We start from the raw sequence: 72089 nt of genomic DNA on the forward strand, positions 1-72089 counted from the left end.
GCTCATTATCCAATAAAACATGAGAGGTTTTTTTCGCGTTGGTGCAATGCAACATGCTCCATCCCACCACCACAAGAAAAAAAGCGCGTGTCTCATGGTTTCTTTTTTGGTTTCATGGGACAAAAAGTGAGCGAAATAACCAACAGACACGCTGATTTTGTCCCTGGGACAATGGAGCAAAATCGATTCGAATAAATTTTGCTCCATTGTCTGAGGGACAATGAGAGAAGCACAAATGTTATTAAAAGAAAAATGGAGTGGAGACGCAAGAAAGCGTTTCAGGTTGGTGGGATGGAGGATGTGGCAATGCACCAACACGAAAAAATCGTGTCCCCAAGCCTTAACTTTAACGTCATCAAAATTGAAATTCTTCTTAATCATAATGACTCTGTTGTAAAAACAATCATTGTCATTAGGGAAGCCATCCAGGATCCTGCAATTCTATCAGCCAGCAAAAACTAAATGACATTTGTAAACTTAAGTTTCTTACCATTTTCCATCGAAAACAATCGAAAACATTGCACTACTCTCCAAAGCCGGAGACCAAAGCAAATGATCTTCCTTGACGAGGGCGCCCTTTTGGATCTATTGTTAACTCGTTTAAAATGGTGGACAGAGTTGCAGAATGATAATGGCGCCCACTGTTTCGAGGGTGGTAACGCCAAAACGCTCAATATGATCAGCCAATAAAAGGCGAGTTTGTTGCTGCGCGAGTTACTTTTACTAGTTATTTTTCTATTGTCTATAGGTGCGAAAAAAGGACTGGGACGGTTTTAGTGGGATAAAGCGAACATAAAACATGCCCGCGCGGCAATTGGCAGCTACAGTCGAAAAGGTGCATTAGCTTAAAACCTTGGCTAAACTTAAATACACGTAACTTTTATCTCTGTTTAAAAAAGTGCTTTACACTAACAAACTAGGGAGAAATTTATTTCTATAACAAGTAAAAACGGGTGACGATTAAAGTTTTCATTATAAATTCTTTTATTCAAAGGTTGTTGCCATGACATTGACGATCGCTGCTCTAATCACCGTCATCCAATTCTGGTTACGACTTGCCACCTTCCTTCATGGACCTCTAAAGTCATTTCTACTTCATGTACTCCATAACCTCTCAAATGACCCTACATACAATGGTCTACCTCAAGACCCTCAAAAACTATATCAAGAACTCTCGACACCTGCCAATCGAAAGAAAATAAATGACTTGAAGAATGGAACGAACGGAAAAAAGAAAGTTTTACAACAAGATCAGGTGGATGCATTACGACCTCCTACTGGAAACGCAACCGACTCTTCTCAATTTGATGTTACACTCATCTGTATTTTGATTATCAATTTTACCAATCTTCCTGCTCCTCTCAAAGGATGGAAAAACAAAAATCCACCTGCAACTGACCTAAGTATCGGTGCATTTGTAATTCGTGCGAGAGAATGGCGAAACTACATTCACCACACGGATCCAGATAAAATCAATCAAGCACAATTTAATCAGAAATGGACTGAAGGAGAACAAATCATCAACAATCTTGGCTTTACTTACGACACAACGCAGCTGAAAACAATGTTATTGGACCTAAAGTACGAGAATGTTGTCAAATCTATGTATTTGTATCTAGAGAGAAAGCAAGACACACTTTCTAAACAACAGATGGCGCTGGAAACGAAACAGACGGCGCTGGATACCAAACAGACGGCCCTGGATTCTAAACATACGACCCTAGCAGACAATCAGGCAGCCCTTGAGAATGAACACAAATCTCTCGACAACCAACAAGCATCATTATCTCAAGATGTTACAGATTTACAAATTTCAACAACTCAAATTGGCAACCTCGCTCAACAGTTATCACTTCATCAAAATCTCAGTTCGGAGGAAATCAAAGCTTTGACCAACAGACTGGAGGAGATTGTCAACATACAGCAAAGCATGCGCAAGAATTTGCCAATGCTGAAATATCATTCAGGTAAGTTAGGTCCGAGTCAGCTTAAATGTTTATAAATTATATTTTTACAAACGAACTAGCTCTTCTTGTCATTGACGAAACATGATTTTACACTAGTCAAAATCTGATCTAATGTAATTTATAATATAACTCTAGCGGGAGTAGGACCCCGGGGGCAGTGGGTTTACCAACTGATGGTATGTGCGGCGAAAAAAATTGGCTTTTAGAATCGCACCCTTACAGTGCAGAAAAAATTCGGTGAAATTCATACCTTTACAGTGCATTTTTTTTCAAATTTTAAACTCTTTTAGAGCAAATATATTTTATTGCAAATATTTGCAATTTTTCCTAGATTTGCTGAAACTTCCAGCCATACAGCGCATTTATCAAAAATCCACCCTTACAGTGCATTTCTGATATTTTGAAAAACATACCCTTAACCGCCGCACATCCCCCCCCCTCGGGAGTAGGACCCATTCCTAATGCATTCGGAGGGCTCATATCTATCACAATTTAAACTTCGGGCGAGAGTTATTTTAGCACTTCGAATTTATTTTATTGAATTATCGTGGGAGGATTTCAGTGGTTTCTAGCCGGTGTTTAAAATATTGCAAGAAATTCCCCTTTCTTTACCTCATGGGAACTAACTTTTGCGTTTTGGGTGCCTATCACTAAAATAAATCCCGTACACAATTTTATAAATCAAAAATAAATCATAAATCAAAAATAAATCAGAAATAAATCAGAAATCAAAAATAAATCAGAAATAAATCAGAAATCAAAAATAAATCAGAAATAAATCAATAAATCAGAAATAAATCAGAAATAAATCAATAAATAAAAAATAAATCATGAATAAATAAAAATAAATAAAAAATCTTTCGAAAAAAAATGGACTTTTCAACTTTTTTTATTTTTTTGACAATGATTTTGAGTATCAGTTCGTTAAAATTTGAAAAAGAATTTCCATAAAATTACACCTATTCATAAATTAGAAATAAATCAAAAATAATTCAAAAATAAATCAAAAATAAATCATAAATCAAAAATAAATCAAAAATAAATCATAGATAAATCATAAATCAAAAATAAATCATAAATCTCGTACACCATTTTTCGAATGATTTGCCCCTCGACATCAGTTAATCAATTACTTGACAGAAATGCAGTCTTTGATTTGCAAGTATCGTGTATACTTTCGGCGATAGCAGTGTGTAATGGGGTCTTTTTTCGTCCTATGTTGACCATGTTAAAATCAATTTACAAAATAACGTCACATTTTCTTTTAATCGGTTTGGAAGAAGATCGCGTCGGAAAAAGAGCATTGAAAAATTTGTCCCAAGTTTCAAGTTGTTGGTAGGTGTTCAGTCTCTCCATTGCAATTTCTAAGTCCGATGCATTACGGAAGCTTTCTTTTAGTTGAAAATCATAAGACTGGCATTCAGACTTTATTTTTTCTACGCACACTTTGACGGGAGCCGTTGTAAGAATAGCCTCAATAACATCCGAAGTTTGGACGGTTGATAAATTGATGATTTTCTATTATCTGTCGGATACATGAACGCCAATTGGTCCTCGAAATGGTTGATAAGGAGGGATTTCACCATTCGATTGGTGACGTGATAATCTGAAGGGAGAAAATACAATTATGTTTCAAAACATTCTTTTTTTTTTCTTTTTTTTTTTTTTTTTTTCTTTATTGAAACATAAACACAGGGTACATTACGAACATATAATACAAAATACTACTAAACATTAATATAGTCCCTCCCTCCGCTAGAAACTTGAGTTATATCGCCAGAGGTATTAGACTATGAAGAAAGGAAAAAGTAAAACAAGGTGTGACGTGGAGAGAGCTATGGTTGTAGTAGACTAAAATAACGCACCACTGAACCTTCCAGATTCATGGATATATTCAACGACAGAAAGAATTATAGTTTGATTTAAAATTAAAGTCAAGCTTTCATCACCGTATAATAAAAACCGACAAAAATAAGAAGGGTTTAGTGGGAGGAAAACAATATGTAAGTCTTGTAGTTTGTCGAATAGAGATTGTCTCGCATGGGAATATATAGAGCAGTGCAGAAAAAAGTGCTGAGTATTTTCAACTGAGTTAGTTCGACAACCACAAAAAGGGTCTAAAGTATCACGAAAACCATGCCTAAATTTGTGCTCGTTCAGATGACTGAACCCTACCCGAAGTCGATTTAGAAAGACTACACCTTGATTGTCAAAAACATTCTTTTAAACCATGTTCGCATGCTACGGTTCCGTTCTACTCCGAAACCAAATGAAGCTGCTTTATTGGTTGAAATTAACATAACCGTTGAATAAACCAATAAGGCGACTTCATTTGGTTCATTTGGAAAATTACCAATATGGACCAAAGGAAAACAACATCTCTCAAATTATTTCCATTTAACCTTTGTAATGCAAATTTACTATCCTCTACAGTGTGTTCCGCAAAAAAATTTAAAAAAAATAAAATAAATAAAAAGATAATTCTGTAGAAGAAATTACTGAACCAATAACTTTAATTTTCAGTATAGCTGAAAGTATGGCTACTCAGCTCCATGTGCTTGAAAATATAATTCAGAAAGTTTTTTAGTTCAAGATATATCGAGTCTTCTGTACACAAGGGTGCAACTTTTCAACATCGAAGATGAATTCAGTTATTCCAAAATAAGCTAACTTGTAACAAACCTTAATTTGGAAAAGGTAGAAATTTTCATAAAAGTCAATTTTGTATCCAGCAAAAAGAAAAATTATTATTCTTTCCATTGCTGAAAGATTTATATTCAACCAGCTTTTCATTGACGAGAAATTTGACTTGGAAGGTGTATAGGTTTGACCATTAAAATGGCATATTTCATCAAAATGACGTAAAAGAGAGCTGTCAATCAAAAGTTAATTAGCTTTTTTGGTTTGAAAACTTTCTATCTCGACTTGTGTTAATCTCCGACTTGGTGTGCTTGAAGTTTCATATCTCTAAAACTAAGACTTTTTTCACAATGAAATTATCACCGTAGAACGCTGAATATATGTGCCTTGAGCTTATCTAAAAGTAAATTGGTTAAGCTTAACGTTTTTTCATAATTCGATTTTACTTTTTGAGTATACTTTTTTGCGGAACACACTGTATATAAAGCTACAAGGTTCTTTGTTCAAAGAATATAATTTACTGTCCTTTGAAGTTGTTTAGAATAGGAATGAATGTGTTAGACTTTTCGTTCCCAGTGGTTCCCTCCTTCCTGTAACTGCCGCTAGTTTTAGTATATTTTATGACCCAATTACGATGTGAATAATTAGATGTCTCGTGTGTATAGTTAATCGTTATATGTTGTAATGTCTTGGGATATCCCGTTTTGAATAAATCGTTCTGCTTCGGTTGTGAATGTCAATGTATGTTAAAGACTTAAAGTGCTGTCTTGTAAAGAAGTGTTTGTGGAAAGTGTTTTCAGTAAGTAAATTTTTTTAACATATTGTTTCTTGTAAATATTTCCTATGTCCATGGATTTATTATAGAACTCTGGATAAACATCAAATAAAACGGTGGAGAGCGAACTATTGTATTTCCATTGTTTCAGAAAACAATTGATGTTCTAGCTTTGTCCGCAAAGGACAACTGTCATGGCAGCTCGAAGGTCCCTGATTTTGAAAAATGATTAATAATCCCATTTCTAAAAAGTCCTGTAACTTCTTGTTTTTGTATATTTACCGGATGCAACTTTGAAAATGAAAGCAAGAAAGCTTAACGAATACATTTATGAAATTAAGGCGGTGGTTACACGTAGCCGGGGTGAAATTCACCCCGGGGTGAAATAAAAACATATTTCACCCCGGGGTGAAATTCACTCCGGTCTATAAAGAAAACACTGTTTCTGTATACACGTATTTAGGCGGGGTGAAATCGTTTTTAGGCGGGTTGAACTCACCCCGGGGTTGATTTCACCCCGGTCCTGAGGACCGGAGTGAAATTTTTTTTGAGGATTTTTTTTGCAACTTTTTGCAGATTTTTACATGTATACACAATTTCTTTTTCACCCCGGTTTGAATCTAAAAGTTATGCATGATTAAAGGCTGTTCACGATAAGTGTGCACTCTCTTTTCTTTTACCTATATAGTTTTTGAAGGAATTCTTCAATCTTTACAAATTTGGTATCATTGGAAAGATATTAGTGAGTGGAAAAATTTGAATTAAGAAATCTTTAAAAGCATTCTAAAAATGAAGATGACAATGAAGAAGAAAAAAATGAAGATCTTGTAGAAAAGTGCTATAACTATCATTTTCACTGAAGTGAATCCTTGATCATCGAACGTCATAACTGTGAAAAATTTTCTCAAAAATAATCATTCAGTCAAAAGATATCAAACAAAGTTATAAGCTGATTGACGTCTAAAAACGTTGTTTTCTGCTGTTTTCTGATGTTTTTTGAGGTCGATCACTTATTAACTTTGCATCATAACTTTATATTGAATAAATATTTTAGTGAAATTTTTTCACAGTGATGACCTCCTAAGATCAAAGAATCTCTCCAGTGAATATGAAAGTTATAGCAATTTTTTACAAGATCTTCATTGTTTTCTTCTTTATTTTCATCTTCAGTTTTAGAATTTTTTTATAGATTTTTTTATTTCAAATTGTTCCACTCACTAATATCTTTCCAATGATACCAAATTTATAAAGATTGAAGAATTCCTTCAAAAGTTATAGGTAAAAGAAAAAAAGAGTGCACACTTATCGTGAACAGACTTTACATTTTCACGCCGGGGTGAAAATAATTTAAAATTTTCACCCCGGACTGAAAAAAAGGGTTTTCACCCCGCCTTTCGCCGACGTGTATCCCAAAATGATTTTCACCCCGGGGTGAATTATTTTTCCATTCCACCCCGGGGTGAATTTCACCCCGGCTACGTGTAACCACCGCCTAAATGTGAAAAAAACTTCATCAAACAAGAAAAATTGAGTAAAAAGCCTAGAATGACGCTGAAAATAAGGTTGGCAATATCTTTCCAAGTTTTTCCTGGGAAGAGCTAGGATTGATATATGTTAGACTGGAGTATCTTGGCTTCATAGTGATATGAAAATCTTTTAGAGGCACGCGGTGGCACGGTGGTTTTGGCGAGGTGGAAGTTTGAAATTTTCTGGTGTCAACATTCATTTTCTTATACATAGCATGTTTGTCGCATCTTTCTCACAACTTGAAACGTCATAACGACATATCATTAGCAATCAATTTGATGCATTTGACTCTCTTGAGGGATCTTTAAGTCTCATTTGGGAATTGTATAGCTGTGTTTTGATGAAAAATGCAATAAAAAAATTTACGAAAAGTTATTAGTGAATGGAGGAGGGTGAATAATAATGTCATCACTGCGGACAAGGCTAGAACATGAGAAATCGATGAAAAACCAGCTCATTGTGTATCCAGAGTTCTATGATAAATCCATGCTATGTCTGATTCACTTATTGTGTTATTTTTAGCCGTTATTTCATGAGATGAAAGACGCGTAGAAGCCAATCCACGTAACGGGCGTCCTTTAATAAGTTTCGAGGTCTCCAGTGACACTTTCACCATTAAATGATTTTTTGTAGCATTTTAATTGCATTTCTCATCAAAATACACTTATCCAATTCCTAAATGAAACTTTAAGTTCTCTTCCGAGATTCAAACTCATCTAGTTAATTACTAATTATACGTCGTTACGTTTTAAATTTCGAGAAAGATGAAAAAACATGCTATGTATAAGAAATTGAATATTGACACCAGAAATGTTTAAACTTCATCCTCAAAAAAGCCACCGTGCCACCACGTGCCACCAAAAGATTTTCACACTACAGTGGAGCTATGAGACTGACGTCTAATATATATCAATCTCAGCTCTTCTCGCAAAAATATTGGAAAGATATTCGCAATTCAAAATTTTGTGTCATTATAAGCATTTTGTTTGATTTTACTCGTCTGATGATGTTTTTCTCACACCAGATTTCATAAATGTATTCGCTTGGTATTCTAGCATTTATTTTCAATCTTTTAGCCAGCAAAATTACGATCAGAAAAAGTTGAGAACTTTTTAGAAATAAGAGTATTAATCATTTTTCAAAATCAGAGTCCTTCGAGCCGCCATGACAGTTGTCCTTTGCGGACAAAGCCTGTTCATCGATTGTTTTCTGAAACAATAGAAGACAATACTCCGCACTCCACCGTTTCATTCGATGTTTATCCAGAGTCTCTATAATAAATTCATGATGAAACAGTGGCGTTATCTTATTTTAAAAGATCTGATTTTCGTAGAATTAATTTTTGCGATATGAAAATGAGAGAATGTCGCCGAAAATGGGTGTTTATGTGAAGTACAAAATTCATAAGGAAAAATTAGTTGCAGAAAACATAAAATATTACCTTGAGCATGTTTCTTAGTCTCTAAATATTTCTGGAACTGGTCTCTGCAGATTGCTAGCGCACAAGCTTTGTTCTGAATATCGATTGTAACCACAAACTCCTTGAACAATCCGCACAAGCTTTATTTCTTGGAATCGGCTCAATTTTTCTCAAATAATTTCCCATACAGTTTTTAAAGTATATAATATCATTTGCAAAAACAACCTTTATACTTTCCAGGAGACTGCATCGGTGTACACTTCATCTTTATTATTATCTTTATATATTTAATGGCGGAGAGAAAGGAATGTGTCTGCTTCACAAATTATGCACCTTGTACGCTGACAATCCTTAGTTTTAAGTTTATTACAAATAATGCAGGGTTTCGAATCTTTATCGACTTTTGGTGTGGCGATAGTCGGGTCTATTTTCAATTGTTTACTGCTACGTTTTCATCATTTTCTAGTTCACGCTTTTTTCTGGGATCTGTCTGCCTGATTCTTATATTTTGAATAACAAGGTCTTAAACGGTATTTTGTTTCTTTCTGATCCATTACCCCATAAAACAGATCGTCATTCAAAGAGTTTGAACATTCTAAGAAAGTTTGAATTCCAGTTGGTGTACTTGTGAGTTTTGTATTCCCTTGATTAGTTTTCTTTTGGCAAATGATACATTTATTTAAATCTTTCTTAGGTTTGTTTTCCACTACTAATTGTAAACTACCATGATCCATTGCCATGTTAAACTCGCAGTGCTCATTTCAACTTACCATGTCTTAATTCAACTTTCCATCTTTCTTGCAAAACTAGTTAACAAAAAATTCAAATTCCTCTTCAGCGTAAAGAGACGTTTCCATTCATTAAGAAAAAGAAAATTTTAGATAAAAAGATCAATGGTTCAATTATGATTCAAATAAATGATTCAATTATCGTGAAATAAATAGAAACAAAAAAAATGTTAAGAAAAAGGTGTTAATCTATAATATCTACTCTTTTGAGTCATTAATGACGTTTCTTTATATGAATACACTTTATAAGAATGTCCATGATGAAAGTGGCCAAAACATTAAGAATATGGTAAGAATATCACCATCATGGAATTTAGCAACTGAACCTAAGAATGCCATTTTTAATGCATTTTAACCTGTAGATTGTCAATTTCGATCTTAATTTAAGAATACCGTGAGAATATTTTTGGATGATTTTCGCCAAAAAGTTAAAAATATCCATGATTAAATGAAAACACACCTTTCTTATAAAAAAAAGCGTGTACGAGTAGATAATGCTATATAAATTACCCTTCCACATTCAAACGTTAATAACTTTTGAGGACTTGATTTTTAATTTTTTACGCCCAAAAGGGCGTTCCCAGGGTTGGTGCTACCAAAAAACTTTTTAGAAACTTAAGACCATACATAACACGAATCAAAAGATTCCAACTGTACGCAGTGGTTTGCATACGAAAGTTTCCCCAGCGCCTGGAATTTTTTTTTTGCGTTCGGGTCGAGCGAGCTCGGCATGACTTGATCTTTCCACCGTGTTCGATCTCTCATGAGCACTGGGAGGTCTTCTTTCAAGCAGCCAAGGTCTTCACAGAGTTGGTCAAGATACGTCTTTGCTGGTTTACCGCGTGTTTTGAAACCGTGATTTGGTTGCCAAAGGACAAGCTCGCTAGCCAGCTCATCTTTGCTCCTAAAACAATGTCCAGCAAACCTGAGACGTCTGTCCTTCAATGTTTGGCTTATTGGTGGAAGATCTCCGTGGAGTAATCTCTTGGTTGGATGTTCTCTTCATGAAATATTCAGAACTGGCCGAAGCATTCTTGTGTACGTGCCATCCAGCATTTTCTCGAGGGTTTTAGTTAGGGTCCACGAGGTAGCTCCATATAGAAGAACTGACTGTAGCTCTGAATAAATTCCTTTTTAATTTTGCTGATAGGTTAGATTTCCATATTTTGTCCAGTTTGTCGAGGGCTGACCAGGCTTTTGCTAGTCTGATTTGTTACTTGTTAGGAAATGTTACTGCCAAGGTAGGTAAATTCTTGAACAGCTTGGATGTTTTGGTTTGTTCGGGATTTTATTGAACCTGAATGGACAGTTGCATCATTGAGAAGGTCAGAGGTGATGCATAGATCGTCGGCATAATCAGCATCAGTAATCATATCGGGGGGGATGTCTACGGCTTGTCTGTTGTTTTAGAGTAAAACCAAGATTCGTATTATCTTTGGTTGCTTTCCTCATTATATAATGAAGGCAAATTACAAAGAGGTATGGTGCAAGCGTGTCACCTTGCAATACTCCTTTGGTTATATTAAAAAAATCAGTGTCACCGTCTGGAGATCTGACCATGGATTTTGTATTCTCATAGAGCATCATTATTTCTGAAACTGTTTCTTCAGGTTTGCCATATGAGAGTAAGATCTGTTTCATTTTGGTTCTATTTATAGAATCGAATGCTTTTTGCTCCTTCGATTGATCTACGATCTGTTGATCTGTTTTGTCGGAAGCCATTTTGGTTTTTTCGCAATAATGGATCAATGTGTGGTCGAAGCCTATTCAGTGGTATGGTATTGTAAATTTTAACTGCTATTGATGTGAGGATGATTCCTCGATAGTTGAACGCAACACCAAGGTCTCCTTTTTTGGAAAAAGGAAGAATGCATCCTTCTCTCCATTTGTCAATTGGCTGGCCTTGAGGTACAAAGTGATAACAGGATATCATTGAAGTTTCTTAGCTTCCAGATTTCAGCGAGTATGTTGTCTAAGCCACATGCTTTCTAGAGTTTTATACTTTTTAAAACAATGTCCAATTCTTCAATGGTGAAATCACCTTTAATTATTGGTAATTCGTGTGAGATAATGTTTATGGTAGATTCGTCAGTGTCTGTTGTCCCGCTTAGAAGTGTCTCATAGTGAGTTTTCCATAATTTTAGAATTTCTTCATCATTTAGGGCTTTAAGTTTGGAGTTATTGAATGATTTTCGGCCTGTTATCTCATTGATTATTTTCCAGGCTTCAGAAGATTAGTTAATGGATTTTGATGCAATGTCATCAATTTTCTGGTTTAGATAATTTGCTTGTTCCGATTTGTATGTATTTCCAGCGCCTGGAGTAGTAGTAAAATGTAAACATTGCTCGAACCACGTGTCATTAAAGAGAACAATTAAAATCACGTGTCCAAAACAAACTTGTAAAACAATTGAACAATGTCCCTTTAAGAGTAGCAATTAGTTGCAATTGCGTCTAATAAGTTTATTGAATTTTCGATAGTCTGCGGCTGGGTCAGAAGTTATATTTTTTACGCGGCCGGTTTCTGGAAACACTACACTTTTATATTTTCGCCTTTTTTCCACGAAAAAAGTGTTAAGGACCTTCTTAGGATTTAGCTAGAGAACAAAATAGAACACATCAATAAGTTTTTGACTACCTTTAGGGAAATAATTTTCGCGGTAATTAGTTTTCGCAGATTTCACTATTTTGTTTGAATTTTCCGCGGTTGGTCAAATTTTGTAATATTTTGAAAGTGATATCAGAAAAGTTTTTGTTGAATTTTCGTTCGATAATATTTTGAAACAGTAAAATTGTTAGTAAGGTAAAGTAAAATAAACATCTAAAATAGATCAAAGCATTTTTTTCAATTTTTCAATTTTGAAAGCATTTTCTTAAATTCTTCGCGGGAATTAATTTTTCAGTTTTGAGCTCGAAAACGTTTTCGCGAGTTTAAAAAGCGAACATTAGTTCCTGCCTGCGAAAATCAGTTCTCTATATCCCTGTATCTTTATTTCAGATGTTCTTAATAGACATCCCTACTATCATCGGGACTTATATCAAAATTTCTTGAATTTTGTTTCCTAGAAGATCTGAAAGTCAATAACATTTCATATGGAGAGATATTACAAATTAGTAACGACGCTTTACTTTCTTAATTTAGAACCCAGCCAAACCCTCCGCCCAAGCAAGAATCTCAGGTAGGTTTAACCTTATGTTGTTTAAAAACTCAAATTGATAAATTTTTGTCTGAAAATGAAAAGGACTCTTTTCAACTAAGATTATCTAACATTTTTCAAGCCACTATGTTTTGTTCACAAGTTGACTTATTAGTAACAGTAAGAAAATCTGAAGAAAAAATATACAATACATTTTATGATAAAGCCCGGGGGGGGCACTACATTACTAAACGGCGACATGTGCCGCCAAAAAAATGGCTTTAAAAATCGAGCACTAAAAGTGCAGCCCTTGAGAAGTGTAAAGGTTCCTCTAAAATGTATTTTACCGAACGTTTCTCACCCTTATAATGTAGTTTCATTTCATATCTTGTTGTATTTGAGCCTCTTAAAAATGAGCATGAGATGTTGACACAATGTTAAAAAGATATCAAAATGGGTGTGAATTAAAACTATAAAAATACAACAAATTTTTACAGTCAGACTTGCATTTCAGCGGTCCCCAAACACACCTTTACAGTGTATCCAGCTAAAAGAAGACCTTTTGCAGTGCACTCTATCAAAAGTACACCCTTACAGTGCATTGCGAGGGTGTCGAAAAACCTACCCGTAAGGGCGGCACATGTCGTTGGTCGGACCATATGATAACTAGGATAAAAAGTCTAGTTCTTTCTGGTTCTTTGAGTACTATAAATATCAGCTATCTGACTTCAAATTCACATTAGGCGAGACCAATTTGATTAGTTGTTTTACGGGCCCGACCGACCCTGAAATCTCAAAATAAATAAAAATCGAAATAAAAATAAAATAGATTTTAGTAGTACATTTTTGTTTTCATTGCTTAACAAATTGCCAAATTGCAAAATTTTGGTAGTTTTTCCAAGGTTCTGAGAATTTTATATTCGATTTTTCATTTTATCCAAGAATTCAAGCTTTTTGTGTCTTTTTATTTTCTATTTCACATTTTTGTCAAGATGTAGTAGTTTTTGCTGCCTTTTGAGGTGATTTTACCGGGTCAAATTTTAGTTTTATTTTTATTTTTTCGCCCACCGACCGACCCTATTTTTGGGGTAGCTTAGCCCGTAAAACAACAAATTAAAGGGACATAAAAGTAGTAAAATGTAAACATTGCACGAACCACGTGTCATTAAAGAGAACAATTAAAATCACGTGTCCAAAACAAACTTGTAAAACAATTAAACAATCAAAATTAGCCATATTTGGTTTGATTTTTTATTTTGACATGTGACATTTGTTTTGATTTTGTATCCGCTGCATACAGTTTGTTTACAAATTTGACAAGTACTGTTATGTCCCTTTAAATTGGTCTCGCCTTATAGGAAGTCAGAAGATTATTAAAACAAAGAATCCTTTAGAAAAGAAAGTTAAAAGAAAAATAAACTCTTTACTTCCTTATAAAATGATTAAATTCTGGGGGTACTACCCCTGCTGACCGACGGAGGTGTGCAAAATGGACACTACGTGGGACTCGGTTTTTGAAAAAAGTTTTCGCGAAGATTTCCATAACCCCCAAAAAAGGTACCCTATGGGGGATCGATTTTTATATCTTGCTGTTCTTGCGACCCTACCCTACCCTACCTGGGATTTATGGGGATGAAAAGGTGGCTGGCTTTTTCATATAGGTGAAAGGAGAATTTTTGTTATTCAATTTGTACGGGTGAAAATCGTTTATATTGGTTAGGGTCAGAATCAGTTAGGGTAAGGGTTGACGCTCAAGATTCAAAATAGGGTTGGGAATAGCATTGGTAGGGAAATGTAAGGCCCAAGGCTCAAGACTCATGGCACTGGTAAGGGCATCCTTAGGGTTTGACCAACCTTGATATGTTAATATTCATAGGTCTGTAAAATAAACATTTCAAGTAAATTTGCGAATTCGAATTCCTGCCGTGGCATCGTGGTTTGGTGGAAGCGTACGGAGCTTCTAAACCAAGAGTACGTTTCACTAGTGGGTTCGAAGCCTACACGGAACTTAACTATGGCAAATTACGGAATATCAAATTTGAATTATGAAAATGAAAAGAGTCCAACTTAAAAACATCCTAACTAAAGGTTCAGATCAAAGATAGAAAAATGGAAGATCTACTCTCACTCGTAAGAAGCCACAACTGGGTGAAAGAAAACTATTATTGAAAAGAAGCCATCAAAAATTGTAAGAAAAGTCTATATTGTAAAAAGGGAACAGAGATGTGAGAATTATCAGCCTTGAAACCATAAAAAATGTATCAGGTGTCCTTCCAATTTAAAAATGTATCACCAAGACATTTAAAAATTAGCAACTGACATTACTGTACCCGTCTAATATTTTAGCCTAGCCTAGAGTCTGCAAAAAGCCAAAACAAAAACTTAATCTCTCCAAAGTTCTCCAAACCAGCAAAATAATATAATAACTGCAGGGTTTATTATTTATAGAATAATATACCAACCAGGTTCAACTAGAGGGGGGACTCATGCCCAAGTCAGGTTTTGAATGGCTAAAGCTTGGGAAAAAGGTTACAAAATTTTGACTTTAAATGAGCTTTGAAAGTTTAAAAAATAGACCTTTTCGCCTTTCCATCAGCCATGCATTTTGAACTATTTGCAAAAATACAGGAACGAAAAAGCCGAGTTTACGCAAAGTTTACAAAGATTTTTAAAAAAAGCTAAAAGATGGAGTTTCTTGATTAAAAAAGAAATATTTACAAAAAAAGCCTTTTAGAGATAGCATATGCTGTTAAATGTTTTTGTCAGAAAATCGAAATGTTTGCAAACAGATGAAGGCTTAATAGTAGATGGCATAAAATCGCTCTATTATTTTGGTCAAAGCACTTGTTATACATTTTTGGAAAGCTAAGGGGTAGGGGAATCAAAATTACTTAGGCTCCAATTTTTTTCAGACACTTTGGTGTGATTTTTGGACAAATATGACGGTCTCAGGCAAAAATCATAGGGCCAAAAATGAATGAAAATTTTAGCTTGAGAAAACGAAGACCTGTTGTATATTTTTGGAAAGCTCTTAAAAAATTAAGATTAGAGATATATTGCAAGTGTAGGTGATTTCTGTACCAAACTCGAGATACTAACCCTTGAAAACAGTGTTTGTCCAGTTTTTTCGCTTTTTGAAGCTCAATATCTTCAGCTTCTGAAATCACCTTTTTTTTTTTTTACATTATCAAGTTATTTTTGCTCCCTTTACATTTTCAAGTTACTTTTTCGTTATGTTAGTGAGTTATGTCCGACCGGTCCCGATGAAAATGAATATTTGTATAATCAGACGTCAAAATCTGAAAACGAAGTCTGAAAATCGAACACCCGAAAAGAAAATGCTATTTTAGAAGAACAATCCAGCCAATGTCAAAAACATTACATTACCAGCGTTTTCACCCTCCTCTGCATTAGAATTTGAATATTTTTCGTCATATCATATGAATGTTAAACCAAAAGTTAAAAAAAGAAAAATCTAAATTGCACAAAATGTTTATCATTTTAGCTTAGAGGTGTATGCTTAGTGAAATCATGAAGCCATATTTAGATTGCTAAACTGATTCCAAGCTGTAAAAGTAACTCGAAAATGTAAAGGAAGGAAAAATAACTCGAGAACATAAAAGACGAAAAAAAAATCGAGTTAAAACACGAAATAACTTATAAGAATGAAAAAAAAAAACCGATTTTATAAAGTTAAGAGATAACTCGGACATTTAAAGGAAAAAAATAACTCAAAAATTTAAAGGAACGCCAAAATTACTCGAGAATCTACAGGAAGGAAAATAACTCAAAATTTAAAAGAACCAAATTAAACCGAGTTAAAAAACAAAAAATAACGCGAAAATTTGAAGGTAGGAAAAATACTCGAGTTAAAATACCAGAAATAACTCGAAATTTTAAAGTCACGAAAAAATGAGTTACGAGATTGAGAATGATGTCATGGAAGGTACAAAATAACGTCAAAATTTCCGAAAAATGACGTCATAGCTTCCGAAAAATGACGTCACAACTCGATCTTTTCGTAACTCGGTTTTTTAACTCGAGAAAAATAACTCGGGATTTCCGAGTCTCGTTAAAGCCAGAATAACAACACTTTTATCGAGTACCGTGAAAAGCACAGGTCGAAATCATATATCGACGCTGTGCCGACGAATCGAGATTCTATTCAACGCGCAATCAACGAAGACAAAAGTATCCATGACGACCATCCAAGATCTTGGATGAAGTTCAAAGTTGATATTATTATTCCCGTCGTTGAAAACACAACTAAAAAGTATCATCAATGCTTTTTAAAAAGAGTCAGTGATAGAGAATCATAACATAAAGTCTTTCTATTATTTCGATTCAACTAAAGTGACATTTCCATAATTAATAGTTTAGTAATTACTGTTATACATTTGGGGATCATGTAAAAGATTTCTTTCGAAAGAAACTCACTTCAATTACACTTGGAGGTTTTTGGGGAATTCGTAAATAGTAAACTGTATACTTAACAGTCTGCTAGACATTAATAAGGTAATATTTGCTCTTCATCTTTGATTTTTTCTACAGTGATTAGATTGACACATGCGCAATAAAATTTATATTATTGGTCTTCGGAGGTTAATATATTCTTTGAAAACTTTGGATTTCCGAGTCTCGTTAAAGCCAGAATAACAACACTTTTATCGAGTACCGTGAAAAGCACAGGTCGAAATCATATATCGACGCTGTGCCGACGAATCGAGATTCTATTCAACGCGCAATCAACGAAGACAAAAGTATCCATGACGACCATCCAAGATCTTGGATGAAGTTCAAAGTTGATATTATTATTCCCGTCGTTGAAAACACAACTAAAAAGTATCATCAATGCTTTTTAAAAAGAGTCAGTGATAGAGAATCATAACATAAAGTCTTTCTATTATTTCGATTCAACTAAAGTGACATTTCCATAATTAATAGTTTAGTAATTACTGTTATACATTTGGGGATCATGTAAAAGATTTCTTTCGAAAGAAACTCACTTCAATTACACTTGGAGGTTTTTGGGGAATTCGTAAATAGTAAACTGTATACTTAACAGTCTGCTAGACATTAATAAGGTAATATTTGCTCTTCATCTTTGATTTTTTCTACAGTGATTAGATTGACACATGCGCAATAAAATTTATATTATTGGTCTTCGGAGGTTAATATATTCTTTGAAAACTTAACCTCTGATACTCAGGGTATTTATCGAGGTCTCAATCACTTTTTCAAAAAATACTGAGCTTGAAAAAAAATAATGCAGTTGTTCAACCAATCATCAAAACAACAAAAGCGCGCGTTAGGTCATTTAATCTCATGGTTGATTGAAATTCGATTGCCGTTTTTGCTTATACGTTAATTTGTAATTTCCTGCGAACTTGTAATTTCCCCTAAAAGTGAAATTTTCATCGTTTGGAAATCCATCACCTTTTTCGACTTTCTCACTAACTTCAAAGGAATACTATTCAATTAAACCCCGATTTGCGTTTCTATGACTTTTTTGAGACCTCTTTTTAAATTTTCAGATTGATTTCCAGTGTTCAGTTGACGTCTCTCAGAATTGTTAGAATTTCAATCCAAACCACGAGATTAACCAGGAATCCCATATGCTTGTTTTCGTGAAATTCTGGATAAATTACCCTCGGTCAAATTTCGAAATGTTTTAAATTTCCCTCGTTGCACTCGGGTCCCCTTTTGTTATCACAATTGCTGCTCCTCCATCTTCTGTTCCTGATGATGCTGAGCCATCGGAGTAGATGATGATGTCAGCGTTTGTGTTTCTTATCATTGTGTAAGCTGCTGTTTTCTTTAAGTCCTTACCATCTTCACGACTTGTGATTCCTTCTAGTACTGATGCGATCTCCAAGTTGGGTGTTGATTCCCAGGGTTTGGTTGTGAAGTATTCTAGTGGAGCTCTGTTTTGTAGAGAATTTGGTAAGGTTGACGACAGTTTATGTGTGATAGTGCTCTCCAATTAGTTTTTTTACGCTTGTGTGTCACGGGGCCATTGAGAGCAATTCTTCTTGGATGGTCTTCTGGCAGGCGCGCTGCTTTTTCCGACGATCTTAGGATCGATCGTTTTAGTTGTGTTTGTAGACTTGGAAGGCCACATTCCAGTCGTAATGCTTCCTTTGGTGTTGCCAGGTACTGGCCTGTGACCAGGCGTAGTGCTTTGTTTTGAGCAGTTTCGAGGCGTTCAATGTGTGTTTTGGCTGTGCTGGGTACCCATGCGAAATTGGCATAATCGGATACGCTGTTTACCAGTGCTGTCAGTATTTTTGTCAGGTGTTCTTTCCTCCAGCCCCACTCCGTGTTGGATACAGCCCCTATGATCCTTTGTTTGCTCTTGATCTTTTCTGTCACAAAGTCTACATGTGGTCCAAAGTGTAGATTTCTGTCTAGTATGACACCGAGTAGTCTGGGATTTCTTACTTTTTTAACGACGGTGTCATTGATAATGATCTCGGGTAGCCAATTTGCTTCTTTTACCCAAGTGCTGAAGAACGATGTTTCGCTCTTGCCTGCGTTTAAAGAGATTTTCCATTTCTTCGACCATTCCACGACTACGTTAACGGTCGCTTGGGCGATGGATTGAGCTTCTTCCTTCGTGTCAGCTGTCGCTAAGGCTGAGACATCATCTGCAAACATTGCGTTTAGGGTTTCTTGTGGTAATATTTTTGCAAGTTCGTTTATATAAAAGAGGAAGAGGATTGGAGAGAGGACCGATCCTTGTGGTAAGCCTTGCCTTATCGTTCTTCTTCGGCTCGTCGTTCCATTAAATGATACACTGGCTTGGCGGTTTTCGAGGAATCTGTAGAGCCACTTGACATATTTGCTGGGTATACTTTGCTCCAATAGGGTTGTGAGGAGGCGTTCTCTTCAGACTGTGTCATAAGCTGTGCTGAAGTCTAGTAACACCAGTACTGAGCGTTGCATAAATCCGTCATGTATTGCTTGTATTACTCGGTTGATTTGGTCATCGCATCCCCTTCCTTTGCGGAAGCCAGCTTGTTGATGGTTTTACAGGTTGTTGGTTTCTGCTAGGTGGTAAAGTCTTTCCCCGATCATTCTTTCGAATAGTTTCGAGATGCATGAGGTTAGGCTTATTGGTCTGAATGATCCTAGTTCGCTTGCTGGTTTGTTAGCCTTCAGAAGAGGGAGAATTGTTGCTAATCTCCATACTTGTGGGACAGTCGACTGGAGAAAGGAGATGTTATTAATGTCTAGAAGTTCTTGTTGTGCTTTCTGGCCCAGTTCTTGTAGGAAGGTTGGGGGGATATCATCCGGTCCTGGGGCGTCTTTCCTCTTCATCTTTGAGCTTGCTTTGCGGAGTTCTGCTAGTGTGAATTCACAGCTGTATTCATTATCTACCGTTGCGGCTTCCAGGCTTCTTTTCAGGTTTCTGTTTAATGTACGTTCGTCTTTTGAGAAGGTATGTCTGCTTACACCGGCGTAGTGTTGGATGAATATGTCCGCTTTCTTCTTGTTTGATGTGATTATCCGTCCTTTATGTTTCATCGCCTCGTTTGGAGAGTTGCTTTCAGGGCAACCTTTCAGGGATTTTACCAGCCTCCAAATTTTGCTCTCATCATCGTCTGCCATAGCTGATTCTAGGATTTCCTGCCAACTGTCTTCTCGAGCTTTCTTTATCGACTCTGCAGCTTCTCTACACGCGTCTAGCCATGCCTGTCTTTGGTTTTTGACGTCTTTCCTGAGTCGATTTCTTTTTCTCAGGGCTTTCCTGACAGTTGGGGTCATGTAGATTTTTTCTGTTTTGCGGGGTTTTGTTTTCCCCACCAGTGACCTCGCTTTTTCGATGAGTAGGTTGGTGAATCTTGATGCTCTTTTCAGTAGGTTAGGTTCGTTTTCGAAGTTTGTGACTGCCACTTCTACAGCGTTTCTGAATAATGACCAATCTACACCGTTTCTTTTCCATCTACTTTTCATTCCTCCCACAGTTTGGTGTGTTATCTTGTCGTTTACAGTAATTTTGATGGGAAGGTGGTCTGAGGAACCAATTTGATCACCGACTTTCCAATTGCACTTGTTCTCCCATTTCTTCCCCACTAGTGATATGTCCGGGGTGCTTTCGTTTCCTGTGCTTGGGTTCACTCTTGTTGGTGTGCCGTCATTAATTATTGATAGGCCGTTTTCGTAGGCCCATGATTCGATGTCTTCACCTCTAGTGTCTGGGGGTTGGATTAGATCCCATAAGATGGAGTGACCGTTTAGGTCTCCAACAATAATGGCTTCTTCGGGGGTTGGAATATTGTCTGGTTTGCAATCAATTGTCTGACCTGTGCTGTTGATTGGAGGCACGTATACGTTTGTGATAGTTATCCAGTTCTTCTTTTTGAGTTGCACTTTCAATGTGGTTGACTCTGTTGCGTCAGTTGAGCTTTTTTGACCACAATCGAAGATGATCGTATCTTTTACATATGATATCAAGCCTCCTCCTTTCGTGCCCTGTCTATCAGCTCGTTGTGTTGGTTTATAGCCAAGGATTTTGGGAATGTTGTTGTTGTTGTTGTTGTTGAGTGATATTCCACGTTTGACAGGAATATGTCAACCGACTGCGCACCATTGTATTTAGGAGATATACCCATATCTTTCGATTGTGCAGTTTTTTACTCATTCGGTTGTACTTGTTTTGAGCAACAGCTATTCTTAAGTCAATCTCTGTTAAAGGTTGATTGAAGTGTATGTCGTCTCCAAGATATCTGAACAATTCAACAATTTCGATGACTTGATCATTTTTAAGCGTAACGATAGATTGAGGATACTCATCTTGGTTTTGAGATTTGAAATTTATTATCATCGTTTTGGTTTTCTTGGCGTTTATTTGGAGGTGTTTCATTGAGGACTTTCAGTCCTTTTTCTAAGTTTGAAATTCTTTCGAATGCAAGTTTTAAGTCGTCAGCGTAACCGGCCCAGTCAACAGTGTGTTCACCGTAATAGCCTTTGGCTCTTTCATCTCTGGTTGTAGCAGTGGCACGAATTATGTACTTCAGTTTAAGAAATTTAACATTGTTCTCTCCATAGTTTTGCATTAACACACGCATGACATAATCCATATAAAGGTTGTATAGTGATGGGAGTTTGTGCTAATGATGTTGTTTTTTTATGATACAATGATTCGAGCAAATTTATTAGGGTAGGCTCAACTTGCTCAGGAAATCTCTGGTAGATGGATTCGAAGAGCCAATTTCTTACAACGTGGTCGAACGCGGAGCTCAAATCGACGAATAGGAGATAGTCCGAGATTTGTTGAAGTCTTTTTGTCACATATATGCCGTCTGCGGTTCCTCCATCCCGTCTAAATCCTTGCTGCTGGTCGGTCAGTCTTTAAGTCTATTCAAGATTATTATCACCATGATTTTACAAAGACTTGATCCTACTTGTAAACCCGTGCGATTCCGATGGTCACCTATTGCACCATGATATAGATCTCGTCGTCCTTTTATGAAGAAGTAGCGATTCGAGCTCTGATAGTAGGTCAAGAGGGATGAACTCGCAGGTAATTTGTTGCAATACTAGCGGGGGGGTACCAAGTCAGCTACTGGACCATAGGGTACTAACTTGATTTTTGGATTTTTTTCCAAAAAACTAGACCACCACCCTTTTTAGTACACTGTACTAACTTGTGGAGGAAAGTTAGTACAGTCTTGATTTGACACCACCCTTTCAGTACACCGGATTTTTCATACCACCTTTTCAGTACACTGTACTAGCTGTTTTTCGATCAGATAAGTTTAGAAACCACCCCTTATAGTGCACTGTTCTAATTTCTTCTCGGCCAGAATAGTTTAATTCCCACCATATACAAGGGATTCGAAGCATTTTGCTAAGAAAAGCACCAAATTATATAAAAGGAAAGATTTGAATATAAAAATATTTGAATCCTTGTAGTGCAAACACTGAAACAATGAAACATACAAAGTCATTCGAATACAGTGAAATTAGCTGAAATTAGCACGTCAAAACACTCAAATCCAACTTTGAGTTATTTCCCTTCTTACTCTTGTCTCCCGAATAGACGGGGGGTCCGAATAAGCAGGGGGCCCGAATAAGCAGGGGGTAGGAAAAGTTTCAAAATTCTAATAAGCGGGGGGATGGAATAAGAGGGGGGGGTAATTTAAAGTCAGAATTTTTTTAACTGATATCAATTTCAACAACAAAAATAAAACTTTAACAAATGAAAACGTAAAATAAGAACCAATACTAACAACAAGACGACTTAAAGTCGAAAATTTCGCATAATATTTGAACATAAACGATCAGCATTATGCATTATATATTTTGAATGAAGCGTTACACAAAAAATACACATTGTATTACAGGTCGTAAATACCCTGTTTTCTTATGAAAAATCTCAATCCATTAAGAACAAAAAGATTCCTAAAAAAAATCAAATTGTGATTTATTTCAGATTTTTGTCGAAAATTTTTTTAAATTCTCAATTTTTTTGGTCAATTTTCGAGAAAATTTTTCGAAAATTTTTCTATGGGAAGAATAAAAAACTTGCCCCAAAGTTTCAAGTTTTTTGGCTTAAAATTTTTATTTTATGAAGGGGTGTAGGGGTATGTTTGGTAGTTTTCTGGATAGTATATTGTACTATGTAAGGGGGGTGTTGGGGTATATCTGGCAGTTTGCTTGATAGTATATTGTATTATACAGGGGGTGTCAGGGTGTATTTGGGAGTTTGCTGGATAGTACTGGATAGTATATTGTAAAATATAGGGGGTGTTGGGGTGTTTTTGGGAGTTTGCTGGATAGTACCTATTTTGCACATTTTGTACTATAGGGGTGGGTGGGTGTTTAAAATCGAAATTTGCTACAAAGTACTGATACATGCCGCTGTTTTGTACATGGACTCCCCCCTGAAACAGTAGAATTTTCTAAAATTGAGAAAATGGCTTGTCAGAAAAATCTGTTGTATACTATCTTCACTTTTTGATATGAATGATGGCGCACCACCATCAAAATCATAGGCAAAAAACAGTTGAGTTGTTGAGCTCCAGCTTCTGGACTAGAAAATGGCAGGGTAAAAACTAGCCAACTTTATAAGCTTTAAAGAAATAATACTCCTTGAGATTAAAATTTGGCTATTTTTGCAAAAGATTTCCAAAATCTCAATGCAATAATCCATATGAAAATATATTAAGAAAAGCTTTAACTTAAGGATACAGACTTTGGTCGAGATTTATTTACCACTGTCACTCAAATTTTCCCACCAGATACAAATTGACTTAAACCTCACTTATAAAGTAATACAATTATTCTTCTGATGATGTAAAAGACCTTTAAAATTATTTATTTAACTATTTCTAGGTTGACCGTAAACCTTACAAAATCATAAAATAAATGTTTACACACAAGTGAAAGTAGTATATACGTGCTAAAAACAGTAAAATAATCAATATTATACGTAATCGATTAATGGCCCTTCAAGCAAATCAAACAATGACTCCTTTGTACCGTCAACTGCTCTAACTTGGGACGATTGGTCGAAACATGGGACTGTTGCATATCTGGTCTGTATTTTCATACTGTATTTTCTTACTGTAAAATCGAAAGAGAAATCCTGTATTTTTTAATACGCCGTTCCTTAACTCAAATCAAATGACTTTGGAGGTTTGGTGAAATGGTGGCCAAATTGCCGTACCATGTTTTGTCAGATAGTCCTAAGCTAGAGCAGTTGACGGTAACTATTTAAACTGCATCCCATTAAACAAACCCTCCCTAATCTCTTGCTGGTTATCCCGTGAAAAATATATAGGGGAAAGATTCCAGAAAAGCAACAAGAATCTTTGTACGGAAATGGGAATCTTATACAAAACAACGGTACCACTGGAGTTTTTTATATATCAAAATGAAAATCCAGATTAGCAAAAGGTGTATCAAGATTGGTGAAGTTTAATTGCAGCTCGATTAGTTTGATTTGTTACCTTGTTGCTCATTCTTTTTACATTCCAACGACTGATTAGCAGACGCCCACGCTAAACCATAAAGAGCAGGCCAATATCTATCATCCTATTGGGGAGGAAAATCTGGAAAAACTTACTTACCAAACCCATCGAACACCAATCAAACTTCATCGGACACCAATAAAAACTGTCATCAAACTTATATATGGTAATCAAAAACATTTCTTACCAAGTAAGGTTCGGTAATCGAACAGCTATCGTTTAGGTAATCGAACAGCTATCGTTTGATTTCGATGGATACTGTGAAGTCGGGGTATAACTTGCATCAGTGGAGGGAAACTTACATATAGCCATCAAAATTACAAAACAAAAGAACTGCGCAGCTCTGCTCGAAGCTCTACTCTACCATTTAACTTCATTTGAGGGGCTATGCATTAGCCTCCACTGACGCAAGTTACCCGATCTCACGGTAGTTTGGACAGTTCGATTACGAAAATGATCGCTGAATTTCAATTAACTTGATTTCTAAAACATACTTCCTAAAACTGACTGTTTGTCACAAATGGTTTCACTATTAACACATTACTATCTGGTGAAAAAAGGAAAATAAGATCATACCTGCGCTGTTTGTAGTTTTAGTGAAGAAGAGGCAGGGTTTTATGTTGTTGTTGTGAAAAAGTAACTCTTTTAATTCTACTTATCTACTGAGCATTATCAATTTATTGGTGCATTCAGTAACTACACAAACATAAAATACTTAGTAGTAAATGAATAATAAACCTCTTTGAATACCCTACAAAAGGCCAGAAAACATGATAAAAATTGATACAGCAGCAGCAAGTTTCAAAAGGAAGATGATAAAAATTTACCGTCAGTCGAACATGGTTTTTTTTCCTATCTACGATTTTGTGTTTCCGGGGGTTTTGTTGTTTCGAATTGATTAACTAACAGTTAGGTAGGATCAGGGTTGCTAGTAACGGCTTGTCACTGTGCCGGGTGCATACTCGGCGCCTTGGGCCCCGCAGGGTTGCTAGTAACGGCTCGAATTTCAGTCAGGTTAAAAAAGGGGCAATTTTACCCATATTATAATAACACTAGCCGTCCCGGCGTCGTCCGAGACGACTTCTTACTCCTTTTAATACGCTCGCTTTCGCTTTTCTATTTTTCAGAAACTTGTAGGGATTTGTATACAAATGTACTTATTTTGCGAGAAGAAATGTTCTTAGATTTAGGCCTTTTTCGTAAAAATTGACGTTTAAAATTTTTAAGGGGACACTAAAATTAATGCACATTAAAAAATATGGTGAAAGTATTTTTAGTTGAATTTTGATTTTTTTGAATTTCTCCTTATTAAATTGTATAAATTTGTCATAATTTCTTTTGTTGAAAACCTTCAAACAATAATGTTCTTGACTCGCTAAAAATAATGCTCATGCAAATATTGGTGAAAATTGAGTTAAAAATTTCTCGCGAGAAATCGGTCATACTTTAAACGTGCTTTTTTTTGGGTTTTTGGGAGAGGAAAGACTATTATTTTCCTCACGCAAGGATGAAGATAAAAAACAAATAGAAATTCAAATTCAGTATTAGAGGTACTTGGCAACACCGATCACTTCAAAGACCACAGTGCTTTACGGTGGAATATAAAGAGTGCCTTTTTTCAATACCTCTTAACAGAGTCAACAATTATTTAACAATTAAACTCAATGCGTAAGTAAAAGCGTTTTCATTTTGCTATCTCAATAGAACAAAAAATAGCAAACATTGATTAAAAAATTTCATAATTGAATTGGGAATAAGTCATCAACTTTTCTCATATTGTCAAGTCCATTAAATTGAAATGTTTTTATCAGAGTATCAAATAGAAGGGAAATGTCATCGGAGCTTTATTAATCTCAAGGGTAATCATAAACATGATGTCTTTTTGAAAACTCAAATTTTGTCTTCGACGTATTCCCATGTGAATCAAAATTATTTCATAACCGACATAAACTTTTTTTTTTTAAAACTATAAATTATGCTGATAGTGCTATTGCACAGTCAGTTGTGTTTCTCCATCAAGGAGAAATGTGCTCTCTTGAATGGAAGTGCACTTGGCGAATAGAATTGAATATACAATCAAAAAGGCGCGAAAAAAATTGCCGTGTATTTAAAAATCGCTAGCGAAAAAGCCTCATGCGAGAATGGGAGAGTTCCGATTTAAGCGTATTATAATATAGATTACCCCCGTCTTTTTAGTCATTCTATAAGTATTTACAAATTGTGTGTTTTGCTGTGTGAGTGTGGCTCAACGGATAGCGCGCTGGGTTTCTGAATAGAAACCCTTTCATTTGGTGGGTTCGAATCCTGGTCGGGTCGATATTTGGAGAAAGTTTGAAATATCAAATTCATAGAAAAGTTAGTAGAAATCAGAAAACAAGTCTCAGAAAGTCAGAAAATAGAAAAGGAGATAGAGAGATAGGAAGTAGAAAAACAGAAGAGTGATGTTCGATTGACGGTCAATTTCTATCACCTTCCGTTTCAAAAGCAGCCATTAATGATTAAAAAGTTCTCACGATGAATGTTTACAAAAATGTAGAAAGTTATGGAGCCGTACGCTCCAAACTGTGGAGCTAATAATACAGTCGTCAAAAAGGCTTGATGTAATTTATTATCTCCACAGTTATCGGACCACTATAAAAACGCGCGAAAATCGTCCGTGGTTAAACGAACGTGTAAAGTGTAAGTTAAATTTAGTAAGTTCGTCCACCGTATCGAGTACTTTCGTTTTCTATTTTTTTTTCCGATGACACCACCGCCGCCGCCGCCGCAGAAAGGCTATCGTAATACTTTCGCTAAGCGAAATTAAAAAGGAGAATTTTAACAAGTTTAAGGTCTATCTACACTGTAATAAAATATTGAATTATAATTTAATTAGCGGGGGGGTCTTAATAGGAGCGGGGGGTGTTTTTTTTTCTCTTAACAATTAGCGGGGGGACGACAAAACCAAATATATTAGAAAACACTGGGAGAAAATCAGTGTACAAATTTGTATCGCTTAACTAGCCTTAACTTGAAGGTCTCAGACCAGCTTGGACAAATAGGACTAGGGCAAATATACATGGGAATTCACTGGGTTTGTGTGTTTTTACAACTGAAATTAAAGTCTGTCCAGATATAATTGGCAGTGGAAACTAGAATGCCTGTAACTTTTGATAGTCAAATATGATTATGGAAATTCTTTTTGCTTGTTTTAGAAAATAAAAAGCGCTATATTTGAATGTATTTTTGGTTGAAAATTCGTGATTTTTAGCGGTTAAATTTGCGATTGTAAAAATTGAGCTTTTTTTCTACTTGTGCTATAACGTTCATTTTTACACCAGTAGTAGTTCAACCTTAGGTTAAGAAGTTTGTTAAATTTCAAGGCGAACAGAAAAGTCCTTCGGAAGATATGGGACCCAAAATCCTCCTTGGTAGCACTTTTCTGTGAAATATCAAATCTCCAACTTATTACTAAAAACGGGGGTTATGTTTTCTTTTTTGAACAGTGCAACTAAAAGTTGGAAAATGTTAAGTGTTGGTGCATTGGTATTATTGGTATCATTGATTATTTCGAGACAAAGTGAAATCACAGTATAATTGTTTTTATTGAAAAGATAAGCATGAACTTATATTGCCTTTGTTATTCTTAAGTCATTAAAGAACTTTGCTAATTCCCAAAACACTAAACACAGTGGTCGTGTTCAGACCTGAAAGTTTAAGTTTAAGGTTTAAGTAGTACTTTGTTGATATGGGAATTCAATTATAATCACTTTTCTTTTGTCATCATCGATTGGCGATCTCGAGGAATCTCCTTTCCTAACTTGAAATCATGTCATCTTCTCTCTTGAGATACTTTGAAACAAAAAAGATTTCAGGGAATCCCTCTGCAAAACACTAATTCGTGTTCGTTGAAGCCATTACTGCTAGAGATGCTCCGAGCGTCTCTAAGTCATAAATTTCACGTTCTTTTTTCTTCATTTACAAAAGGAGCATGCTTTTCACTCGCAAATTCTGATTTCGTCTATTCAGAAAACTGTAACGAAATCGTAAAAACTTTTTTTTTAAACCAGAGGGTGATTCCTTTTTAAACTTTTGTTTAACTAATGAGAAGCGTGCCGTTAAATACAAAAGCAATATAAAAGAAACATGTAGACCTAATTGCTTTAAACCTTGGTCTGAACACGACCAGTTTGGCTATGAGGTCATTAAAGAGATCGTAAAATGTGTTATGATCGAAAAACTGTTTTATCAATCATATCACTACCCCCGTTTTTAGTGAATAAGTTGGAGATTTGATATTTCACAGAAAAGTGCTACTATATCAGGGGGGATCGGGTTCAATAATCCGAAATGATAAGCCGTCGTCGAACATAGAGGTCGTCGTCGCCGCGCATAGAGGCCGTGGTCGGACATAGAGGTCGTCGCCGGACATAGAGGTCGTGGTCGGACATAGAAGTCGTCGTCGTTCATAGAGGTCTCAGCCCAATTTTTTTCAGTCTTTATTTTATAAGTTCTGGTCTGGAAATTTGACAACACAGTCTTCAAAATAACACCTTATCGTATTTGTGTATAGCAAAGTCACGGCAGAACGTCGTCTTCTTCGATAACATAGAGGTCTTGGCCGGACATAGAGGTCGTCGTCGAACATAGAGGTCTTGGCCGGACATAGAGGTCGTCGTCGAACATAGAGGTCTTGGCCGGACATAGAGGTCGTCGTCGAACATAGAGGTCTTGGCCGGACATAGAGGTCGTCGTCGAACATAGAGGTCTTGGCCGGACATAGAGGTCTTGGCCGGACATAGAGGTCGTCGTCGAACATAGAATTCGCCGGGGCGGTTCGCATCAACGAAGGCGGTTTATCATTTGCATGTGTATTTTACAAACTGGTCCTTATTTGCTTAGCCTTAGATTTTACGTCTCAGGACTGAAAATTACTTTTGAAAATTAAAACTTATTAAAAGGTACAATAGTTTCGGAAAATTTTACAAACTGGTCCGTTTAGTACTAAATATCACCTAGAACCGTTTTTCGGTATATTTTGCCTTAATTTAAATTTAAACTGAATTTCCAGGGTGCTTTCCTATTTCAACAAATAGGAAATAGGTGGCTGAACTAAAATTTTGTAAATCAACTTATTGGTAAGCCCAGGAAAAACAGCGGATTGATCTAGAAAAATACTTGCGGTACACATTTTTTATAAGCAACCGGGTTGCTAAGGGCTCAGGCCTCAAAATGGCCCAAAAAATTAAGCAATTTGCTTAGCAATCCTGACGCCTCAAATCCAAATTAGCAACTTTTTTTCCTCAGCAATAAAAAAAACTCGGGCACAATTTTAGAAGAGAGCCTTGCAAACATTCGAAAGATTCCTTTACTGTCCATTTAAATTGAAAAATTGTCGAAAAATTCAAAATTGTGCTTTTCAACTATTTTAAGTTTGAAAATCTTTTGCCCTCCTGGATTTCGAAAAATCCTTAGCGAAAAATGGAATTCTTCGCTTCAAAAATGGAATTGCTTTTTAAAAAATTTGTAGACTAGGAGCTATTGACGCAAACGCCATTTTGACCAAAATTTCAAAATAACAAAAAAACTTTTTAGAGTTGAAAACGAAGTAGCTCGACGCTCGCTTGCTTCTTACTTCGCGCTCGATGGCAATTTCAAGACATCGAGTAAGAAGCATTAGCGAGCGTCGAGCTTGCTTGGCTAAAAACGAAGCGAAGAACCAACAGAAATGCCTACAATGACTTATATTGAAAAAAAAATCATCACCCCATTCATTGATCATTGATTAATTTCCAAAACATCTGAAATCTTCCAGACGACTTTAGAGTCTGGCTGGGCAGAATAAAAATCAGAATGGCCACTTATCTGCGTCATCCAGTCTATCAAAAAGCTCTAAGTGACCTCCAGGCTAATGATCCCGTTGTTCAACGGCGACTTCTATGTCCGGCCAAGACCTCTATGTTCGACGACGACCTTTCGACGACGACCTCTATGTCCGGCCAAGACCTCTATGTCCGGCCAAGACCTCTATGTTCGACGACGACCTCTATGTCCGGCCAAGACCTCTATGTTCGACGACGACCTCTATGTCCGGCCAAGACCTCTATGTTATCGAAGAAGACGACGTTCTGCCGTGACTTTGCTATACACAAATACGATAAGGTGTTATTTTGAAGACTGTGTTGTCAAATTTCCAGACCAGAACTTATAAAATAAAGACCGAAAAAAATTGGGCTGAGACCTCTATGAACGACGACGACTTCTATGTCCGACCACGACCTCTATGTCCGGCGACGACCTCTATGTCCGACCACGGCCTCTATGCGCGGCGACGACGACCTCTATGTTCGACGACGGCTTATCATTTCGGATTATTGAACCCGATCCCCCCTAATACTACTAAGGGGTATTTCGGGTCCCATATCTTCCGAAGAACTTTTCTGTTTGCCTTGAAATTTAACAAATTTCTTAACCTAAGGTTGAACTACCACTGGTGTAAAAATGAACGTTATAGCATAAGTAGAAAAAAAGCTCAATTTTTACAATCGCAAATTTAACCGCTAAAAATCGCGAATTTTTCAACCAAAAATACATGTCAAATATAGCGCTTTTTATTCTCTAAAACAAGCAAAAAGAATTTCCATAATCATATTTGACTATCAAAAGTTACAGGCATTCTTGTTTCCACTACCAATTATATCTGGACAGACTTCAGTACAATGTACTAACTCAATTTAACCTAAAAATACACCACCCCACCAGCTATGGGCCAGTACACTGACTCGGTATCTCCTCTGGCAATACAGCAATATAATTTGGTATATCAATAAGTTCAATGAGTTTCATTTCATTATTTACGTTGCCAGTGAAATGTTTTTCAAAATATGTTTTCAATGTCTCTGGGTCATACGCAGATTTTTGTCCCATAAATTTGAATGTTGAACCATCGGACTTAATGGTTTTGAAGAGTTCTTCAACTTGTCGTTTTGTTACAAACTCGTTTATTTCGTCAGCTTCTTCTTGCGTCTTGAGATTTCTCAATTTCCGTACATGTTTTTGTTAATTATCTTTTTGTATGTCTCTCCATTTCGTGTCGTATCGGATTGGTCACAGAGCAAAGAATTCAGTTCTTCATCGTTTTTCCAGAGTTCTTTTTCGCTGGTCATTTTTAATTTGGGAGGAAGTTGCTCGTATGCAGCTTCCTCAATACTTTTTAAAAGATTCTGTGAAAACACATTTAAGTCTTTATCGAACGGACGATTGATTTCAAGCTTTCAATTCAGATTTTTAACAAATGCTCTTCTAACTGTAAGTATTAGTAGAGACTTAACGTCACATTTTGGTTCGTTCGGTGTTTTGTTGTATCTTCTTCGAGCAATTCTGGTTGTGGGAGTACACATGGTTGCTTTGAGAAGTCGGTGGTCTCTGTCAATATCAATACCTCGGTAAACTCTACAGTTTGTCATATACTTTTGGACGTAAGATTCAGTAAGAATATAACCAAGGACCTTTTCCGTCATTGCTGTACCATGTGTAACGATGTATCGTACGGTGCTTGAAGCAAGTGTTCTAAATACAGAGTTCATGAATACGATAAAATGCTTTTAATCGGTTTCCATTGTCATTACAAAGTGGATCAGTGATTGTTTTCTTTCAGTCAAAGAAGCATATTTTATTCCAAATGGTAGTTGTAGCGTTGAAGTCTCCGACAATGATAAGCTTCTGTTTCTTGTGGATTTTTACGATTGCTTTGTTTGGATTTGAGTAGAACACGAGTTTTTGTTGATCGGTTCCGTCTGCTTCTGATGGTGCGTAGCCGTTTACAACTCGTATATTGAACCCGTTAACCTTTAGATCGATTGCCATTACGCGGCGGTCTGAGAAGTCGGGAGTAGAAATGTAAATATCTTTGTGTATCCGGACAAGTATACCGACACCTGCTTGACGTTTCTTCTTGTATCCTGACCAGTGGAATTCGAATTCTTTACCGGAGTCTAAACGAATTATTTTCACACCAACGTTTCTCCATCATACTTCTTGCAGGCAACAGAATGCGAGTTGAGATTTGGCGACTGCCTTTGCGATGGAATATATCTTTTCCCCATCGTCTTTTTCGGTTCCACTTCGTATGTTAAGGGTTGCGAAGTTACAGGTTTTAAAATTGTTCGTGCGGAAAGTTTTTTTTGGATTTTTTAGTTTTTTTTTTCGCTTTCAGAGGCATTGAAGGTAAAGAGTAAGAAGGATTTAATAGTACTTTTTCGTTCACAAATTCGAATCTATTGATAGTTGTATCGAACGAAATACGTTTTGGTAACTCTTGGCATCCAGCCCACTGACCTTTATATACCCTGGACAAAGCTTCTCAATCCCAGCCAAGCAAAATCTTTGATCGGAGTTTTTTGAAAATTGGTACCCTAATGTCGGCACTACTCGATAGCGGTGTAAATGCATCGAGAGCGCTAGGTCTACTTTTCCTCAAATTCTTTTGATGATGTAGCGGCGTTAGACGTTAATTTTTAACATTGCAATGGCTTCTCCTTGGGTACCAATTCTAAAAAAACTCCAATCAAAGATGGCAGATATTGTTTCGTCCAGGGTTATATAAAGGTCAGTGATCCAGCCAGGGGTTAGGTGAGCATCAATGTCTATTGTCTATTGTACGATATCGTGAGCGATAGGCGGTGTGGATGATTGTAGTAATCAACTACAATTGCTCGGACCCGGTTACCACAACCCCCCGAAAAAGACATTTCGATATGGGAATTCTTGTATCAACATTTGCTGTTTTGAAGACTAAAAAATCATTTTTGCCACACTTTGGCGTTATTTAAGGCTCTAACTGACGTTAGCCAAAAAATGGGCAGTGGCGACGAAAAAGGGTCGATAAAGGCCGACGAGGTAAATCAAAATGAACCAAATAGCAAAGGAAAGTCTATTTTTGAAACACACGCCCTTCTCACAGACCCGGTAGGATTTTTTGATATTGCCATATCTTTTATGGCCGGGGATTTAAATTCTTTTGTTTTCAAATCCGAAAATTCAGTGGGGATGGGAAAAATAGCATAATATTTTGCAGTGAGGATTGCTTTATTTGATTATTTTCAGCGGGGACAAAAATTGGAGGATAATTTTCAAAATTTACAAAAAACCCATTTTCTTCTCCGTGGTTACACCCCAAAGAAATTGTAAAGCCCTCAAAGTTCTATTTTTAAGCTCATTTATAGTAGTGGCCGATAAAATCTGAAAATCTACTTTCTTAAATCATGGTCATATTGCATACCAAAATGTCACAAATATGATGGAGATTTAAAAAAACATTAGAAATATACGTCAAAAATGAGAGATGAATAAAAGCTTTGACCCTTGAAAGCCGTTTTTTGACTAAAAAAAGACGCATTTGCATTATGGGCATGAAACCCTGAAAATTACAAATATTGTTTGGGAATGCATTTCTAGCAAGTATTTGATCAATTGAATCACGGCTCAGCACCTAAATTGCAATTTCAAAGTTTCAGTAAGTTGTGAGCAATAAGCAATAAGGTGTAATAGTGTAGGTTTTAAGGTATAATAGTGTAGGTTTTAAGGTGTAATTTGATTTTAACGTACAGTTTTGAAGAAATTTAGGTACAAATGATCTAATTGTAGCATTAGTAACTTTGCAGCGAATCACTGTTCAAAATTTGAGACCAAAAGGACTATTTTTTATTTATTTCAAGGGGTAAATAGCTAAAATTGCTTTTTTTCACGAAGCAATAAATATTTTCTTAGCAGCTTTTACAAAAAACCACACTCAGGGAAGAAATTCATAGGTAGCCTTGACTCACCAATAAAAAGTTTCCACCCTTACTGTTTTCTCTATCAGGATATAGGGGGTACCTTTTTTGTTGTAGGTTTTCAGGGGTATCCACTGGTATTCAATGTAAAGTCGACTCTTGGAGATTTTGTAAATCTATTAATTTTCAAATGTCCGTTTCCTGGAAAGCTCTCGAAATATCATAATTCAAGACATTTTCATTCAATGTAAAGTTTGAAAATATAGTAAATATAATAGGTATTTCAATTTCGCCCAATGTAACACTTTAAAAATCATATTTTAATCCTCTACACGTATAGTACAGCGCTTAGGCAGATATAAGAAAAGACTCTTGTAAATAGATAGACTGTAATAAGTTAATAGCTCCTGAATTCCTGAAATGGTTCACCTGTGAATGGTTTCACACAGCCACTCTTTTTAAGCTTGATATCACGTGACTATGAAGAGCCGACGAAAACAATAATAAATTCATTTTCATCTTTTTAAGGGTCGAGAAGATTACACCAAAAGAGGTTGCATTCACAGCTGAAGAAACTTCCATTATCTACACTGTTCAATGTTGGAAGATTAAAAATGAAATGAAAATGATTGAATCTGTCAAAAATGTAACATCAACAAACATAAACCAAAAAGCTTGGATACAGTGTGAAGTGGATATCAAAAGTGGATATACATATGAATTCGTTTTCAATACTGACAGAGCTGATGACTCCAAAATCATTGTTCAACTTCCGCGTAAGACTGGAAAATTTATCTAAGGAAAATCATTTTGAAGATTAGGGGCTAGATAGGGGCTCCCCCAGGGGCTGGCGTGACGCGTGAATGACCCTTTTTTCTGTCGTGAATACGTGAATTGGACTTTTTCAACGCGTGAATACGTGAATTGAGATATCCGCGTTAACTTGAAAATAAGATTTTACCAGCGTGAATTCGTGAATCGAGATTTTGAGCGTGAACGTGAAAAGCAAATTATTGTCTAAAACAAAACTGAATAAACCTAAATATGTAAAATTTTCTTGCTCGCTTCGCTCGCATAATCCTTGATATCATATTGACCTATTGCCATTGTAAAGTTATTCAAAATAATCAAAAATTGAAACAGAAACAAATATTTTTTCCTTATTTTTCTAAGGGCGCATTTTGTGATGCAAATATTGCATCCAGCGAAAGTGTTTTGAGCCAAAACAAAAAAGTCTAAATGAGAAAATTTTCTTCGTCGGCGCTAATGATGGTCGTCTTTCTGTAATCGCTTATATTGTTACTAAATGCAGTATACACAAAAGGATACCGCATGAACTTGGAGACAGTGAAGGGTATTTTATTCTTCGATAATTTACAAAAGTAGGTAGATAGTTCTAAAAAATTTTATATGATTGCATCATCGAACATTCAGAAAAAACTCTTGTGACGCCGCACCGTGTAAGGCAGGTACGTCACTCGCCGTACCAGATTTGTACCAGTAAATGGTCAGTGTTGAAAATAATCAAAGATTCTGAATGAATTGTTTGACCAAACAAGGCATATTAGGGTAACAATTAGTGTGTTAAGGCCAAAAAATTTTCGCGCTCGCTTCGCTCGCTTTTTCCTTTCCACAGCTTTTCTTCAATGAGACAGGGAGTCAAACTTTGGAATTTGCGTCCTCTGGTTGTACCACCTCTTTGAACCTCGCGACTTTCCAGACCATGAATTTGGGCCAAAGCTCGATTTAAATTTATTCTCATAATAAAATATATTTAGGGCCTGCGACGAAGAAATTTCGGGGGGAAACCTTAAAGCTAAGGCTTAACTTTGCACTTACCTCCCTTAGAAAGCAAATTCAGGCAGGGCTTATACCACCGTACGCCAGAGAGGTAGTTTTTTGTAACTTTGGCGTAATAGACGGGATAGACAGACATTAAACATTGCCCTATGAAAGCTCCAATAATTGCAGAGGTCTTAAAGGGTCGACGATGTCGAGAATAAGGTCAAAAAACTGCAGAAAACTTTATGTTGGCCATAAGAAGGTCAAATTTAGCCCAATAAGGTCACAATCGTTTAACAAAAGAATTAAAAACAAAATCAGCGCGTGAACGTGAAAATGGTTTTTTTCGCGCGTGAATACGTGAATTGGCAAAAAATTTTGCGTGAATACGTGAATTGAGGGTCGCCTGGGGGGGGGGCCTCTAGATACTTTTTGATATTCTCGTAATACTATCAATTGAAAAAAATTTAAAGGAAATATTGATAGGACTTTAACTATTTATGGGATCTGATTTTATTGTGACTTTAGGAAACTCTCATTTCTTTCCAGGCAATCATCATCATACAAGTAGGAAAGGAGAAACATTAGTCTACGCTCATAATTGTGGAAGGCCTTCCAATATACACGCATTCGAAGTTTCGGACGAGAATGGAATCACAGATGACGATACATGTATCCCAATCAGCACCGGTCCTTCAGTTGCCAACACTGTCAAAGAATTCAATCAAAGAGCAATGCAGTATTACAAAGACCATATCGGCACCAAAACCTTCCCACCCTCGTATTACGTACGAAATGTAAACATGAAAGAAGTTATCGCCAGTCTTGAGGAACATTCATCGCTTCTTGGAGGAAAAATTCTCGTCGGATATAATCCCATAAGCCATCTCAGAATACTTGGACTCAATGATGAAAAGATCGAGAGTGTTCTGCATTTTTCTGAGTGCCCTGATTACTATGACAACACAATCGTTTGTATTTATCCGAATCGTGGCTTGCTGTTTGTTTTCGTGGTCGGTGAAAACGAAAAACATATTGACAAGGATTTGGCGAAAGTTAATGCAGTCTTGAAAACATGGTGTTATGTTCACAGGCAGATTCTCCAAAATGAACAGTTTACTATTGTTGGAGTTCTCGTTTTACCGGCATCAAGCGACTTGAACAAAATGAAGCAACATCCTTGCTTAAATCTAAACACAAAGAGTCAGGACTTTGTCATTTCTTTCGATGAAAACTTTGGACAATGGTTGACCAACTTCTTAAAATTAATCCGAGATAATCGAAAGCTTTCATCACCTTCAACGCCAGGAATAATGGAAATCATTGCAGGGAACATGATGGCAAGCATGGCACAAACCAAAATCTACCTTCCTCGTGTTTCAGGAAATGACACTATTAACGTTAAGACAATCCTGTTAACTGAACCTCAAATTTCCTGCATCGAAATCCAGTCGAACTGGAAGATGATTCAAGCTTCCTATGGCGCTGGCAAATCAATCACTTTACACGAAATTGCAAGGAAACTGCTGAAAATGAGCAACCAAGACTTGATTATAAACGTTACTTTCGACCCATTCAGTGCACTAGATAAGAAAGTCGACCATTCATTTAACGAGCTTTGTAAACAAGAAAAATTGACACAAAAACGAGAAAATCTCATCTCATTATCGCTTTCTGAAGCTGTTGGTGAAAGAAGGAATGTTACCGATTTTTACAACTGTTCCTCATTACCATCCAAAAATATTGCTGACGTCATGCTTCTCTTAAAAAACAAACACAAACATCGAAAAATACATTTCCTTTTTGATGAAGTTCCGCAAGAGCTGTTCACAAAGACCTACTCGGAAACACTACGTAGCCATTTGGAGAGTGAATTTCGAGAATCAGTGGTCGTGATTGCCCTCCAAAGTGTACAGAAATCTCGAAAGATAACCGAGGAAGGCAAGGTCACCAATTCACAGGAGATTGTTTTAAAAAGCTCAGGCATGGAACTTTTCAAACTACCAAACACAATGAGGATGAGCAGTTGCTTACATAAATTGAAAGAAGTTTTGGAAGGTGAAATCGAAAGTTCGCCCTGCTCCTTAAACTTAGAAATTCGATCGAAAGGTATTACATACTATTTACGTAACATTCTTTTATAATCGTGTTCAATTGCAACAGTGTGCAAGTAAAATATACTCATTTCCATTTATGACCGAAATATTTTCTTACATTTTGATTTTAATTTTTCAGGAAACGTTTTGCTAACAAAAGACGAATCTAACAAGGCCATAATCGAGGAAACCCAATCAAATGGAGATGACGAAAACAGACCGGGTAGCTCTCAATCAACAACAAAAGTTGAATTTCAGGTTAATGAGGTAATTTTGTTAATGAGTGTACTGTTTATAATTAGCTTACCATTCAAATTGAACAATGAAGCTATTTTCTCTTTGTCAGAACCGATAATCTTTTCAGAAATTCTTTTAACAGATTTTTTGTTAAAGGTTTTATTTTTACACAAGTGTTCCTGTTTCATATCAGACACATATTTTATATCCGGACAGTGTCTACCATGCTGATATAAGCAAAAAGATGTTTTTCTTTTCCTGATTCTGACCAATCTTGCTCCACATCCGTATCAATCCAATGTGAAAAAGCTTTTGAATTAAAATTGATGAGTAAGCAAAGGATATCACTCTTATTTGAAAACAAAACCTTTAATTCTGTTTTTCCAGACTAGAACAGGTTAACTTTTTGTGTTGGATATAACAACTTATTTTTGAAATTCCGTTCAAATGATCTAATTCGGATGTAATTTGCTTCTCTATAACTTGTGAAAAAACGTGCTCTCCTTGGCAACACGCCCTCCTCATAGACCCGCTAGCAGGATCTTTCAGGAAGTTGGGGTTTAAATAAAGGACCAAAATTCCCCTGCTGAAAATTCTTGAAAAGTTCTTGAAAAGATCTTATCAAGAAACTTTGTTTATTCTTTTTCAGTTTCTTACTACGAACGTGCCAAGATCTTTCAAGATCTTTAACGATCTGATAAGACTCTTTTATAAGTTTTGAATAAGATTCTTCTCCCTTACAGTGATTCAAGATCTTGACGGAATTTTAAGTAAAAGTAAGTCGGAGGTGACCTGAAGGCTCCACTTTCGATAGCTATCTACCTGAAGGTAGGGGAGGGTTGCTCCACTTACTTGCTGAGCATCAAGCAGAGAGGCATCAAGTACCATTTTGGGAATCTTTGGTGTGACCCGGCCGGGGGTTGAACCCACAACCTTGCGCACCGTAGACGGGTGCTCTACCACTGCACTATGGTCGCTGACGGAATTTTACTACTATCCCCGTTCACTTATTGAATAAGGGCCGAAAGCTTCGCTCGAGTGACAGCATTCAACTGATGACCTCGTCATTAATCAACTATTTCATTAATACAGTCAATGATAACACACACACAAAAGAAAAAAACCACTTACCGTATTTCGAAGCTGACCAAAAACTGTTTCGTAAATACTATCCTAAGAGATTGCTCTCCTTGAGTCTAAAGACTCCTTCTTATGAAAAACAATCATAACCAGAAATTTACGTGCTTTTAAGATTCTTAACTCAAACTTGATAAGAACCACTAAGAATCTTAAAGCTTCTTTGCACGTAATAGTTAGTTAAGATTTGGAAAGTCTCTTTATAAAAACTTTACAAGTTACGCAAAGAATCTTAAAATAAGATCTTTAAAGATCTTTTTGTTGGAAGAAATTTTCAAGATTGCCTAAGAATCGTTGTAAGATCTTACAAAGATTTTATAAGAATCTTACTTATTAAAGATCTTGAAAGATCTTCAACGATCTTTTCAGATCTTATCAAGAATTTTTACCAGGGTCAATTGGGAAGATTAATATATTCCATTTTTTGAGCCAGAAAACTCAGTAGGGATGGAAAAAATAGCACAATTCTTTTTAGAGTATAATTTTCCACTGGGGACTATATTTTCATCAGTTCTCTTTCAATATGAATGGGTTCTACTTGATCTGTGATAAGTGGCTAATTGCCATCGATTTTAAAGCCCCAGAGAGGCTAGTTCTAAAATTCCTGGATGGAAAATGAAGCCACTTATTTCCCAATCAAAACACGTAACCCGTGTGTTTTTCAAATAAAATTTAAAAGTGCACGGCAAACTTAAGTCTTCACTTTTTCTTGCTTAAAAAGGTAGAAGATTCTTCTCTAGCACCTTCGTACGATGACCCAGAAGGCTCAGAACACGCACTTCTAGTTTTCACACACTTCCAGTTCTTATAAAATTTGTGTACTAGAACTTTCTTAGCTCAATGGCCCAGAAGGCTCAAGTGACACTGCGCACTTCTGACTTGTTATCACAGCGGGAAATTTCCAAGCGAGCGGCCCGCGCAATGAAATTTTTTTTTTGGTCTTTAAAATGAATGTCAAGTTACGCAAAGTGAATTAAAATTTCCGAGTTGTTCATATCAAGAGTAACAGGTTAAAATTACCGATTTAAGTGCTGGTCAGCAAAATTTTCCCCTAGTGGCAAAAATCGGTAAATTTTCGGGCTTAAATCGGAAAAGCAAAAAGTGATAGAATATCAACTTTATTTTTTGCATCCACCTTTTCCACCCCTTCCCTCAAAGTAGAACTAATAGAAATGAAACCAATAGCTAGGCAAAGAAAAATAAAGCACCAAAATCTAAGAGGTTCCGTACCATTTACTTCCTGGTATTTCTTCAGATTTGTTTGCTACAAAAAATTCCAAAAATTCCATAGATTTTTTATTCTTTCTAATTGCTTCTGGTGAGCATTTACGCGTCAAAATAATGTTGTTATATATAAATCACAGACCAGATTTACAACTCGTCAAACCACAAATGATTTCGTTATTATCATTAGCTCATTTATTACAACTCGGTATCTATTTTGCTGACCAGAACGGCTCTCTTTCGAGGGGGAATTTGCGTATCTAAAATATTTTTAGAAGTGTGCAGTGTCGTCACAAAAAAACTCGGAAGTGCGCAGTGTCTCGTGAGCCTCCTGGGTCATGACCCTAGACAGTTCTAGTTCACAAATTTTATAAGAACTGGAAGTGCGTGGTGAGCCTTAGGGGCCATCGAGGCTTCAAACTGAGTTTCACCACTTTACCAACTACAGAAGAAAAGCAAGCCGTGACTTTTCTTTATTCAATTTTCACAATTAAACCGTACCTTTATGTTTTAACGAGAAATTTCAAATTACTTCCCATTTATTAGCGAAAAGAAGATCGAGAAGCAAGCGAATCATTTGACCCAACGAAGCTACGCGACCCCGAAAACGTTTTTAAGTCGCAGCCACAGACGAGTGAAAATGAAGAAGTCGTGAAAGAACTGTCCACTACATATACCTATATGAAAGGAAAATGTGGGCATTCTTTCATGAGCTCCTTAAAACCACGAATCTTTCATTTCACCAAAGCTTTCACACCTTTATTTGCTTGGTTCCTTCCGATACTAGCTGCCGTCCTCCAGTTCTGTTTGAATGAGAGAAAGGAGGACGAAGTCGTGGTATTGTGCGAAGATATCTGTCAAGTAAAAATGGTTCAGTATGCCCTGGAAAGGATACACAAGCGTCCAATTGCATACGCACCTTACCTTACCGGAGAATATCCTCAAGACATCCACAAGATGAAGGAAAAATTCGTCAAAAATTTGGACGAGTTGGAGACAGTTCTGATATCTGATTATCGGTCTGTTCGTGGATTGGAAATGGCTCATACAATCATCTTTGTGGATCCAGAAAACGAGGCCAACGCACATTTTCTCGTCGAAGCAATCACACGAACCATAACAAATCTTGATGTCATTTCAACGAAACCTTTTTCACAAAATGCTTCCACGAGTATCGAAAGAGCTTTTCAAAAATATGTCGATGGGACTTTAGCAATCAAGACACACGTTGAATCTAGCAAAGACGCAGAAGATCTTCTGAAAGTACAATTCCAATACAACGAAAAGGACGGCTCAAAACAAACAAAAATCATTTCACAGAAATTGACCGATTTCAGTTTCGACGTTTCACAATCTCTAGATGATTTTAACAAAAATCAAGAGCTATGGCAAAACTATTTCAGGTATAATTTTTCTGTTGAAATTCTCGATTTTCAATGATCTTTATTATTACAAAAAGCTCAATGAGAGGATATAAGTCATATTTTCCAAAATTAGGTGCCCGCTAATCCTTTAACCAAATATATTCCAGACTAAAAAAATACATCATTTTTTTCCTTCAGGATGGTGTTTACTCTTTCAACTTCCATTTCATCTTTGGGAACGTAAGTCAATACAGTTGATGCCCTCTGATTCGGCATTCTGTTATTCGATAAGCTCCCATTATTCATGATATTCATGACGTAATCTTTTATACGGAAGCACCCGAGATAACCCGGAACTAGTGGCAAAATAACAAAAGACTAGTGGCAAATTTTGCCACTAGTTCCGGATTATTTTGTGTGCTTCCGTATAAAAGATTACATCATGAATATCATGAATCAATCAATTAAAAGTCATTTGACAAATTTCCTTTAAATTTCTCATAAAAGATACTTCTTTATCGGACATTCTATCGCTATCATCTCCCTGGGGTTGGGATATTTTAAGATTCATGATTTAACGATTTACGATTCACGATTTGCGATGCACGATTTCCGATCCATGTTCCATGCATAAATTATGCTGATTTATGCATAATCATGCTAATCACAACAAAATGATTTGAAAATGGAGTTTAGTTCGGGGGGGGTCGACATTCTTGAAAGATTCCCTATAAAGACCAAATGTTCTATTTCCTTGATTTTGCAATAAGTGAAGAAAAAAAATTACCCTCGTTCGGGGGGCCCTTCGTTCGCAATGGAATGTAATATTCCAATCTTCATAATTTTTGTTTTTGCTGTTCTGAAAGGTAAAGCTTCTATGGATGATATATATTAATAATTACTCCTGCGTATAGCAACAAATGGGATGGCAAAACCATGAGAAGTGTGACCTTGAATGATGGAACTACGCTCAGTTTTGATGGTAAGTTTGAACCTTTGAACATATAATCCTATAATACACCCCTGTGTCACAGACCCGGTGGACCCTCACCCCGGTGGAAAAATAGGCCAAAAAATCGTCCCCGGTGGAAAAAATATCCTACAATTTCAACTCCACTGCGAAATTGCTCTATGATTTTATCCCCATTGAAAACTGAATGTAAAACATTGCACTCAAAAACCATCCCCACTGGAATTTTCGAGCTGGAAAAAATAGATTTTCTATCCCCATTGGCATTTTGATAGAAATTTTCATCCCCACTGAGGGAAAAAGTTCTACCGGGGCACTGAGACAGGGGTGTTATAATAATTGTAGGCCAATCTATATCATAGGATTTGTACATCTGTTAAATAATATTTTCTATCCAGTTTAAAGGGGAAAAATGCACTATAAATGTATCTGAAGATTTGATTTGATTTGATTTTTTTTTCATCATTCATTTGATTCAATGTTCAAATCATAATCTCATTTCATTGACAGTAGTGAACAAACAGACGATTAGACACTGCCAGACAACAAAGGGCTAACCATACGAGATTTAGTGTTGCGGGTGTGTAGTGGAACGAGTTTTGAGAAATTTTAGGAAAACCGAAATACATTAAACTCTCGAACCCCTACTATTCGAATCTTTCTATAATTCGAACTGAAATATTAGTCCGCTCAGTTGGAAAGTTAATTAAAGTATCGTCCGTAATTATCAAATCTTTTTTTAATTTGAAGAAAATCCTTGGTCCCACGAAGGTACGGGTCCTTATTTTACCCGAAATGCTCACTTTCTTATTATCAATAGCTAAATTTTGTCAAAATTTCAAGTCAATAGCATTTTCCAATCACTAGATACGGTATCCTATGACTGATTTAGTTAAAAGGGCAAATTCGAGCGGATCTGTAAAATAAACGATACCAGCAGGTCTCGAAGTTGTCCCACAAAATTTGAGCAAAAAGAAATTAGAGGGGGTCCTATTTTCGGTATTCTCAGAGACTGATGACGTCACCCAAACCCCTTTTACCCAAGATTCTCAAGGTTTAACGTTTTAGAAATAATTTGAGAATATTTTAAGACTTGATGGCCTGATGACCTCACTTGAAAGGGTTTTTCTCTTATTACGAAATGGGAGGGATACAAAGACAATCAACTGAAATTATAATAAAAGAGATAAAAAAATGTCAATTTCATCCTCAAGGGAACGATTTATTTTTTTTCTTCTCCTGCTATAAAATGAAAGTTTCGTGCGTTTATTTCATTTGCTTTTTATATTTGATGGTGGTGGGGTGACTGGTTTTTGTGGAAAAGTGAATGAATGAATGAACGAATGTAATCGGAGAAATTTCTAGATTTTTTACCTTTCATTTTCTGAAAGTACGGGTGCAAAATTACATTTATTCAAGCTAGGATTTTTTTTAAATAAAAGTTAGTTCAGATTTATATGACGATTTGAGAAACACATTACATATTAGCACGTCTATTTTTTCATCTTTTATCACAATTTCGTGATTCTTTTTCAAAATGAGGCATAGTTTTTTCGGATTGCATCTCAAATAGTTCATGTGTACTTTTCTGTTTTATCTGTGCTGTTTGTGTAATAGTTCACGCAAAATTTCACTTTTGACAAATAATTCTATTTTGAAAACTTTTTCGACTTTTTCACATTTTGAGAAATTTTTCGTGGAATTTATTTTTTCTCAGAATGTGGTCGAGTTTCGTTTTCCGCATTGAAAAAATTAATTTCCTTCTGAACAAAAATTTTTCATCTAAACCAAAAAAAGATTACTTCATCAACCTGGAAGCAAATTTCAATTTTTCAACTTTGAGTCTTGATTTAGTTCTTGAGATCTACATCTTCATTTTTTTCAACTTCAATTTTTTTACCGTCACTAATAAAAATGATTTCTTGCTGAGCAAAAAGTTTTCATTCAAAATTCAAAATTTTTTCGCCATCAATTCGGAAATATTTTTCTCGTTCTGTTTGCAAAATTTAAGCTCCAAAGTATTTTTGGTTCCTGAGAATCGAAGTAACGAAAGTGCCAAATGAATTTCAAATTTTGAAATTTGAAAAGAAGTAAAAATTTTCAAATTTCAAAATTTGAAAAATGAAAAATACAAAAAAATTTTGATTTTCAAATTTTGAAATTAAAAAAATTGTTTATACCCCAATCGACGTAATAAAAGTGCCAAAAGAGGTTTTTAAATTTTAAGTATGAATAAATTGGGCTATTCCATTTTTAAACTGTACAGGGGTATTGACGAAATTTTCAAGGAGGGTCTAAGCCTTGATTTTCCAAGGGGTTTTTGTTCCTTTTTCAGCTTTTCCAAGGGGGTTATTCAAGGTTTATAGGGGGTTCTCCCCTCATAAACTGACATCAGTTGTTTTCCAGCCCTTTTTCACAAAATTTAGTTTTCCAGAGGGTTTGTATCCCAATTTCCAGGGGATAATTTGCTATTCAATATTTCCAGGGGGGCTAGTGAAAAAAGTTCGTCAATACCCCTGTATAATTTTTTTTAGAATAGCCCATTAGAAGGTTAGCAATCTGTGTTGACGTCAACAGGAGGTACACTAAAAGTGCAATAATCACCTAAAGCCCTGCAATTCGAGTGATTCTATCTTTGAGAGAATTGATTGGTTGATTAACGTCACGTGACCCGTCAATAGACTTTTTGTTCCTAGTATACAGAAGTGTGATTTGCACACACTGTAACATCATAATTTGACCTTAAGAACGTTTAGGTAATCAACTTTACCATATAAGGCAAAGAAACCACGTTATGGGGGTTTAGAACGATGTTTACTTTCGACTAATATAGCCTAATATCTGAGACAATAGGCAAAAAACAGGTGGATATTTTGTCCCTTCAATTTCACGAATATGTTTTTTCAAAGATAATTCTATTAGTTTGCTTCTTAAATTTCAGATAAATGAAAAAAGTGTGACAAATATAATTTTTAAAATTTAAACCTTTAATTGGCACTTTTATTACAACGAGCTTTGTCCAATTTTAAGCAATACTAAAAATTTTCCATTTTTCATTTTTCAAATTTTGAAATTTGAAAATTTTTACTTCATTTTAAATTTCAAAATTTGAAAATCATTTGGCACTTTCGTTACTTCGATTCTGAGATATCGAGAGTCATTTTTTGTTGAATTTTTTTTTTACTCGGTGAAAGTTTTAAATTTCTTCTTTTTTTCTTCAGATGTTTGGAAAATTTTGAAGGAAAAGAAATTCGCGAAATTCGAAGAAATTTTCCACCAAAAACCGAACATCGTCAACTCGATGCGTGGTGTATTTGGTTACACACTTCTCATGGAGGCTGTTGTTGAAGATCGTTTCGACGTTTTCGTTCACTTGATGAATTATCCTCAAGATTTTTCACTCGTGGACAATGAAGATGGTCTGAACGTTCTTCATCTTGTTGGTTATTATGGAACAGTTCGTCATTTGGAACAATTTGATCAACAAACAATCAAAAAGTTGATCAACGGAAGAGACGGATGGAACAGAACATCATTGCATCGTGCAGCACAGGGCAACAATCATGACGTCATCAGATGGTTGTTGGCCAAAGGAGCGGATCATGAATTGAAAAACAAAGATGGTCAACGCCCTGATGAACATCCTGATTGTGATGGTTTTACCAAAGAAATCTTTCGATCGTTTCGTTCGTCTTGGTAAGGAAAATATAAAATTTTTCATGATTTTTTAGGGTTGAAATATTGTGTTTATTTAACAATAAGTAGTTAAATCGTAGTTTAATTTTAAATCGTCTAAATCACTTATTCCGCCTGCGGTACTACCGGGGCGTCCCGCCTGCAAGTAGCCTTACTTCTCACTTGGTTCCGTGCGATATTGGCTATACTCTCAAAGCACAAACAAGGTTTAAGATGGCGGTGTTCAAGTCCCAGAAATTTTTTATTGTGCTTCAAGAATCGTATTATATCCTTCGCTATCGATTCGAAAACATCATGTAATTGAGATCAGTGGATACTTTGAGCATGGAAGTTCGTAGAGAGTAAAGTATTTTGTGCATTGGACCGTTTACTTTGCACAATAAGACACTGTTTTGTAGTGCAGTATAATGGGCTTTAACAATCTCGTATTCATGTTGAAACGAGTTGAGTATGGGCTTTGTGGTGTCCTGTTGTAACGGATTTTTTGTCAAAGTGTTACAGAAGAAATTTTGTTAGAAATACACGAGACACCAACCAATGAGATGCCAAATGACATGCTGAAATGGCTAGGGAGATTGTCGCTGCTGGGCGTGGTGGGATGTTGGCCTAGGAGATTGTCGCTGGAGATGCTGAGATGTTGGTCAAGGTGATTGCCGTTGGATATGCTGGGATGTTGGCCAAGGTGATTGCCACTGGATGCCGGGATGTTGGTCAAGGTGATTGCCGCTGGATATGCTGGGATGTTGGCCAAGGCGATTGCCGCTGGGGTGGTGTTTCGAGAGAGTATACTTAGAAATAGCTGTCTTGAAGACGGAACTGATGACCTACATGTTAGTTTGGTCTAACTAAAACTTATCACACCTGACCACTTAACTTATTCTCAAATATTGCATCAAAATTGCATGTTCACTTTGACATTTTGAAAAATTTTCTTGTGTAAGGAGAGATAGATATTTCAAAGTACTCATAAAAAAAAAAAACAACACATGTTTGAAACTTCAATTCAGCTGGGTGGATTTTATTATGAGATTCGACAAGAGGATAAGAATTCGTGGCTCAGGCAGAGCTCAAAGACTCTCCTTTACATCTAATTTACAATATAATCTTACACTGAGGCCCCCTTTTGGTTTGGATTAAGGTCATTAAGAGGTTAAACTATACTTATAATATACTATTATAGTTATTTGATTATATATTAACTTAGTTTCTGATTTATATTTATAACTAACTATATTGACTGAGTGTATAGCATAGTCATGAATTTCTATCTAGAGGCTAGAATGAAGAGGCAGTTAACATAAAGGGTCAACAACAAGTAATCAAAATTTTATACAGACAAGTAGTGTATCTAGAGTATTTGTTGATCAACTAGAATTTTCTTCTTCAGAAGAGGCTGGTTTAAATGTACAGAAGGTGAGTCAAGGCAGAAGATTGACAAAAGCCAATACAACTCGAGTAGAATAATATATGGAAAACCAGGAAATCAGTGTTTTTGTTTTAAAGGGTGACAATTTAGTTGAATAAAGCTTGGGCTATTCCCAGACCAAAGTATACACATCGACCAACATTAACAGGCATAAAATGAGAGTTTAAGGGAAAGTTCCGTTTATTTACGCATGCTGCAAAATCAGTTTTTTTTTTTTTCTGCAGTAAAATTGAATCTTGGAAAATCATGAAATTAGTTCTTGGCTAATTCAAAGGCTAGGCCAGTGGCACTCCAGATGTTACAATAAATACGAGAGCTTTGTGAGTGTGTTATGTGTGTTTATGTCCCAGGTCGGGTCCAACTCAAGGGGAGTCACTTCTTTGAGGGAATTTCAGACGGCGGTTTGGTTCTCTCAGAAACCTTGACGGCGGTCGGGTTTCAACCCTAAAAGTGTCTCAGGTCGGGTCCTACTCAAGGGGAGTCACTTCTTTGAGGGAATTTCAGACGGCGGTTTGGTTCTCTCAGAAACCTTGACGGCGGTCGGGTTTCAACCCTAAAAGTGTCTCAGGTCGGGTCCTACTCAAGGGGAGTCACTTCTTTGAGGGAATTTCGAACGGCGGTTCGGTTCTCTCAGAAACCTCGACGGCGGTCGGGTTTCAACCCTAAAAGTGTCTCAGGTCGGGTCCTACTCAAGGGGAGTCACTTCTTTGAGGGAATTTCGAACGGCGGTTCGGTTCTCTCAGAAACCTCGACGGCGGTCGGGTTTCAACCCTAAAAGTGTCTCAGGTCGGGTCCTACTCAAGGGGAGTCACTTCTTTGAGGGAATTTCGAGCGGCGGTTCGGTTCTCTCAGAAACCTTGACGGCGGTCGGGTTTCAACCCTAAAAGTGACTCTGAGGTCGATGTGTGAGTGTATTGTGTGATATAGGTTTTATCGTTTCCTAGGGATTTTTCTAAGATTTTTAAGTTACATTCATTGTATTACTTTAGACTGGAATTATTTAATTGAAATTTTAAGGGAATTTAGGGGTACCTGGTTCCCAGATAGCTAGGTGGTAGTTGGGTTTCAGCCCTCAATATGGTGGGCTGGAAATCTGGCAAGATCATCATAGTTTGTATTATATCGCAGGCTGAGTTCGTTTTCTAATAGACTATGACAGGTAGTTGCTTGGCTCACGTGGTACAGGGCAAGTTTTTTTCGTCACTACCTCTCACAACGCTCAGTGCTTTGGTGGCGTGATGCAGGCACAAGTTATTTATTTTTTGTGTTTTTCATTTTCTATAACTTCTTCATTTTTAATGGTACTAGGTTATTGGCAAGTAAGAATATCAATAGAACTACCAGTGGCTAGATAGTTGTATATAGTCGTTTAATTAATTTAGATTTCATCATATTTAGGATTTATCATATTTTTTTATTGGTTATTTCCTCCCTTTTATTGTTACGTTGTCTGGTCAGTCTGCAACCATTGTCTTGTTTTGGGGATACCTTCGGTTGGGACTAAATTTTCCCCAAAACTGATTATGGGTTAGCCAAATATGTGAACGCCAAACTTAATTGAAAAATGTCTCAATCTATTCTACTCCCCTCCAAACAGATGAACGAATTTGGAAATTAAATGTTTATTTAACAATAAGTAGTTAAATCGTAGTTTAATTTTAAATCGTCTAAATCACTTATTCCGCCTGCGGTACTACCGGGGCGTCCCGCCTGCAAGTAGCCTTACTTCTCACTTGGTTCCGTGCGATATTGGCTATACTCTCAAAGCACAAACAAGGTTTAAGATGGCGGTGTTCAAGTCCCAGAAATTTTTTACCTCCCTCCCGCCCTACAGATATTGGTTGCCGGCAACCCTATTTCTAGTTTATGTTAGTTTATCACTAGCAGGGGACTAAATTTTCCCCAAAACTGATTATGGGTTAGCCAAATATGTGAACGCCAAACTTAATTGAAAAATGTCTCAATCTATTCTACTCCCCTCCAAACAGATGAACGAATTTGGAAATTAAATTCGGAGTTTAAAAATTTTTTTTTTTCTATTATTGCGAGAAGTGTTGAAACTTTTTTTTTTTTTTTTTTTCAATAGAAATGAAAAGTTATTTAGAAAGTCTTTAAAATTTTTCAGTCGGATAAATTTTATTTTTTCGGAGTTCGAATGAATGAAACGGATGAATTGATTCGATATTTTTATTGAGATTTTTCATCGCATTGAAGCAGACATATTTTGGAGACGGTTGAAATTTGCAAATAGATGGTTGTTTGTGAAAGGTTTTCTCAGGTTGTTATGAATTTATTTTTTGGTGGAGAAAGAAATTGTCCTTTTTATCTCTTAAGATATTGTTCAAGTGTTTTGAATGTTTTTCATTCGATTATTTATTTTTCAGATTGATTGATTGTTTCCATTGTTTGTTTCATCGTTTCCAATGACGTCGTCGGTTCCAAATTATTTCCACGTAAGTATATTTAATCATGTACTTGGTTTCCAGCTGATATGAAATCGTCTAAAGCCTAAATTTTTTGAACAAATGAATCAATTCAAAAAACATAGAAAGGAGGGCTTGGTTAGCCTGTACCAAACTCTTCCTTGTGAACTGAAAAGACCAAGGGAAATTCAGTATGATGTACGGTTCGGACTTTTATGTGACTGAGACGAATCCACGCAAGTCTCGGTTGTAAAGAGTTAAACTATTTTCAGAATTAAGCTTCTTTAATTTTAATTAGTCGAATAAATGCAATATTTCTTTCTGTAGTAAAAATAGCGTATAAAGCCAAAAATACCTCAATTTGACCTTAAAGTAAGAAAAGGGGTTCTACCTCAAAGAAGTTTAGTAGTTCTTATAAAAGACTCCGTATTCTGTGTTTTTCAAACTTTTCCACTACATCAGATTTTCAGCATTCTCATTAGCCGCCTTTTACTAGTTTTATAAAAACTGTTTATTCATCTTCGAGTCAGCAAGTTTTTTTTTGCTATTAACCTCCAAAATTTTTTTATTCTTAGGTTCCCAGCACGACAGCACGCATGAGAAGTTACAACACCCGTCGTTTTTGACGCCGTTTCTACGATTACGTTATTTATTCATTCCCCGTCTCTACAGTTCTGTTTGCGTTCAAACATTACTACCTTCATTTTGGCTTGTTTTTAGATGTATTTTTACCACTTGAGACTAACTTGACTATTATTACGTCAACCGTCACTAGTTTTGGTGGCGTGCCTATCTTACACCCTTACGTTTCCGCCTTATGGATTACCTTGGTTGAATATGAAAAATAGTACAGTGCTAAAACTGATGTCGCTATTGATTTCGATTGGTCATTTCCCTTGCAAATATCCGACTCATACTCATCCGACTTATTTTTGCTAACTCGGTGAAATTTATTGTTCAGTAGTCAGGGAAAAAATTTTAGATACTATTTTTAGTGGAAAACCCTGTCAACAGTGACCTCGGTGAAAGCATTAATTTTTCTATCCTTTGCTCTCAGGAATTTTTTGTATGGTTTAGGTTTGACACCTCCACGGGTGAAACAATTAAGTTTAAATTATCTACAATCATGGTCGAAATAGAATGAGAATTCCGGTTATTTTAACGTTTTTCAAGATTTAAAGTTCTGGCGAGAAAGTCGATTTTGGGCTATCTCTTTAACTTCATCGAATATTTCAATTTGGGAGGGGTTGGCAGACTTCCAGGCTATATTCTGAGCCTTTTGGACTATTTTTGAACTTTTGGATCCTCAGATGCTGAGATCCTAAGTCTTAAGTCTAGCGTTAAAACTCAGAGTTAAAACTCTACCCTTCAAACCTACTTAAGAGCACTTACAAATCGATTGTGGTTTCAAAACTTCCCGGTGGATTTCCTTTTTTTCTCAAATATTACGACCATGATTGTAAGTACTGTCAAAGTTTCACGATCTTTCTCGAAAGAGACTCATGGGCGCTAAATATTGGATGGTTTCGATTTGAAATTGCTCTTAATTTCAAGCCGATGAACGTTTTTTTTTGTATATATACGACAAATATTTGTATTAATTTAGATAAGAATATTTTATTGTATACCGCTGTTTTTGATGATTTTTTGAAATTTCGACATTAAAAAAAAGTCAGGCTTTTTTTAAATAACTTTCGAACTACTTTTTCAAACCTAATGTATGATAGCTCCAAATTCAAGTTAGAGCATCTTCTATACGATAAAAAAAGTATGAACAAAAAATTTAAATCCTGAAGCTCACAATATCTCGACAAACCAAAAAATTTTCTCTCGGTAATTTACTTTTCTTTATGAAAAATTTCAAATCGACCTTAGAGGCGATTTGAGACGAAAGAAAGAAAGCCTGAATATCTTGCTCTAATTCTTTTCTGCTTAACTGTTTGGGAGAGAGAGAAATATCGTCCCCAGTGGAAAATTGTACTCTCCTACTGAAATTAATCAGAAAAATAAGCAAATCCTCACTGCAAAATATTGTGCTATTTCTTCCATCCCTACTGAATTTTCTTGCTCGAAAACAATGAAATTCAATCACCATTGTAAAAAAATAGGGTACGCTTATTTTGTAACTCTCCCATTTTTGACTTTTTTGCTAGCGATTTTTAAGCGAACGGCAATTCTTTTTCTCCCCTTTTCTGTATTGATCTTTCAATTTGTCAATTTTTGGCCATAAAGTGAAAGCCGTATTTTTTTCCTTTCTCCAATTTTCTATTTTAAACATTTTCAGGGGCATTTTGAAACGTGAACAATCGTTTTCTTTTTCTTTTAAAAAAATCTAATTTTCCAAATTTTCAAAGATATTCAAAGCCTTTCAAAGTTACCCTTGAATGTCCGCCCACGATTGCTGAACCTCTCCTCGCATAAGAATAGTCATATATATTCGATTTGCTTTTAAAATAGCATTTTTTACCCTTTCTTGAAAAATCAGCTTGTTAAAAGTAGCAAAAAAACTGCTATAGATAATTTCTTGTTCATGATATTCATGACGTAATGTTTTCTACGGAGAGACCTCGGTTTTTGCCAGAAGTGGCAAATTTTATACAACTTTTGTTTAGTTTGAATTTTCCATTACTGGCTAAAACATAACATCATGAATTCCCGGGGGGGGGGCACTCATATGATCTGGCCTACATCATGTGCCGCGCTTAAGGTTGGGGTTTTTCAGCATCCCAAAATGCACTGTAAGGGTGTGTTTCTGTGAAATTGCACTGCAAGGGCCGAATTTAAAATAATTGATAAAAAAAAGGTTTCTACTTCTCGTTTGTTTAAAAAAGTTTCTATTGTCTGATGATTACAACTGACAAGAATATTATTCTCAGTTTTCCAGAAAATTTCCTAAGCTTCTTTTTTCACACAGATTTACAACTGAGAAATATAGAACACTATAAGGGTTGAGTAAATCAAGAGAAAATGCACTAAAAGGGTACCTTTTCAGCCATTGGGCCGCCCACATAGTACGGACGCACTAAAATGTCGAAAATCGAGTACTCCTACCCCTTGATGTGTATGAGAAGCGTAAAAGCCGACAAAAAAGGGCAATGAAAAAAAAAATTTCTCTATGTACGTACATTTTCCTTTGACCCCTCCTCTCCCCCTGTACACAAGTATACGCTTTTGAGAAGACCCCCATCCCCCCCTCTTAGTGCGTACGTACTATGTGGACGCCTCCCCCCATATTGAACTGCACTGTACTCGTTGTAACGTTTTGATTTAATAATATTTAATAATTGCACGGTAAAAAAAAAAAGTCACTGTAAAAGAAAGTCACTATACGGGCTTCTTCGATTCGAGTATCAAATCCTTTTTGGACGGGGTTTTATCGGAAGGTAGTGCTTATTTTTGCGCTCAATCATAGATGAAAATGAAATTTTAAGCATAAAATTAAAACCACGACGTATCATCAACTGCTTTTTCGAAAGACAATAAGATTTTTTGTCTTAAAACTACACAAAATCCCTCTTTCATACTCGAATCAACCCCCTGGCAAACTTTGAGAATAACAGCTCAGCTACCATTTTGCGTTACACAAATTTTTCATAAACTCATTTAAGTAAGTAAGTAAGTTTGCGACCGCAGTCGAGGGCGACCCGAAAGCTCCCTTTTCGTATAGCTGTCTACCCGAAGGTAGTGGAGGGCGCCACTCTTTTCCCTGGATTTCTCCATTTACCCTTGATCCGTCTCTTTAGTTGCTGAGAGGCATCAAGTACCATTTTGGGAGTCTTTGGTATGACCCGGCTGGGGATTGAACCCACAACCTTGCGCGCCGTAGCTGGATGCTCTACCTTCATTCTACGGTCGCTAAACTCATTTAGCATAGTAAGATTAGTTAAAAAACGAATAATAAGAGGCAAATAAATCTGAAAAGTATTACAAATCCACATCGAAAGGATGGTGGCATTACCTTGCCATCACGCCGGGACTAGAGGACTAACGACAAGAAAGTAAAAGTGTGAAAAGAATCTCAAAAGCAACGAATCTAAATAAAATTGACTAAAAATCTCTCCTAGGAACTTCATGAATTTCAATTTCATTCATATCGATGTTCAATTTTCTAACAGTTCTCGAGCCACGTAAGCATAGGATAGCTGATCGTAGCAATTAATACGAGAGTTTAGTTCTCAATAGTCGAACGTGCGCAACGCACTGGGCTCAACTTCAGTGGCTTCAAATTATTCATAGGTCCAATTGTAGACCAGATATTCACCCAAGGAACAAGTGTGCAAAGGTTCAGCCAAATCAAACAATTTTTGAAGTTTCCAGGCTGCCCCAAAGTTTTAGCCTCGTTTTGACGAAAAACTCGTCCCTAGGCCCCAAAAATCAAAATTTTGAAAAAATGAAAAGAATTCCCCCAGATATTCACCTAAGGAACAAGTGTGCAAAATTTCAGCCAAATCCGACCCTTTTTGAAGTTTCCAGGCTGCCCTAAAGTTTTTGGTAAAAGACAGACAGACAGACACACACACGCACACAGACAGACATTGTCAGATTGTAGCTCAACTGAAGTTGAGAACCAATTCAAAATGATACCAAATTTATAATGGCTTTTTTGTCTGAGAGCTTCTTTGCAAGAGTCGTGATGATCATCTCCATTTCAAAAATTATTGACCAATCTCTGACGTCAATTTTGATCATGTGATTAAAACGACTGGGTAAAGAAAATCTCAACCTCAAAGAAAGACAGCCCAACTTCGAGACCAGGTTTGTTATTCAATTGACATTTGAGTGACTGAAGCGATACGAAACAACCCGCAGTTTCGACCCACAAAATCGAGAACGGTAAAAGTGCTTGTTTACCGTCGTCCTCCTTCAGTTAGGGATTTAGAGGGAAAATAGGGTTGTTTGTGGCACATGAAAGAGTAGTGAGGTGATTGTATAAAGGTGGGAAATAAGTCTGAATGATTGTAGTTGAAGTAGAGAGTAAAACAAACCTTCCATCTTTGCATCCAACAAAATGTATTCTTTGGATGGGTGATAACAAACACAAGACCCATTCCCCTGAACGAAAAACAAGGGTAATGTCAAAAATGATATGACTAATAAGACAACATTCTACCAGAACAACAATATACTCAATAGACATGTAATTAGTGCAATTTGCTAAAAATTTTCCCCTACATATGACGTGAAGCGTGTAAAAACGCCGTCTGGCGGTCTGAACAGGGTTTAGGAGGAATACTCCTAGCCTGTTAATATCACACAAACACGTTTACCGACCAAGAGAGAGTTTTAGGGTAGTCTGTTTAAAAAAGCAGTCTTCTCTCAATGTTGCTGACAAGCTGACAGTCAGCAAAAACAGAGAAAGAGGAAGCTTATATAAGAACAATATCCGTCTTCCAGAGAAAAATTACCAGTCTTACATACAGCTATTCATGACGTCACGTACCTTGACCGGTGACACTCTTTGTTTCGACGTTGAATGTATACAAAGTACCGCCAGCCGAAAGACTACAAATGCTTTCTTTGTAAATTGGATCTGTTGCCAGACTACTAACATATTAGATGATGTTATGCTCGAACTAGATTTCACTTCCAATATAAGAATCAGCTCTTAAATCGGCCCAGCTTTTAATAGTAATGATGAGTTGGTGGGAAGGCATTTCGCTAAAAAAAGCCCGTGTATGTAAGAACATGGTCAATATGGTCAACAAATTCAGAAAACTAGTTTGAAGTATAGTGCAGAAAGATGTCTGACCCCCTTCTTAAATGCCCAGGGGGCACTCGATTTTGAAAACGACCGTACGTTCGGCTGGTTCGGCCAAAAATCAGGTCTCTAAAATCGGACCCTTACAGTGCAGGAAATATTTGGCTGAAAATCGACCCTTATAGTTATAGTGTAATTTTTCGAAATTTTTTGCCTTTTTTAGGGCAAAATTTTTTGAAATTTCTCAAATTTAACCTCAAATTTTAGTATTTTCTCAAACTTTACACCCTTAGAGTGTACTTTTTCCCACGTTAATTGCCAAAATTGCCAATATATTTCGAAGCTGATTGTAGACGGGGTTTGGTTTTCATTTAGCTCGAGGCATTGGATTGAATAAATTGATAAAATTTGAAATGTAAACTACATTCTATTAAAATAAATATTTCAATGTGTAAAATTGCATAGTTTTTAATATTTTTCTTGAAATTAAATAAAACTACTTTGAAATGCAGGATCAATTAAAAATAAAAATGTAATTATGCAAAAATATTCATCTAAATACTAAAGTAAGTCTTAAAAATATGTGGACACTTTAGTTTTTTTACCTTCTCCCAGCACCCATTCATACTATGTTAGAAAGTCATACGCCGTTGGAAAGATATTTCCAAGGAGAATAACCTTAAGGATAAAACATAAAGTGTCTACTTACTTTTGAAACAGACTATAGTTAGACTATGAAGTTTTTTTCATTATCATATGACATCTTTATTACTGTATTACACTTATTAAAAATGACTTTAGCCGAATTCAGGGTGTGGAAAGTAAAGGAACGCCGAAGCTAGCAAATTTTTAGCAAAATTCGAAGCTTCTTGTCTTTCATCTTGCACCACCGCGAATCGGGCGTTAGGGTGGGTCACCAAGTTGCCTATCCTGTCACTATGATACTATTTACTCAACCCCCGGGGGGGGCACTGGGTTTGCGGACTGACGGTATGTGCGGGCCAAAAATTGGCTTTTAAAATTGCACCCTTACAGTGAAGCAAAAATCAGTGAAAATCATACCCTTAGAGTGCATTTTCCCCCAAATTTTCGATCCCTTTCGTGCAAAAAATGGTCAAAATTTTAGCATTTTTGGTCAAAATATCTAGATTTTTCAAGAATTTTCTGAAATTTCTACCCTTACAGTGCATCTCTAGTCTTTCCGACCCTTACAGTGCATTTGAGGTGCCTTGAAAAAGACACCCTTAGTGCCCGCACATACCCGTCGGTCCTTTTGCCCAGCTGCCCCCCCCCGGGACTCAACCCTAATCTCGATAAGTCAGTGACATGAAACATCAAAGAGAGTAGATGAGAAGACCTTGCATTGCTTCTTCATTTCACTGATGATGGACACTGCCACGCAAACAGATGTGCTTAAAAACTCTCGAAGTCACAAAGTCGAGTAAATTCACTTACAAGTTGTCTATCTATAACTCGATCTTGAAGGGACTGAAAATTTTCTTCGTATTATAAAAAGATTCGAATTACAGAGAGTAATTTATAGGACTCCCCAGGGAGCCAATACTTGAGTTCAAATTATAGAAAGATTCGAATAATAGAGGTTCGAATTAAAATGTTCTGTATTTATTTACAATATTTTTCAAAAAAAATAAAGATCCCTTGCAATAAAAATTTATTAAATCCAAACCAAACTAACGAAACAAAAACAGAACAAAGGAAATTCCACAAAAATACATTGCAATCCAGGAGGAGATCGCATCTTCAAGATCAAAAGATTAGGCTAAATAGAGCAGAGCCTAAATAGTCAAGCCAATAGCCAACTCTTTGAATCATGCTATTTTTGTTTAGTTCTACAAAATTGCCGACAAGAAACATTTTACAAAAGTCACTTAATTTTCTAGTTCTCGAACAAACCATTTGCTCGTGGAAAAAATACAAAAGATAAACTCATGTCATTACCAGGCGTTGTTAAAATCAACTGAGGAACGATAACATAAGTTTGTGCAGTATGATGTCCAATTTGGAACGGAGTTCATTGACCAAATATAATCTTCTCTCCAATTTGGACAGGAGAAAGTTTTAATCCATCGAGTTTAATTCAGGAGGGTATAAGGCAAATATGAAAATGATCATTAGATTAGTACCTCTGTCACCGAAATTACCCGAGAAAAAGGTGTCTTTGATTTCGATTGAATGGCCAGTTAAGTAAGGAAAAGGCAAGTGGCAATGCATTTTTGCATGTAATAAGCAATCCATCCACAATCCCTTCTCTTCGAAGATAATTTTAATTTACATCCAGTATTTGGCGGTGTTTAAAACCAGGAACGTCATAAGTCCCATTGACACAGTCATTGTCCAAACAGCAACTTTGACAAGAGGATTCGTTGTCTGGTTGCTGCCAAGCAACGCTAACTGCTTCCCATAGGTATCTCTGACCTCAGTTAAGGGGATCAATGAAGTGTCGGTAAATAAAAGGCCTTTCGTTTCCGTGATATTCGATCCGGTTTTTGATTGTAGGATCGATACAGTAGTTCAGCATGGTGAATCTTTCTTACAAGCTGAAAATACGAAAAATGTGGAAAGGACTTGATCATTATTACAAATTATTACTACCCTAATTATGACTTCTCCCCATGGTTTTAACTTTAAGAGCTTTCCTCCAGACCAGAGTACTGACCCCCTGTTCTTATTCTTATTCAATTGACGTCAAATACAATATGTACGGCCACGCTCTTGCAAATGAATGAAAAAGAATGGCAACAATCGATGAAAAATCCACTGAAAATGCTGAAAAATATGGATCCTGTACCGCCAATAAATGCTTCACGAATGAAATAATAAAGGATAATGACATGTTACAATGTAGGAAATGCCAGAGATTCGTTCATTATGCTTGTTCGGAGCTTCCCGCATACCAAATTCAGCTTTGTCTGCAATACAAAAGCCGACGCTTTGAATGTAAAAAATGTGTTACAGTCACGCCAATACTTTTGGAAAAAATCAAAACAAGTAAGCAAAGAGTCAGAAGTAACCAAATAACGCAAACAATAACGGAAGCAGAATGTCAAGATGGAGGTCAGCAAATATTTGAATCTGTTTTCAACACTAGATTGCATAATCTAGAGAAGAAAATGGAGGAACTTATAGCTATGAACAAAGAACACGTCGCTAAAGAACCAAAACGGGCAACATATGCAGATATCACAAAGGAAGAGGTGAAGAAACAGGAGGTTATCATCAAGAAATTTATCAAAATGAAAAAGAAGAAAGAGAAGAAGATCGCTGGAAGAACTTAACTAGATGTAACATCATTGTCCATCATTTAGGTGAAAATAAAGATGAGAATAAAGAGGAACAGCGGGCCGGTGACAAAGATTACGTGGAGGAAGTTGTAGGAAATCGTATGGGATTAAAGATAAATGTTGTCACTGCAGAACGAATCGGTGCTCGAAAGGATGATATGTTCAAGACGAAAAGATGGCGGCCATTGAAAGTAACGTTGGCCAATGAAGAAGACAAGAAAAGAATTATGGCCTCAGTCCATAAACTAAACGAAGATAATTTCAGTGTAACAGATGACTTCTCCAAGAAAGAACGTGAAACCATTAAAGAATGGCATGAAAAAGCTAAAGAGAAAACGAAGAATGAGAAGGATGAATGCTGTGTATGGAAAGTGAGAGGTAGCCCTCGGGCTAAGCTCTACTTTAAGAAAATATGTAAAAAGACCGTTATTGATGAACTGTAAATTTGAATTAGATTGTTTCATAGAGGTCAATAGACCTGCGAAATATACTCCTATAATAATAATTCTTATTACACCTCCGTCCCTACAGTTAGATACAAAAGTGTTCGAAGATCTCGCAATCCCAGATTTCAGGTAAATTCACCAAAAAATGGAATATCGTTCCTTGTAGAGGAATTTTTTTTAAAAGTATTAGGAGGTTTGGTACACTGTTCTGAAAGCTTATTATTTTAGCTTTTTGTTAGCTTTTTCCTTTGTTATTATAAAAATCAAAATATGAAAATCGATTTGCTCAGTTTTTGATCACGTTACAAAGTACTCCTCTTGGGATTGGTTTAAAATTTAATCACATGATCAACAAGTGATACTTTTATGGACCTACCTGGTTGTGCATTTAACATATTTATAATTGATATCTACGTGACGTGACCATTAAACAATCATTCAGAACACGAATATTGACGTTCTATTAAAATTAGTCCTTTTCTTTCTTATAAAAAAACTTTTAGAAACCAAGATTTCATGCTCTTGAAATATTCTTTCATATTCAAGACTTTGTGAGCAAAAAAAAACATCCATCTCGTCAAAAAATTGAGTAATTTGACTAAGAACATTTATGTATGCTTATTAATAGTGATTCTTATAGATAAAGATACGTTTTTTGAGCTGAAAAATTCTTTTTTTATAAAAATCTGCTTGAGCCATCTTTTACCTACTTTCATGCAAAAAAGCCGTTTTTTAGCTGAAATTTACCCCCAAAATTTTTTTTCAAAAATCGGGCTCCGTCACATTCGAGGGTTTATAGTTATGCATCTTTGTGCAAAAATCATAAAGAATGAAAGAGCCAATCTCGAGAAAAGCTATAATGTGCTTATAAAAAAATATCGTATTTGGCCAGTTTTTCTGTAAAAACACGCCAAGCAACCAAAATTTCATGTCTAATCACACATATTCTTCAAAAGTAAGCCCTCATGAGCGCAAAAAAAACATCTATCTCATAAAAAAATTGAGTAATTTGACTAAGAACATTGATGTATGCTTATTAATAGTGATTCTTAGAGATAAACATGCGTTTTTTTGAGCCAACAAATTTTTTTTGCAAAATCCTGCTTCAGCCATCTTTTACTTATGATGGTACCCTACTTTCATGCAAAAGATTAAAAAAAATAAATATTCCAATTTTTCACAAACTCCTAAAAACCCGTTTTTTAGCCGTTTTTTGGCCCAAATTTGCCCACTCCGTCACATACGAGGTTTTATAGTTATGCATCTTTGTGCAAAAAATCATAAAGAATGAAAGAGCCAATCCCGAGTAAAGTTGGTAACGGACGAACGAACGAACGAACGAACGAACGAACGAACGAACGAACGAACGAACGAACGAACGAACGAACGAACGAACGAACGAACGAACGAACGAACGAACGAACGAACGAACGAACGAACGAACGAACGAACGAACGAACGAACGAACGAACGACACGAACGAACGAACGAACGAACGAACGAACGAACGAACGAACGAACGAACGAACGAACGAACGAACGAACGAACGAACGAACGAACGAACGAACGAACGAACGAACGAAACGAACGAACGAACGAACGAACGAACGAACGAACGAACGAACGACGAAACGAACGAACGAACGAACGAACGAACGAACGAACGAACGAACGAACGAACGAACGAACGAACGAACGAACGAACGAACGAACGACGAACGAACGAAACGAACGAACGACGAACGAACGAACGAACGAACGAACGAAACGAACGAACGAACGAACGACAAAACGAACGAACGAACGAACGAACGAACGAAGAACGAACGAACGAACGAACGAACGAAACGAACGAAACGAACGAACGAACGAACGAACGAACGAACGAACGAACGAACGAACGAACGAACGAACGAACGAACGAACGAACGAACGAACGAACGAACGAACGAACGAACGAACGAACGAAACGAACGAACGAAGAACGAACGAACGAACGAACGAACGAACGAACGAACGAACGAACGAACGAACGAACGAACGAACGACGAACGAACGAACGAACGAACGAACGAACGAAACGAACGAACGAACGAACGAACGAACGAACGAACGAACGAACGAACGAACGAACGAACGAACGAACGAACGAAGAAACGAACGAACGAACGAACGAACGAACGAACGAACGAACGAACGAACGAACGAACGAACGAACGAGAACGAACGAACGAACGAACGAACGAACGAACGAACGAACGAACGAACGAACGAACGAACGAACGAACGAACGGACGGACGGACGAACAGAGGTTAATTTATGGGACCTCCACCGGGGTAGGTCCAAAAAGTGAGCTAAACAAACTAATTTCCCAACGCCAGCTCAAATAAACCAGCCGAGGCTGGAAGGTCAGCCAATATAGTTAGATCCAACCCCCCGGACCTTATTAGGACCCCCCCCCCCCGTTTATTAATTTCTAAGAATATTTTCAGCTGTCAAAGAGAATGCCCCTTATTTTGCTCTAAATAGCCTGATTTTAGCCTATTTTTACCTTATTTTTGGGTTTCAGAAGTACCCAATTTCCAACCCCCGGCAATTAGGCCCCCCCTGTTTATTAAAATCTAGAAAATTTCCCAACCCCCCCCCGTTTATTCCCCACCCCCCCCCCCCCCCCCCGTTTATTTGGAACCTAAGAGTAAAGAATCAAGCAAAATTGGAAAACTTAATAGAGCTAGAAAATCATTTTATGAATTTCAAAATCAGCGACAAATACATGTTTTTTTTTTATAAGCATTCAAATATCCGAAAATAGGCTCAGAAATGCTTAGGTCGAAAGCTTAATAAGGCTGAAAAATGCTTGAGGGGATGCTTAAATCTAAAGCATAAATTTAGGGAAATACTGAAAATCGGTAAAATTCCAGCCAAAAAAAGCCAAAATCAGGAAAAAAACATTTTTCGTAGGCTCAAGTAATGCTTGCTATATGCTTAATTTTTCCCCATATCTGAGCCTAGATATGCTTATAAGTGCAATGCTTATAAAAAAAACAACATGTAACTCTATTATGAACAAAATTTAAATGGTCGTCAGTCGTTGGTTTTTCTTTGACGACAATTTGACAATGAACAGCATACCAATTGATTGAAACGAATACAATATGAAGCTACTGTTGATCGTATATAATCTAGTAGAGAAAACAAAAAATAAAAATAAAATCTGATGATATAAACTTTCTAAGTTATTTGGTGAATGGAGACATTCAGCAAATGTAGGCAAATGTGACAGTTTCTTATGTAAGAAAATAGAAAAGCCTTCAGGTTTTTAAATGTTTTGTAAGGTTTAATTAAATTACCTGAATATACTTTGTAGCATCGACTTTGAGTTCGGAGTAACACAGTGACAATTGTTTACGAGTCATGACAGCCAAATGACAATTGATTGTTGATTGATGTCTAAAATAACAGAGTAAAATATAAAATTAAAAGCACTAAACACCCCGATGTATTTACTTGTATTTTCTTTTCAGAGAAAACGTGTGATAAATTACTTCTTTTTGGAAGTTGATAACCACTTCAATAGATTTTATACCAATTGTCTGTAAAAATACCAACCATTGTTAAGAATATACCTATTTGTCAATTTTTTTAAGCAGAGAATCATAAACTGTGACTTTGAAGTATAGTACTCGAGTAGTATTCTCTCAAAATTTATCAAGTTATACTAACCTCTTGTTTTTGTGACTTTTGTAGCATCTAGAGTTGCTGAATTTGGTGGTGTGAAATCAATGTTTATTCCAAGTTGCCAATGAATCAAAAATTTGTTTCTTTACTTTTAGGTTGCCTCACTCTACCAACGCTATTACGTAACAGGAATTAATACTACAACAAAACCATTAACAAATTACCAGCATCCTTATCATACAAATGCCCATATATTTTCTCCAGCCAAGCATATAATTTTAGTTACACGCAAATAATATTCCAGTCAAGTCCAACATAGATTTAGTCCAGGGTTTTTATTTGTATTGTTCATTTTGTTAATTATCTTATAACTCTAAATTTTGTTGAGTTGATTAAAAAATACTATAGAAAGTGTGAAAAGAATTTTCAAAAAAAAAATTAAAAAGTTAATGCATATCATAATTCAATTTTTAACTAAAAAATGCACTATAAATATATAAAGAATGTACAAAATTAATATTCCAATTTGATAAAAAAGATTCTTAAAATCCACATTTTTAAAATACTGTACATAAAATTATAAAAAATTATGCGACTGAGGAAAATGTCTTTTGCAACTAGTATCGTGTCCACTCAAAAGTGACAAGTGACGTTTTAAAGAAATTCATAACCATCCAAAAGATTAAAATTTACAAGAAAGTTTCTTTCCTTTTAAAGGCACTAAAAACCTTTTTAAGACAAATTCCTTATTGTCAGTTTTGATTTTTTTTCTAAGATAGATACGATAGATAGATACGTAAGGGATTCAAAATTCATCAGAATAAGCTGTGATTTATTTATTTATAAATGTACTGAATCGACTTTATAATGAATATTAGAAACTTTACTCTTGAAGAATTTTGTATCCCTTATGTATCCCACTCTCCAAACTGTACATCCCCCCATATCAAGCAGTTCAAGTAGTCCAAGCAGTTCAAACAATTTAAGAATCACTCATAACAGTGAAACAAACTCCATCATGGTCGGAGAAATAAATATCCTTTATAAAGCAATTCACTTCTTTCTGGCTAATAAAACTTGTTTTTATATAAACATGGTCTAGAAGGCCACCAACAAGATGAGTTGGTTCATTCACTATCATTTTGAATGAAGAAAGCATTTCGTTTAGGTCTTGATTTGTTGGATCTATCTAATTTTTTCTCTGGAAATCTGGAAATCAAAAAATTTGAGCATAATTTTAAGAGTGGATATCCAGGGGGTTCTTTACTATTAAAGTAGAATATCCAGGGGATTCGATACTAATAAAGTAGAATATCCGGGGGGTTCGATACTTATTCGAAAAATCAATATCCTCAACAGTGGGGGTGGAATTTTTTAATACTATGTTTAAAGGAAATCAATCTATTTTTTCTGTTTCAAGGTATGGTAGAAAAATTACTCTATATCCCTCATTCACAGTATGCATTTTATGCTCATTTTTGATGAGTTTTGCGAACAGCATATGGTGGGTGTTTGTTTTGCGTGTTTTCATGGGATTTGTCTGAGGCGACCCGAAGGCTCCCTTTTTATAGCTATTTAGTCGGAAGAGCGGGAGAACACTTCTCTTTCTCCCCTAAACCTTGCTTCGTATCTTGTTGAGTATTTAGCGTAAACGGGCACCATTTTTCTCTTTAAAGATTTGGTCGACGCCCTACAACATGTGGAAATTGGGTGATCAGTGGCGTTTCTTGTATGGGCGTGGCTTTTATTCCAACTCATGGCGGTAAGTCTTCGTTGACCAATCAGTAAAAGGGTTTTGTAAAATGGTGGATAGAATCTTATGTGGAAACCACTCTCTGAAGAATTACTCTAATATCGGCCCTTTTTACACGGGCCCTAATTTAACGCCGGCCCTTATTATGCCACAGCCTAATTTTGGTCCCACGCCAATTAGGGCCGTTAACAACGCAAAATTTGTAAAAATGGCTACTTTTATGCTTCAAATTAGTAAATAATGACTAAAATTTACATTAAAATTTCATTTTTCAATAGGCTTTTAGGTTAAAATTGCAAAATCTTGGCCCTTTTTACGCCGCCCTTTTAACGCCAGCCCTTATTACGCCACAAGCCAAAAAATAACGCCAAAAAAGGCCGGTGTAAAAAGGGCCAATAAGGTACTTCTCTAGAGTCTATTTCTGGCAAAAGTTTGCCTTTTGATGATCTTTGATAAAGTCCAGTGAAGTATACTAGGAATAGGCGGATTAGACCACGTCGAACGTACTTGCTCTATTGTCTCTATTTTCTAGTAGCACTTTGCATAGGTCACCATTTTTGAATGAAGTCTTCAAAATTTCTTTAAGGTCTGGATGACAAGAATAGTCATATAAATTACGTTACGAACATCACTTGCTTCGTATTCAAACAATTTTCATGGTGATTATATCCCTTGAGACATTTAATGATTTTTTTATGAATAGAAAGTAGTTGTAATAAAATCCGCTTGGAGTTAATCACCATGGCAATAATTTCAAAACGAGGCAAGTGATGTTCGTGACGTAATTTATGAAAAGGTCTATTATTGGGTGTTTCTGTAAACATTACGTCATTAACACCACAGTTTACTTTATAGTCTACAATTGGATTCGAGTAGCATTCGGTATGCTTGGTAAACTAAGTGTTACATTGGCTTTCAGCGCTCTCTTTGTTTGGTCTGTCGAATTATACCCAACTGTTATCAGGTAATGTTACACATTTTTTTTTGCTTTTTCATTTTAATTTTTTGGGAAACTCATCCTGAAATATTATTACAGTATTCTTAGGTTATGATCCGAACCCAAACTAAAGTCACCATGTAATACAGTCGCCAAATTTGACATATGTATTCTCTTCTTTTTTTGCGTGTACTCTACTTTTAGTCTGATTAGCTTTTGCGAGAATTAATTTTGCGTTTTCTCGATTTTTGCCAAAAACATAACTCGCGAAATCGCGTGGAATTGCTGACTCCCGATATTAATAGGCGAAATATTTTGATCAGATTTACGACTTTAAATATCCTGTAAATTTGCTATTTGTGCAATTTCAGGGTCATTTTCGACATTTTGGCGCTGATTTACAAAATTAAATCTACGCGAAACCGCGGAACTATTTAAAACGCGATTCACGTAAATAAATCTCCAAAAGTATGTCTTTGGTTCAAAATTAATATAAGTGAAAATTGCGATAAGTGAATCTATCTTCTAAACAACCTGCCTCTTTCAGATCACAAGGAATGGGCCTGATGAACGTTGTCAGCCGCATCGGTGGCGCATATGCACCCTGGGTGGCTCAATATGTAGGAAACTTCAACAAATATCTCCCCTTCTTAGTGATGGGGTCATTATCTTTAATCAGTGCTGCATTGTGCTATAAGTTAAACGAAACGACGGGAATGGCTTTGGCTGAAACATTAGAAGATTTCAACCAATCAGGTACATGATTATAATTTTCATACACGTATTTTTTTATAAGAACAAACTATATAAGAACATGAAGCTTCGATGGACAAAATGTTAAGAACAAGTTAAGAGCATTTTAAGGCTTTGGGGACACTAAAATACCTAATTTCTTAAGAAAATGGACAAAAATACTTAAAAAATGGGGGAAAATAAGAACATGTTAAGAATAATTTTAGGCTTAAAACTAAAAAAGATTAAAACAACCGAAAGCTTCAAACATTTTTGATGTTTTTATAAAAAAAGCGTGTATGATTCGTTTTTTTAGTACATAATGATTTTTCCAAGTCATTGCAGTAATCAATTTTTTATGGTTGAACACTTTTTTGCGAATTGACGGATACGTTGACGTTGATAAGTTTTGCAAAGGTAATAGCGATAGAAAAGAGGTCTTGAATTCCCAAGCGAATTGAATGATTATAAAATTAAATTTTGCCTAACTTTCTGAAGCTTATTTTTCAACTACCTGAAGTCCTGGTCTTTTTCCACTAGAAACCTAGAAAAGTGGCAAAGGAATTTTAGTGCGGAAATGGGAATCTTATGGTCAACGTGGTTTAATTCATTAAACCACGTTGGCTTTCACGAGAGAAAGATAAACTGTACTTTTCACGTATACGTGAGTTCGATTGACAATTCCTACATTAATAACACACATGCGTAATTTGTCGTTCTTTTAAACCACATGTAGTTAATTCCCGTGATAAACAAGAAGGAATAAATTCGTTGGGGTGGTACAGTCACTTTCGGTTGGGGTTGTGTCTATTTTTAGTAATGCAAGATTTTCCCCTCTATTCACAGATTCGAAGGAGAGCAAAACAATGACAACAATTATCGAGAATGATTTCACCAAAGAGGATGAAAAGGACCAAAAAGAAAACACTTCTGTTTGAAGATGATGCACATACAGTTGACTATCTCTCTAATTCGATCTTCAAGGGATCGAAGAAGAAAAAGAAGAAACCTTTTTTTGTAACTGCTTTGATTTTTGATTTTCTTCTTTGTTCCGGACTTTCTGTATTGAGGTGACAACTTTTATTCAACTTTTTTAGGAATTCTTTAAAAATTCAATAAATTCTATATTCTTATAACTATAGTTATAAGTTCTAAATTTAATTATATTTTTTCGTCTTGAAAATTAGCACTTCAAGATCAAAGTTTCCAGAAAAAAACATTGTTCTGATATATTGAAAAAGCTGTCATTTCCATGGGGTAAATTTCCAATTTCTATGGGTAGTTTTTAATGTGATTTGATAATTTGATGTCTATAAAACGATCATTGAAAGTTATATATAGTGAAGATATGTAATATCTGTCATTTTAGAAAAAGAAAAGTATTGATATATAAATAACTCAAACTGATAAAAACGAAAAAAAGTTAAGAATATTTTTGTTAATTGTGTATATTTACGATTTCTTTTGGTATTTTTTATTTTTTAATCATTCCGAAACAGAGGGTAAATTAGCAAAAAGTTAAAGGGAATTTAAATAGTGGTATGTGAAAGAAAAACCTAATCCAAATGAAGATAGAAGAAAAGTAATAGTGGAGAAACAATGCATTGCAAAAAACTTTTTTGATAAACACACTTCCGTACAATCATTTACACGAGTTCATCAAAATACATACAAAATGGGGACAAATACACAAGCAAACACATCAAATAAATTAAAAAAAGGTACATACACAAAACAAGACCCGAAGTCCCAGACTTGTGACTGGCATAGTGACTTTCCACGTGTTTAAGGGCCCACACTCAGTCGCCTTCGGAAAACATAGTAGAAAAAGGAACTGACCAGCAGCTTCCAAATAAATAACAGACAACAAACAGACACTACAACAAAATACAGTACAAAAGGGCAGAAAGACACACCGTACCAACTATCCCACGTACACTACAGGTGAAACAAACATTTGTAACAAACACAATCTTACATAAAAATAGAAAAAATCACACAAAAACTGAAAAGAATAGAATCCTAAGTTGGCCGAGAACCCGGTTCGGCGTGCCGCGACGGGAGGACTGCACAGGGCAAAGAAAAGTAGGAAATGAATACCTCCGATGCTAATGCTAATTCTTAATTAGACAGAAAAAAAAACAAAAAAAAAACAAAAAAAACAAAAAACAAACAAACAAAAAAAAAAACACACATACAATACACAAGAAACAATTTCACAATTTGAAAATATGTAAAAATTCTTCGACGGTTTTCCCATACTTCATAAAACAGTCAGGAAACCTGGAAAAACATTTGACAACTTGCTTCTTCAAGAAAGCGTTTGAAGCACCCTGGTTTCGCATTCGAATGAAAAGCTCAGTGACTCTAGGAGTCAGATCTTCAAACATGAGTGTGCTACGTGCTATCCGTAAAATTTCTGATAAGACGGATCCATAAAAAATGCACGATGGTATGTTACTGTCGGTATGTGGCATCCTTACAATGAAGAAGGGAAAGGCATCTCTCTTATCAAAAAGTTTATATCTAAAAATATTGTTTTCAACGGTGATATCTAAATCTAAAAACGATGCATGGTTTCCATGGTGCTCAACTTTGAGATCTAATTCTTTAGGGTAAATCTGTTTGTAGCAATTATGAAACTCATCTCTGTCATTTAAGGCACACAAATCATCAATAAATCTACCTACAGAGTGGAAGTTATAGGCACTAGGCGAACTAGCAGAAATGAGACCTTTGACATACTCAGATTCAAAATGGTACAAAAACAGATTTGCCCAAAAAGGAGCAGGATCTATTCCCATGGGAATTCCAATGCACTGTTTAAGAATAGAATTGCCAACTTTGAAAAAGCAATTTTTTATCAGAAAGGACACACACTCAGACAGTGAAGTACTAGTAAAGAACCCCCGGGGGGGGGCACTTAGGCAAAAATAGGTACGGGGACGTGCCGCTGATCAGGGTACCTTTTTCAGTGTTGCAGAATTACTGACAGGGTATCTAAAATTGCAAAATCCTGATCTGACAGGGGCGCAATTTCATGATGTGTGTCTAACAGGGTCTGTTTTTTATCCGTTTTTGCATGTAGAGTTCTTTTGCAAATCGTCTTGACGCGGCGGTGAGCAGACCCCTGCGAGGGGCAAACAGCTTTTTGCAAATACTTATCGCACGGCCAACACAGGTGCTTATGCCCAGGAAAACTAGCGGAATGATCCCGGAAAAGCGCCAGTAATGCTAGAGCGGGAATCGGAATCTTATGTGATCCTACGGTAATCCTGGAAACGGATATCTGAAATTTATCTACGTTCATTATTACGTTTTTTGAAACTTTAGCGCTCTATTTGTTCTTGTACATCTATAATATTGTATGACGTTTCTAGCTTTAAAACACATTTTGTGGAAGTAGAGAGTGATGATTTTGAATAATATTAAAGATATGTTTACTTTGTAATTTCATAACTCTCGTCGTCGATTCTTTTGGTCGGTTTTCCAGGTATTGAGGTTTAATGTTTATGCAATTCTGTAGTTTTTTAGCCTGGAAATGTTGATATCACGTTATACTTTACGAAAAACGCGAAAACGTGCATAAAGAGTAGGTTTTTAACATAGAATCTGACAAGCTAGGTTTTTCAGGGTAGAATCTGACAGGGTAGGTTTTTCATCGAATTTTCTTCTGACAGGGTCTATTTTTCATCAAATTTCATTTCTGACAGGATCAACTTTTGAAACTCCAGCGGCACGTCCCCCGGTCGGTTCAAGGTCAGTGCCTTCCCCCCCCCCCCCCCCCCCCCCCGGGAAAGAACCTATCATCCTTCCCATTTGTAGTCCAGTATGCTGAAGAAGATTTGAAAAACCAAGTTTATTCTACAACCTAAATCAAACACAAAGTTAATAATTTTGGTTAAAATTTCAATGAGAAGATCGTGTGGAAGGGTTGTGTACAGTGTTGCAAAATCGAATGTCGAAATTCATTTTGCTTTTTTCTTGGCATTGATTCTGTTAAAATGTCCAATAACAGGCGAAGAATTTTGTACAACCCAGAACTTTGGAAACTAAAAAGAAACGAGATTTATGATGGAATTGCTCAACATGGTTTGTATATAACTTTGAAGACCATGGATACAGCACGAGACAGCGGTTTGGTACTACATGATTTGGAAGCAATGATGAAGCGGAAACCAATAGGATCTTATGCATTTTTAGGAATCCAATACATAATGGGGAGAGTTTTCAATTTGTCAGATAATGAAATCCAAATGTTTTACACAAGTTCGTTTCTAAAATGGAGTTCAAATCAAGATTAGAAGGCTGATAGGTGTTATTTCCAGAGATTTCTCTCAGTAATCTAGAAACATAAAACTTTTTACAAATCAAAGCAATTCTTAGATGCTTTTGTTGATTGTGACAATGAAAATTTTATGTTCTAGATTACTGAGAGAAATCTCTGGAAATAACACCTATCAGCCTTCTAATCTTGATTTGAACTCCATTTTAGAAAATAGCGAAAACTTGTGTAAAACATTTGGATTATCATTATCTGACAAAATGAAAACTCTCCCCATTATGTATTGGATTCCTAAAATGCATAAGAATCCTATTGGTTGCCGATTCATCATTGCTTCCAAATCATGTAGTACCAAACCGCTGTCTCGTGCTGTATCCATGGTCTTCAAAGTTCTATACAAACATGTTGAGCAATTCCATCATAAATCTCGTTTCTTTTCTAGTTTCAATAAGTTCTGGGTTGTACAAAATTCTTCGCCTGTTATTGGACATCTTAACAGAATCAATGCCAAGAAAAAAGCAAAAAGAATTTCGACATTCGATTTTGCAACACTGTACACAACCCTTCCACACGATCTTCTCATTGAAATTTTAACCAAAATTATTAACTTTGTGTTTGATTTAGGTTGTAGAAATAAACTTGGTTTTTCAAATACTTCAGCATACTGGACTACAAAAGGGAAGGATGATAGGTTCTTTACTAGTACTTCACTGTCTGAGTGTGTGTCCTTTCTGATAAAAAATTGCTTTTTCAAAGTTGGCAATTCTATTCTTAAACAGTGCATTGGAATTCCCATGGGAATAGATCCTGCTCCTTTTTGGGCAAATTTGTTTTTGTACCATTTTGAATCTGAGTATGTCAAAGGTCTCATTTCTGCTAGTTCGCCTAGTGCCTATAACTTCCACTCTGTAGGTAGA

The 72089-nt window shown here is 36.1% G+C and overlaps 2 protein-coding genes across 3 annotated transcripts; both read left to right on the forward strand.

Annotated features, from left to right (window-relative positions):
- Window positions 1-994: 994 nt before the first annotated feature.
- LOC136815719 (uncharacterized) lies at window positions 995-51235 on the forward strand. 2 transcript variants are annotated; one of them, XM_067072201.1, is made up of 11 exons: window positions 995-1967; window positions 12260-12296; window positions 34513-34760; window positions 36316-37875; window positions 38002-38129; window positions 41007-41863; window positions 42023-42064; window positions 42739-42806; window positions 46016-46490; window positions 50301-50369; window positions 50915-51235. In XM_067072201.1, coding segments are annotated over exons 1-10 (4380 nt in total). In that variant the 5' UTR covers window positions 995-1003; the 3' UTR covers window positions 50302-50369; window positions 50915-51235. The 2 variants fall into 2 exon arrangements, with proteins under 2 accessions (XP_066928302.1, XP_066928366.1); XM_067072265.1 differs by having other exon boundaries at window positions 38002-38120.
- A 13953-nt stretch (window positions 51236-65188) lies between these two features.
- Window positions 65189-67865, forward strand: LOC136810786 (solute carrier family 22 member 4-like). The gene is made up of 4 exons (XM_067067412.1): window positions 65189-65227; window positions 66074-66182; window positions 66703-66911; window positions 67734-67865. The coding sequence occupies exons 1-4, from the start codon at window positions 65197-65199 to the stop codon at window positions 67823-67825; spliced, it is 441 nt and encodes a 146-aa protein (XP_066923513.1). The 5' UTR covers window positions 65189-65196; the 3' UTR covers window positions 67826-67865.
- Window positions 67866-72089: the final 4224 nt, after the last annotated feature.

Source organism: Clytia hemisphaerica, unplaced genomic scaffold (genome assembly GCF_902728285.1).
Source record: "Clytia hemisphaerica strain Z4C2 unplaced genomic scaffold, Clytia hemisphaerica genome assembly, whole genome shotgun sequence".
Lineage (NCBI taxonomy): Eukaryota > Metazoa > Cnidaria > Hydrozoa > Leptothecata > Clytiidae > Clytia > Clytia hemisphaerica.

What these genes read in the sequence shown, in the direction of transcription:
- LOC136815719 (XM_067072201.1), top strand. Translation starts at nt 1,004, where the DNA reads ATGACATTGACGATCGCTGCTCTAATCACCGTCATCCAATTCTGGTTA. An exon ending in AATCATTGTTCAACTTCCGC is followed by an intron (nt 34,761 to 36,315) that starts GTAAGACTGGAA and finishes ATTTCTTTCCAG; the next exon opens with GCAATCATCATCATACAAGT. An exon ending in CTTAGAAATTCGATCGAAAG is followed by an intron (nt 37,876 to 38,001) that starts GTATTACATACT and finishes TTAATTTTTCAG; the next exon opens with GAAACGTTTTGCTAACAAAA.
- LOC136810786 (XM_067067412.1), top strand. Translation starts at nt 65,197, where the DNA reads ATGGGCGTGGCTTTTATTCCAACTCATGGCG. An exon ending in TTTTATTCCAACTCATGGCG is followed by an intron (nt 65,228 to 66,073) that starts GTAAGTCTTCGT and finishes TTTACTTTATAG; the next exon opens with TCTACAATTGGATTCGAGTA. An exon ending in AGAAGATTTCAACCAATCAG is followed by an intron (nt 66,912 to 67,733) that starts GTACATGATTAT and finishes CTCTATTCACAG; the next exon opens with ATTCGAAGGAGAGCAAAACA.